We start from the raw sequence: 72,089 nt of genomic DNA on the forward strand, positions 1-72,089 counted from the left end.
TCTCACACATTGACAAAGGCCTCAGAACCTGCTTCTTAAATGTGAAACATTCTGCCATACAATTGCAGGGTAGACGTACTGATGTAATAAAGCAGCGAAGGGCCTAACGAGCCAACCGGCAGTGACAATTAAGACCAAACAAAAATAAAAATAGTGTCTCTGCTGCCATGGCATTAAAAACCAGTGACATTTACAGACCTGTATTTAATCACCAGCTCACGCTGTTCACCAGGTACCCCATTACACCATGTAATAAATCTTTTATAGCATGGTGTGCGTATGTATGTGTGTGTGTGTGTGTGTGTGTGTGTATGTATGTGTGTGAGAGAGAGAAAGAGAGACTTCATTCTATACTGATGAATGTATGCAGGCATTGATCAGGAAAAATAAATACATGTAAGCCGGAGAACACAAAACAAATATTTAATTAAAAATAACAAAGCCTCTTCAAGGCCTGTGCTAAGGCACATAAATGCCTTGCTTGTCTATGAAGATGATATATCATGGCTATAGTGTGGACTATGCTCATCGTCAACACTTTGCCTTCAGTGGAAGTCACTATAATGGAACAAAGACCAAAGCCATAAAGACCTGGCTGAGCATGTTCTGTAGGGTGGCATCACCCATACATTCGCTGTCATAAGTATGAAACTGTAAATTGTGACAAGTGAATTCAGTCAGGCCTCATTGCATCACTCCATGTGTCTGTTTGTAAGAAATGCTATGTGTAGAGTGGAGATCACAATGCTCTTTCTGTCACTGAATCCAATAGCGGTGAGATGAAACACTACAAAGAAGCCCTATGATCTGTTCTCTCTCTGGTTCCTGCTACTGACTCAATGGGTACTGAGCTGTTGTCAAAGCAAGGTCTCAGCCAACCAAAGAAATACCTCTCATACTACAATTCCACAGAACATACCTCAACTATGACAAGTCATATATCATATCTTATCTTTTTTTTTAACTATAAAGCCCATAGCATACCAACCCAATGTTCTCTAACAAACACCAACAAACTAAAACATTGAGTTGGTGTAACATGTATAATTGTTGAGATGTCCCTTTCACTTTTATTAGACACATCATCAACCAGCAGCCAGCAGTATTCCAGCAGTCAGCCGTGAGTATTCACCGGTTGCATTAACAAACTCATTATTTGCTTGTGAGGCTGAAATTGTATTTTTATTCTCAGACCATAGACACGGTCAGAACATTTTGAAAAGCGCAGGGCAGGCCCATGCACAGATATTTTGTGGTGGCTGGGGCTCCAAGTTTAAAAGGCAGCTAAAAGCACTTATATTTCCATCTAGGCATGGATTTGAACCCTAGTCGCCAGCATGCAATGCCATGATGTTATTGATTACACTATTCAGTTGCTATGTAGTGTTTAGTTATAACTCTGTTTAAGGGCTCCACAGTCTCATATAAATTTCTGTTTTCTGTTCTGTTAACAATAACAAAAAATGTGGGGTAGCAAATTATGTAAATTAACGTGAAATTATCATTGACATTATGTTTGGTTGTTATTCAGAATAACCACGTTATGGAACGTAATGCTTTCTTAAAGAGATGATCAGCATTTTGTTGGCAGGATTTCCAGTTCTGTAGAGTTGAGTGACAGGTCAGAGATGCTGAGGAAAACCACAGGTGGTCAGCACTGTATCACATGAGGTGCCCAAGAGCAATAAATCTTGCAGAAACCACGCCAACTCACAAGCTCTAGGGCAGGGCGAGGCTGAGCTTCGTCTCACTGAAAAATATCTTGAGGAATGGTGGAGGCAATAAAAATACACTTAATATACTTATTATACACCCCAACCAAGTGAGCACTTGTACAGTTGGCAGGGGCAGGGGCTCAATCCCCCCAGGGTCTGTGTGTGCATGTGCCTGCTACAGGGGACAAGCAAAAAAACTATGTGACCAGGGTACACTTTTAATTCTGCACTAAGCTGCGATTACCAATCAGTGTTTTTGTGTATGATGGGCAATACTGTGTCTTTCTAGAGAGTTGAGAGAATCGGATAAGTTTCATTTTCAGTGGTTTCAGTGTAATATTGCTCTGGCTGTTGGGTACATACTTTGAATGACAGATGTCTTGGGGGGTCCCCTGGTGGAAAGTCTGACTACGAGGTGTAATATATTGTATATTTGTATGTTACGTTTTCATGGTATGCCATACATAAACAGAGTTTTGTCTAACAGTTTTCTCACTAATCAGCTCACATCTCTCTCTCTCTCTCAGCTCTCACTCTCAGTTCATCCTGCTCCTACACATATATCCCCTGGGTGTAACTAGCTGTGCTTTCACAATAAGAGCCCTTAGCAAAAAAACCTTGTGAATAAAAGCTAAGGAACTAATACCCAAAACTAACGTCAACATTTCTTGAACACACTATAGTACGTTTTTTTGAGGGTTACCCCTGTAGTACTAGTAGAAGACGCAACATGTAGGTCCAATAGCCTACCTTTTCTCAGTTAGTTAGTAAAAATATTGAATTAGCCGTCAGCATGTAGGTTTGGTGGATCTCAAAAGAAATAAGCTACAATTCAAATTGCCAGAAAAGTAAGTAAAATTCCAGGCATATATTGGCTGTTGTGCAAAAGCACATAATTCCATGACACAGATAGGCTAGTGTGAACATCACATGATCTTGAACAGCCTAAAATGAAAACTTTTATCAGTGTCTACATCAATCACCTCACGTAAGGACATCAAATTTTGTCCAGAAAATTCACATTTTATTCAAATAAATAAGAAGGGACCCCTTTGGGAAGAACATTGCGAATGGGGGATAACAGTCAAGAGATTCCCAACAATGACACACAGGTTATGGCACATAAACAAAACATTTGGATGGTGTCTGTTTGAGTTTGTACACTGTCAGAAAACACTGTCCCGCTAAGGTAAATTTTAGTCCCCCAACATGGTCCTTCTGTACCTTAAATACCTTAAGTACATTTTCATAACTAAACTTTTTTAAGTATAAAATTAAAAAAAGAAGGAGTCGAGATAGGGTATATGGAGTCAATGTAACTTAAAAATATAACTGCTATGGAATATGGTTCAATCACGTTCCCTAAGTAAAGGTACTAAAAACATATGCCTGAGGGTATCACCTCAGTGACAGCATTTGTACCTTGAACGGCTGGCATCCTTCTAAGTGACACTGTCCCTGCCTCTTTCCATTGTCTGATGAGTTCTCAGCAGTCCCCACCTACAGAAGCCTCCCATGCCAGGCATATGAGAACAGAGTGGGCTTTACGGATGGTGCCAGGTGGCACTTAGACCTCTAAGAGCAGCAGAATGCAGTATATCTACTGCATAATGACTGAGGATAGGTCTCTAGAGAGAGCCAAAGGAGGGAAATAGACGTAGGGATGTGAGGAGGGGAAGCTTGTGATTTCAGTACGCTGCCTTGTCGAAGGCATGCTTGTTTTCTTGTCATTATCTCTAGCTGGTGTAGCGCAACAAGCCAGTGGTACATGTGGGAGTAAGCATGCGGGTTAGCGACAAAGGAGCGTGCTCTCTTCGAGTGGCATGTAATCTACTGCTTTACCATGATGTGAAACTGTGCTTAAGCTGCTCACAATCCTGTTATAGGATTTGGGAATGCTTAAAAGAAGCAAACGCAGATGAGATTTCTCAGCTCGCTCTCACTCTGTGAGCCTTTCTGAGGAGCCTTGACTTTGATACAGTATCTACTGCAGGAGAATGATTCTCCACATATCAGCTTGCAGTCATGCTGTTGGAAGCCGAGCCAAATTCTGAGCAAGTCAGCTCTTGCAATATGTGTCGTAAAGGGATATCAATCACACAGAGGGGATGGTGAAAGATCCAGGCTTGTGTTATTGTTTCCATTGTTGGGAAATACCTGTTTTTCACGTTCTGATGAACGTTTTCCTCATTCAGAGCAAAAGCCATGACTTCCTGCCATCTGGGTAAGCAGTTTTTATTGTTTGTGCTGGAAAACAAGTCCTCTAATTATAGCAATAGGATTGGTGTGGTAATATTGAAGTCAACCCTGATCTACATTACCACTGTGCTGTACATTACATTCCTTCAGCGGGGTGTGAGGTGAGCTTTTAAAAGTCAAAGGTAAAAGCAGATGAAGAGCTTTGTTTTAGGGTAAATGAAAAGTAGAAAGTGAGAGGAAGGCAGACTGTTTGGGGTGATCATGACAAATCGTTATGGGGTCGCTTCAGACCAACCCAGGGAGATAAATGATGACAATGAGTGTCTTTCATTATCAGTGACCCCTGTTCAATCAACGCTGGGGGGAGACAGCCACAGTTGAGAGCATAAGGCTATGAGACAAAGTAGGGTCTCATCATCACTCAAAGCCTAGAGCCCCTCTCAGAGAACCCTACTAATGACACTGCAACCCTTTCTGTGGCAGACATACACACACTCTATCGACTATGCACCCCTTAAGTGTCCCACACAAACACACTAGTGAGATATTAGGCCAGAGAAGCTGACCTTGGTCAAGATCCAGACCTCTACCCTCGGGACACAAAGGTGCCATCAGACATGCCATCAAAGCAGGTGCCATGGAAACACACTGCCATGATTACCCAATGACAGAGCCTCTGAACTGGAAGGGAGGCGACTTTGCTGATATTGTCCACTAAGGGAGAAGTATCATTCAACCCTTCATACTTCTGCCACCATCTGATCAGTGACATCACAGCAGTCATACCTTCACAAAAAAGTCTTTTTTTCTTGCTTAATGCCATAGAAGAAACTTAGGTTCCCTGAAAATCCTTTCAAAGAATGGTTCTTTAGAGAACAATTTTTGTAAATGAGATGCATGTGTTTGGAGAAACTTTACAAAGTTTGAAGAATCTCCAGGTAGTGTAAAGGTCAAAGGAAGAAATAATTAATATAGAACCTTTAAATTATGTAAAGATTCTTCAAACTTGTAGGTCCTTCACACTCACAAGTCTCTTTTAAAACACGGTTCATGGTTGGGGAACCAAACATGGTTCTTCTGTGGCATTGCGCAAAGAATCCTTTACAAACTCTTCAGACTGTTAGAGAATGTGTTGTATATGCTTCTATATAGAACCTTTTTGAAAATGATTCTATATCGCAGCATATACAACACACTCTCAAACAATCTGAAGAACCGTTTCACCATGCAAAGAACCATTTAAGCGTGAAGTGATTCTACACAGAACTCATGGTTGTAAATAGAACCACTGCCTTTACTAGAGAACCCTTGAGGTTCTTCTATCGTTACAAGCTTGATGTTGTAACAACAGCAGAACCTTTTTAGTGCTATATTGAACCATTTTCAACAAGGTTCTATATAGAACCATATACAACACATTCTCCATCAATCTGAAGAACAATTTCACGAATGAAAATGGTTCTTTGAGTGTTCATAGTTCTATGTAAAACTCATTTTTTTAAGAGTGTAAAGGTTCTATAAAGAACTCTTAGATTGGTATTGATCCCTTACATTATATAAAGGCATCAGAACAAAGATCATCTAACTGTATGTCAGTCTTAAAGGCATAGTAACAAAAACAGCCTGCATATAGGATGAAAAAGGGTTGGGGAATGGTCATGTAAAAATGAATTATGATTGTTTTTGATACATAATCCTATACAAATGTCTTAAGTGGACCTCAGGGAGAAAAATTAGGTACAAGAAAAATGTAGGATATAAGCCCTTTAATCATGAGTACAGTTGAATGTTATTCCAGTCTGGCTTGCCTTCCTCTTATTCTCATTCAGTGTCCAAACTTGGAGACGTGAAGGCTCAGTAAGAGATCACTCCTATTCTGCTGCCTGTTTTATGAAATATACGATATACAATACAATCTTAAAATGTGCTAAAAAGGGGTCTCTGGGGTGATGTCACAGAAGAACCACTTTTTGTAAATTAGATGTGTGTGAGTTTGAAGAACGCTTTCAAAATTAAAGACTTCAGCATAATGTAAAGGTTTCATACCAATTGACGCGTTTTCCTGGAATTACACATATAAGCAAAGAATAATTTAGGAAGCTGTATTTTTTACAGTGGTAAACTGGGGCATGGGGAAATGTGGAAAGGGGTAAAGATGGAAGAAGTGAATTGCAATAATGGAGGTGAGAGGAGCAGGAGAGAGGAATAAATGTGGAAGGAGGAGAGGAGGGTCAATCCACCTCTGTTGTCCTGACCAGCCTTAGAAACACAGCCAATTAAACCATATTTTATGAGTACTATGCACATTTTGATGGTAAACTCCTTCATTTATTGTTTGTGGGTGGGGCAGGCCCTTAAAACAGTCTGAGCTGTGAGGTGTGCATGCAAGAAATGTCATTTAGCTACAGGACAGGCGTGCCAAAACCAGATCTGAAACTCTCAAGGCGAAGATACACACAGGGGGAGGAGATTTGGGGGTGCATCGTGGGTAGGTTGATAGATTAAGCGCTGTGACACCCTCCGAAGCAGGTATCATCATTCAGACTGGCAGCCATTGTGTGAGCATTATAGGACTACCTGCTGAGGATTAGCGGCAGCAGTACACCTGTTCCAAGTTCTCATGATCCATATTAAAGAGCCAAAACAAAACAAAATTATTAAATTAAAATACATACACAATGGGAAATGGGAAACTATGGGGAAGTGCAACAGATCACACAAACAGTGGCTTTATTTACAAAAAAAAAGGTAATGACTGGGAAGACTGCTCAAACAGAGGAATTAAACAGCATATATTCTGCTTACAGTAAACGTGCGAGGGTTTAAGGAGAAGGCAAAAAAAGAGAAAGAACAGAAGAGAAAGATGGAGCTCTCTCTCCCCCTCTCAATCTTTCAGCGGAGCTGTGAAACAGATGCTGGCGAGAAGCATTAACAAAAGAGAGCGAAGCACTTCTGACCGCGAGCCCCTTTGCTTGGCAAGTCCTGGAGGTAATAATGGTTAGCAACCTGAAAAATGTTCTTATCTGAAAAAAGCTCCAGACAGTAATAAATGAAATAATTGTACTAAACACATTAATCCATGTCGGCGGGCCCCGGGGGAGGGTCTGTGTGAGCGTTAGAGGTAGTGAATGGCACTAACCTGCCAACAAAAAGAGTCTCTCTCTCTCTCTCGCTCTCTTTCTCTCTCCTCACACACACACATTCTCGCTCTTTCTGTCCCAATCACACCCACTCACTCTCTCTCTCCTCTGCAAACAGTGTATTTTTTGCCCTGCCTTTCGGGGAGCACGGCTCGTTATTAATCTTGCTGGCTTGCTTAGCTTCAGGCATCACAGCGGGGCAGCATCTGGGGGAGAGAGAGAGAGAGAGAGAGAGTATGGATGAGTGTGTCTGAGTCAGGACATGGATAATGCCTGTGCAATTTCTCTGTGTTTGCGTGTGTGTGTGGTGCAGACAAAGCATGTGCATACTTGTGAATGGACACGTCCGTGAGTAAATTACAAATATGCGTATGTGATATCATCACTCAACCATAGTACAAAAAAATGAGAGAGAGGCACAGAGCATGGAGAGAGAGGCAGAGAGAGAGAGAGAGAGAGAGAGAGAGAGAGAGAGAGAGAGAGAGAGAGAGAGAGAGAGAGAATGAAAAAAGAAAGAAAAATCACCCTATAAACTCATTAACTCATTAACTGTGTCCTAGAATGCCAAGGTGCATTTCCACTGGCCAGGCATAAATAACAGAATAAACAGAGGCTGCTAAGAATGCATATGATCTCTACGGCAACCACCACAGTAATCATCACCAGGAGACTAAGTATGTGCCTCCAACCAGCATGTCTAGCCAGTTTTGACATGGTGAAAGTAAGGTAGTGACAGCTGAATCTGACACAATTTCAGTTTGAAAGAGAATGGTGCTTGGGTGTTTGCTGCTTGCAGTAACTTTTTTTATTATTTTGTATTTCCCCTTCCACAAAGACAGAGCTGATGCTGAAACGTTGGTGTATTGACTCCAAATTTTACTGCCTAAAAGTCAAGGCCAAAGTATGAATTCTGAGTTGGGACCCAAATGGGGCAGATCCATCAGAGAACAGACAAAATCTGAGGTCTGGACACTCACCTTGTCTGACTGACCTTAAGCTTCAGCAGGCAGCCTTTACACTGACTGCTGTCTATCTACAGTCTATGAGAGAGGTGGTCAGATTCAGTGGATGGATGGATGGATGGAAGGACAGATGGATAGGAGCAGATCAATATTTACAATAACAGCCCAACTTGTATGTTAGATGATAGTGCAGTCCAGACACGCATGCTGCGCGCTGCACAGACTGTAAGATTGTATGATGCTGTCTGATTCGCTCAGGATGTTGCATCTTATCAAGACGCGCGTAATTACCATTGCGCGACGACGAGGGAGCGCGCCAGATCAGCAAGCGCGCGCATTCGAATGTCCGTTCAAATTTGCAGTAATGTCAAATATCGGTGTGCGATGATACAATATAACTGAGAGAGAGAGAGAGAGAGAGAGAGAGAGAGAGAGAGAGAGAGAGAGAGAGAGAGAGAGAGAGATGTGATTTCTTGCAGCAGAATGTAACAAAATGAAATACCATACACGCATGATGCTGCTGCAAGACGGAGGCAGAGGCGGAGAAAATACAGAGTTAAATATCATATCAAATAATCATGTTTTTAAAGAAAATCATATTAAGGTTGTTAAGAGGTGCGCCACAAAATGTCAGAACCGTGTTGCTTTCCCGCGCCGTCTCGTAGATGCGAGGCGACGAGCCGGAGGCGCACGGCTATTTCCGCTGACAGAGAACAAGGCAGCGGGCGGGGCCTGGACCGAGGCGTCCAGCCAATCCCGTGGCGAGGGGAGGGGTTTATTGATGTTTGCGCAGCCTATGGCCGCTCAGAACCGACCCCTCACCCCACGTGGGACGAGAAACATGTATACATGAACGGACGCGCATCGAGTCCAGTCTGACCAATCAGGGAGGAGCGAAGTGTTAATCTCGACACGGATTGGCTGGCAGTTTCATACAGTTCTCTATTCATCGCGATGGGCTCGACATTTTTAACTCTTTCCTCACTCACATTTGAGTGTTTTCTGAAACGTGGGTCTTCAGTTTTGTATTACAGTAATTCGTAGGAAAAAAATAATCTGTACATGAAAATGAAGTTGCTGGAAATGTAAAATGCAAACATTTACTCTATTATCAACCCCCTTTATCTACTTCTAATCTATTTAGCTGTCGGTTTAGCTGTGTTTACTTCGTCAAGCGCAAGTTGTTCGGACTGCATAGCTGTATTAGTGGCTATGTAAAGATAAAACACAAAAGTCCCATAGTCAGGTTTATTAATTAAGACTTTGTGTTGTGTGGGAAACAGTTCTGTCGTGTTTTGTACTCAGGCTAGTAGGACTGTAATACAAAAAGCCAAATTGCATCAGAATCACGGCACTAATTCGGCTGAGTAGAAGGGGAAATGCCCATCAATTGTAAAAACGTTTAAAAGAAAGATGGCTAATTGCTGCATTGATTTAGGCAGCACACACACTTCTAATCTTGTTCCTTCTCTTACTGTTCTGTGGAAGGTCCCATTTGCGGGGGCAATAAAATGCTGGTTAAAAATAGTTAAGAGTATTATCCTATCATCTTCATAGTCACAGAGGCACCAAGACTGACAAACCGAGCATTAATCTTTCCTTTTTTTCCTTTTTTAAGACCCTTGATGTAGGCTACTTTATCAGACCAACACGAAAAGCAATACTGCCACCTTCAGGTGAGATGAAGACTCGTAAGTGATGGCGAGTGCTCCTGCCGTTTACCCTCTATGAATTATGTAGTAGAGGAACAATTTACCGCTGCCATTGTGGACGAGGAGGTCACGCAGAGCCGCATGGCTACCGCTGCAGTTTCCAGCCCCTTATAGAGCGAGTTACAGCAGCAGCCAAAAACACTAGCCTGTAGCCTGCTGCTACCTCTGGCTCCTTTCCTGTTTTCATCTCTTCTCACTGCGTCCACATGAGCAGTTTTTAGTCTTCATGAATGGGTGAGTGAACAGAGTTTGTATGAGTGATCAGTTTGTTTATTTGAGCCATGAGTGACTGATTTTCAGCCATTAGCTAGCATTCCTGTGGCCAAGGCTGGTCATGCTGCTGTTGTGTATTATCTCATGGGAGCTAACATACCCCTCTCTGAAGTCTCACCACAAGAATACTCTCTGTGGTCAGTGTACTCAAAGAAGGAAAGAAAGAATAATTTCAGTCAATAAGCTGATACCTAACAACACATGCTCATTTACGTTGCCCCCACAAGTCTAGAAACAGTGACAAGGCTGGTGTGGACGATAGGTTGGAGACCTAGTGCACTGGTCAGGGGTGACTAGGCTGACCGGACGCTGGGGGTGAAAGCCATCTGCCCTTTTCAGCATTGCCACATCTTAATTGAAACATTCTACCTTCCTATATAGAGAGAGGGGGTAGGGCGCTATGGGATGGTGGGGAGTGGGGGGTATACAAATGGATAACGACAGAGGATGAGGGTGCAGAATTGATGGAAGGAGAGAGGAGCTTCAGAGTCTTTGGTACAGAGGGAAAGAAAGATAGAGAGCAGATAGAGCGATGGAAATGAGTCTTTGGTTTCTAAAGACAGAGATCAATGGAGAGGGGGTCGAGGGGAGGAGGGTGAGAAAAATTGAGGATGGGGTGAGGAAAGGGCAAGTGGGAGGAGGGGAAGAGAGAGAGAGAGAGATTGGTAGAGGGTGGAGAGAAAAGATCATAGGTGGAGGAGGATACAAGAGACAGAAAAATGAAAGAGATGATGAAGAGACAGAATGATGGAGAGAGAGAGAAAGAGAGAGAGAGCGAGAGAGGTCTACATGAGTTGGTAGTACTGGCGATAGTGGGTTGCTCCCAACAGTGCAGAGGAAGAGCAGCATTGCAGTTAATAGGGTAGAAAAGGCTGGAGGCTGTTAACTCTGAAATGTTCATTTTTAAACTCTAGCTTTTTTCTCTGTCTTTATTCCATCCACTCCTCCACCTCTCTCTCTCTCTCTCTCTCTTCTCTCTCTCTCTCTCTCTCTCTCTGACAGTCTCGCTCCCTCCCCGGGCTGCGTGGTAATGATAGCTATTTGAGTGTCATCAGAGGAGCAGGGTAATGGGCTCTAAAGCACCATTTCAGAGCGAACCTGGCAGGGCTGGCCTCCCAAAAACATCTGCTCGCCTATCAAGAGCCACTGCTGTTGCAGCCTCACCACACACACACACGTACACACCACAACGTATGACCACCCAGCACCACACTGGGTCACGCTTAGGTAATGGGCCATGGCAATGCACTTGGTGCCGACCATCAACAAATATAACATTGGTGGTTATAATTTAGTTGTATTGAAAAAATGATAAGACTTAGAGATTGGGAGAAGTGCCACTCCATGGGGTAATGTTACTTATTGTAGAACAGCATCTCAAGGCAAGCAAGTTTCTGTACTTTCTGTCTGTATTTGACAGTAAGTATGTGCGGGCTGCGACCTGTAAGCAGTCTAAAGTGAGGTAACTTCATTCTCATTTAGTTTGAGTGGTTCCTATCACTGCAGTGGAGCTTCCTTCCTAATGTAAATCAGGCTGTAGTTCAGCTCTGCAGGGTGCCCTTGTAGCATAATATCTCAGAATATCATTAAAACCCGTGTAAAATATCCCGGGAAAATTGTATGACAGAAGAACATAATTTCTCAAGTTTATGAGGTTGGATTCATATGCTGATGTTTGGATGTTCTAAACACTCTGCATATAAACACTCTGCTTCTTATATTGACTGCTTGCTCCATTTTCCTTGCTGGCTGTCTGAAGTAGCATTTAAATGTGAACAAATAAAGAATGATTTCCACAGAAATCTCTTGTACTCCTGTAACTCTACTGTCCTCTAGTGGATTTGGCTAGTACTTCATGTTCATGCTTGCCAAACTGTCTACATATTTGGCATGCTAAGACTATAGGCTTAACACAAGTACAGAACATTTGGCAGTGACATTCGTCAAAATCACACCAAAGTGCATAGTGCAAAGTTCAGATCACACCCTAGCATGATTGATTATCTTTTATCTTATAAATCCTTTACCCCAAATCTACAAGAAAAACCATGAACCACAACACGAAGTTCAGAAATGGTGTGTTTAGATCTAAAAAAGTACTTGCATCATAGGAGCTCTTCCAGTCTTCTGAGGTTGTACCTGGCTGTGTGTACAGATTGTAGAATTAATCTGACTCACAGGTCACAGTAGCCTCTTTCTGTCAAACAACAAAGCCAAAGGTGTCAGTCAGGCTGTTCCTGGATTACTCTCTCTACCAGTTCCAAAGAGAAGAGGGTTAGCCATACAGACAATGCCTGAAGAGCATGAAATTAGCATGATAGCTTCAATAGGTCGGGTGTTCTGGGGTTAAGGGAGTGATTTTCACATAACTGGTTGTAAAATGTGTTGCTGTTGTAATTGCTGTGCTTATTATCTTTAGTTATTTATGTACTTTCATTCTTGATTATTGATATTTCATCATAAGTAAGTCAGTGTTTAAATCTGTCTGTACAGAGGCTACTGGTAGTTATTAAATCTAGTTTGTATGTTTGGAAAGCCTGTATATGTATGTGTATGTGTGTGTTATTCAGGCTTATTCATACACTTGTGGTCAATCACTGACAGATGGAAGGTCCTGTTTTCAAGACACACTAGAGGAGAGAGGAGGGAGCTGGGGGCTGTTAGTGGATTAGATTGGGCTAATAATGTAGTGGGATAATTGAAAGGAAGATTAGGAGGCCTCCGAGAGACTGTTTTCCTAACAAATATGTTTGGGATTTGAAATGGATGGACAGAACACACTGCATCATGCCCACATAGGACTATGCATGCTATAAAATGCAATTTAGACAATATCATATTAATTTTTCGATAAACGCATTTGTAAATAGAAGCACATATTCAATTATCTAAAATCCAAAAAACTAATTTCCTATAATTGACTATATATCTGTTATCTTTGGATTGGCTTTTCTGTACACACAAAGCACACATATGTGTACAGCCCCCTACCAAGATGAACCACAGAGCTTGGAATCAGAGAAGCTATGTAACTCTATACCAAGTGTGTGCTGGAAAACTGATCCCTTAGTCAGGCCACTGTCGCTGGGGGAGGGCTCTGGTTACCCAGCTTTGTGTCCCATCGCCATCAGAAAAGAGCTGAAGACTGGGGCAGCAGATAAAGACGCGGGGACCACAGAAAGGGTGGATTACAGGGCCTCAAAAGGGTCCTTGGAATAAGACTAGCAAGGAAGAGAAAATAGACAAAACAAAATACAAAAAAACGAGAAGAGGAAGAAAAGAACAAAGTGGCACATGGTACATGTTAAAAGTTTTATTACATTGTGAGGCTGTGGTGACAGTGTTAGATAATATTTGTGCTAGTAATGGCCTAAATTGTCTGGCCATCCTTGTGGGACCAGAAAATTTTGAAGTCTTGCTAAGGGTCTGCCTGTTGAGATACTGGAGGGCACCTGTTCCCATCTGAAGATGTCTCTGTTTAAAGGACACACCAACCAAACTGGAGACCAATCAGGTGGAAAACTAAGATATGAATGAAGGAAAAGCACTGAGGAGAGAAAAAAGAAGAACACAAATTAATCAAACAGACAAGAAAGAAGAGACAAGAGTGGCAGCAAGAGGGGAGTCACGCTGTGCTATTTGGCCTTGGACACATCACTTTAGCAGATCAGTTTTTTGGTAATCCCACAGGTGGCCCCTGGAAAGGCAGACAGAGACCTAGGATAAGGTTGGTGAGGTGAACTGAGAAATAGTAGGAGCTAGAGAGAGGAGGAGAGGGAGGAAGGGAGTGAGAGAGGCAGAGAGAAGAAGGAACCGGTGGGATCAAGGTGACGTCAGCAGCTCACTGGATTGAGGTGTTGAGTCCTGCTGATTTTAATCTGAGCTGATTAGGAAACAGAAGAAAAAAACCCAGAGCCTCAGCAAGCTCTCTGGGGAACAAGACAAGTGCAGTCTTTTTTTTACTTGGAGGAGAGGCCAAGGACCTGGGGAAAACACCAAAAGAACACTAAAATAACCAAGGACCCAACAAATAAGAAAAGATATTCATCAGAAGAAAGGCAGTTTAAAACAGACAACAGATAAATTAGGAGGCTTCAGTGGACTTCATCCTTTGAGAGTCATCTTTTTTGGAAGCAAATTAAACAGTAAGGCCAGATAACACTTCTGAGAGTTTTCTTCAGCTCTGCTCTTGCAGTCGTCTTCTACATTCACCTGAGTGGAATACGACAATGCCCACAAATGGCAATAGAGCCCTGAAGCTCCAGTTTGGGCTGATTAACTATGAGAACCGCTACCTGACGGCAGAAGCATTTGGATTCAAAGTGAACGCTTCAGCTCCAAGTCTCAAGAAGAAGCAGATCTGGACACTTGAGCAAGATGAGAAGGATGGCCAGGTAGTGTACCTACGCAGCCACCTGGGCCGCTACCTGGCCTCTGACAAAGATGGCAAGGTGAGCTGTGAGGCTGAGACACGAGACAACGACTGCAGGTTCTTAATAGTAGCTCAGTCAGATGGTCGCTGGGCCTTGCAGTCTGAGCCACACCTGCGGTTCTTTGGAGGGTCAGAGGACTACCTGTCCTGCTTTGCTCAGACCATTGGTGAGGCAGAGCTATGGGCTATGCACCTGGCCCTTCACCCACAAGCAAACTTGCTAAGCGTAGCCCGCAAGCGCTATGCCCACCTGTCTGCACCTGAGGGTGAAATAGCTGTGGACAGCAACATTCCATGGGGTGTTGATGCTCTTCTAACTCTGGTTTATGTGGATGGCAAATACTGCCTAAAGACCAGCGACAGCCGTTTCTTAAGTAATGATGGGAAACTGTCATTTGAAAATGGCCGTGGAACAGGATATACACTGGAACTGAAATCTGGCAAATTAGCCTTCAAGGACTGTGAGGGAAAGTACTTGAGCCCCATGGGACCAACAGGCACCCTACGTTCAGGACGCTGCTCCAAACCAGGCAAGGATGAGTTGTTTGATCTGGAGGAAAGCCATCCACAGGTGGTGTTTCAGGCCGCCAATAACAGATTTGTCTCAATCCGACAAGGTAAGTAAAGCTGGCTGCTTCCTAGTCTCCCCTACATAAATCTAAGATTAGAGGCAGTCTAGAGGTAGTATCAGAGCAGGTGATTTGGCTCAAGTCAGTCATTCATTTCCAGGAATTTCAAGCAAGTTTTATGAAGACCAGATGAAGTAGTCAAACAGAATATCCTTGATTGCTCTGCTAGGCTGTCTGTGATTTCTCAAATAGGCCTAGATCTACAAGACACTTTGAACCTGGTGATGTCATGACAAAGCTCTTCAGCTCTCTCCATATCCTTCACTCTCTTTGTCTTCTTATAGTAGTGTTGTGTAACAGACCTCATTACTGCTGCTTCTGTCACAATCAACTGATGCATATTGGGTAACCGAGACTAGAGAACTGCTGTGTGCTGCAGAGAAGGTTGGCGAACTATATGCTCTTTGTAATCCTGAGGTAATTTCGGTTCAAGGAGGGATCCCAGATGGGTTTTCACTTTCTCTGTCAAGTTTTGCGACTGCGGAAGTGTGACAGTTTTTGTTTGTTTTGTAAATCTGACTTCTCGATTTCAAACATAACCTTCAGCAAACGTGAACAACCCAGATGCAAATTAATTTAAATAAATGGGGGTATTGCACATAAAAGGTAAACAGGCAGATGTCAGATGTCTCTGACACAACAGTGTTTGTGTTTTATGCTATATTTGCCACACCACAACAAACGTCAGCTGTTACTAATGTCTAGTATGCACCAACTCTGTGAGGTACAGGATCACTGGTCACTAAACAATGAAAAAATATCAACTTTGTGAGGGAAGCTTACAATTAGTCTCATAGAAATTCAGAGTTGGTAATTTTCATGATTGGTACTCATGATTTAGGTAGATAGATTTTGCTAACTGTCAGGGTCCATCATCCAGCTACCCCAGAGGTGAACAGTAATTTAGGTTCATCACTCCAGAGAACACAGTTCCACTGCTCCACAGCCCAATGCTGGGGGACTTTATACCCCTCTAGCTGATTGGCATTAGGCATGGTGATCGTAAGTTGTGTAGCTGCTCCAGAGTGTGCCATTAGCAGTACTTTTCTGTGCAGATAATGTATGCACACGTGTGACAGCAGTAGGTACAACTGAAAGTAGCTGGATACTTTTGGACATATTGTGTATATCTTAGGCGTGAACCCTTCACTGCATGTTACAGGGAGTAATATTTGAGCTATTTTGGGAACTAAAAAATACTACAGTCACACTCACTATACTCAACTTCTTTGTCAACTGCATCTCTGCCTTTGTCAGGTTTTTGGACCGTCTATATGTCTTGGTCACATGGTGAAATGTCTCAGCTATTTTTGAAGTAGTTTTGGTTTTATGTGTATGGTGGGAAGATGGAAAGGATTTGTTTTTTCTCTGAAGAGCTTATTACAAAACATTGCAGTCAATTTGATGCAAAGTTAACATTGGCATACCGTCCTGATGTTGTTCCTAGAATGCCTTCTATCCAGAAAGAAAGTGGGAATAATTTTTTGACCTTTAGAACTGAAAAGACTCTTCACAATGTTCACTGATATACCCAAAACATATAGTTGTTGTCATTTCTGCCTATCAAAGATTGTTCCTTTAACTTCCCATTTAGAATGTTAATTGTTGGTGTCCTCTTGCAATATGCCATGTGATTTGTGTTTAGTTCTTTCATTTTTAGGAGAGATACTGCACCTGTCAGAGTTATTACATAATGTGAATAAGGAGCATCCTCATTGTTTGGCTGAAGCAAATACATGTAAGATATGTAAGATAAAGCAGAAAACACATTTATTTGAGGGGCCTTTGGAAAACAATGAATATCCTAACTTCTGGTGGGAGCTACTAAGTATCAACAGTTAGGAGGCCAGGTAGCTAATTAGCCAGTCAAGCAATTTAAGTTTTTACTTTAATAGTTGCATCAATTTAACAAAAAAGCCAAACTGTTAATCACAATTATTTACATGCAGTTAATTGCCAGCTAAGGCCTGAGGAATACGTTGCCACAGTAATACACAGCAAATGTTGCAGTTTCTTGTACTGTAATAATAGTGGAAAGCTGGTGAACAAAAGGCTCTGCTCATGAACTTGACCTTAGCAATATAATATACTGCAACTGTCTCTTCAGCTGCGCAGTGCTTTATTATTCGGCCAGATGCTGCTGTTTTATATTCGCTGGCTAAGTAAACTGATATCAAATGCACTGCATTTTTTTTTTCCATCTTGACCAGGCATCTAAGTTGAGTTGCTTGTTGCAGCGATAGTGTAATGTAAACCTTGCATGCTGCAATGGTTTCCACTGTCTCCAGCAGAGTGTTCCTGGTAAGCACTTTGAGCCACCTGCAGTAGATAAATTACTGGAGAAACTGATTGGCTTTGAATATGCACTGAAGGGAAGAGAAGCTGGGTCCGTAACAGATCCCGTTCTCTCCAATCCACTTCATGCACACACTCATACATTCTCACACGGCAATGCCCCCGCCTCCTTTTTTAGTCCTGAGATAAAAAGCAGGAAGAGGATGCTCATGGACACACACTGATACATGCACAAGCATGCACGTGCACACACACGCTCACACACACACACAGATCCAGACTCAGACACACACACAAGAGTGGTAAGGTGCGATAAATAATTGAGTGGACAGGGTCATTTCAATGATGGTGGAGTCTGCTTTCAGAAACACAAGCCTTCCGCTGCTTTTCTTTATCTGGGGACCGTGCAATGAGATGGACCACAATAGGGACGCAAATCAGAGAATCCGCAGGGAGGGCCGGTCTTCTGGGCCGACATGCAAAAACCCAATAAGGGAAGAAAGACAATGGACAGTGTGAAAGTGTACCACATTAGATAGAGCAAGAGAAGCTTTGGAGAGAAAGATCAAGTGCTAATGCAATGAGCAGAGACATAATACACTGATGGGATGGTAACGCTGGATAGTGCGCCAGTTTGATGCCTTCCTCGTATGATCATAAATCAAAAATGTTTACTCAGTCCCATGGAAGTGCCAGTGTCATGTCTATAGTTTACCCTCGAGCTGTCCAAATTGCTGTTATGATAGTCAAATTACATATGACCTTTATTGTTATTTTGTGCTCCCTGCCTTAAGACTCAACCGACCGACCACAATGCATTGACAGCTTCGTTTTAAAAATGTTATATGAGGCTGCAGGGAATATGGGTCAGGGGCATAAGCCAGGAATCAATTGTGAGGGCTGAGAATTGGACTTAATGGTCACAGTGCTCTGCTTATAGGCCTGCTTAAGAGAATCCTTAACTAAGAGTAGTGTTATGATCCTTAATGTTTACAGAATTGGTTTATGATAAAAAATGTACATCTGATAAATGAATGAATCAATAATCCAGTGCCTATTTGATTAAAGGCAGTTAAATATTTTACTCTTTTGTGATAATGAATTCTGAGTAACAAGTTCCCAAAATGTAATGGTGTATTTCTGCTCCTGAACTACTGACAATGAATTTGAATTCAGTCTCATGAAAAATGAGGCAGTGATGCATCACCAAAATTTAGATGTTTTGGTAGTGGGAGAGAAATAGAGGGAGAATGGTGCACAGCAGATGGAGTAGTTGTAGCTAATGAGAATGAAGCATCTCTCACCATCTACTGCATATTCATCCCATACAAAAAGCAATTAAGCTAAAGTAATTCTGCTAATGGATGCAGCAGTTCATTTCTCCCAGAGAGTAGCTGCATGATGAAGGGAGGCCAAGATGACTTCCGACAAGTCCTCCAATCAGCTCTGCAGGTCTGGGGTTCATTAAGCCCTGGGCGTCTCACTCCAGGATGCAACACAAGCTCAGATGATCTTGTAATCAATAATGAGAAGTGACATTGGATGGCAATTTTTCAAAATTGTTTCTCTGATCATTTGGATGACTTTGCTCGGATTGGGGACTTGTTAGCATGTATTGGATTGGCCGGGACAGGTTGGGAGTCAGATTAGGCTGCAGCAGGTACGGAGGAAGTGGGGGTTGCACTGGTTAAGGTGATGGGGAGCCAGTCCAAAACGAGAGCTTATCTTCTTATCTTATGGCATAGGCTCTAGTAGGCAGATCTGTTACCATGTCCTTCAGCACCTTCCAGTGTTGCTGGGCCATGCTGATCTGCCTGGAAAGTAAAAAAAAGAAGAGCCCAAACGATGAGACATGCGTGCGGTCTGTGTACACATCTAAGTCTGTGCACTTCTGTTTTCTCCTTTTTTTAAGAAAACATGAGAAATACAGAGACAAATCTATTAAAAAGAAAGCTAGTTTGATAATTGACTGTTGGTTAATGACAGTTTGTAAACCACAAGGGACAGTAGCTTCTGGTATTACATTACCATTTATAATTAATCTCTGAGAAAATTTCTTGATATGTTACCAATAGATGCTCTAGCAGTGGCCTGAGTGGTTGCATGTTGACGAACATCAGGAGCTAGATGTCGGTTCATTCTAGCTCTGCTCAGAATGTTTAAGTAAATAAAGCCCCATGTGTGTGGTCCACATTTGCATTGCTTGGTTTAATGGTGTAGGTGTCTGACAAGGCCAACATACACTGATCTACTTGCCCCAGTTTGCAGAGGGCCCTCTGCCTGTCTCTGTATCTCTGGGTACTGTTACATTCTCCAGAAATGGGTTAGTAAATTGAGAGGGAGTATTCTGTGATGGGCCTGAGGTCATGCTGAAGCGTGCAGGATTGAGCTCAGTGGTCATCACGTTGTGGAGGAGAACTGATCAAACGACTAGATAAGGGGAGAGTCCAGTCACAGCTGGGCTCTCTGTTTCTATCTGATGTGTAAAAGTAAAGCAGAATCAGACATGAAATTGGAAAATGAAGTGTAACGGGACACAGAGATGAAGGGCTGCAGTGAAATAATGCCTGATCAAAAAGTGAAAGAAAAAGCTTTTTATACTCTGTTATAAACTTTTTATACTCTGATATAATTGCAAACCTTTGTGTGTATGTACTCCAGTGGTAACTAAACAGTCCAGGTGCTTCTTGTGCTGTTAGAAAGGGTAAAATATAATCTTGACGGTAACATCCAGCAAGATATGCGAATAACAGATAAGATATACTGCTAGATGACAAATGCACAGAAACCCATATGCATACATACATGAAGCACAAGCGTAAAATTGTGAATTGTGAAAAACCATTCAATGGACGCTTGCAGGTTGTGCTGATAGTTCTGGTTTCTCTCTCAGCACGTCTCCAGCACCCTGCTGTGTCCCATCGAAAACACAGGCATCACTTTAGCCTTTTCTTTTCTTCTCTGCTCAGGGACTATGGTGGCAGAGCTGAAGGATTGTACATACGCCACTCAAAGCTGCTTATTGAGCCCCACGGTGCGGCTTTGCATTTCTCCACAGACAGAGCATTAGGAGTGCACAGAGAGAGAGGAGGGGAGGGGCAGGAGAGGAGGAAGGGTGACAGAATGGAGGAGGTAGGGGGGTAAGGTTCAGGATCTGGGCTGTTAAAGGATTAAGAAAATAATCAAGGGATATTTCTGGACGCATCCACTTTAGGCCTGAGCAACTCCAATCTGTCTGGGGCATTTTGAATGATGCCAATTGTTTTACAACAGAATTAAAGGACAAAAGCATCGTGGAAACAAGGACTTGGGTTTATTTAGCTTTTAGGTCCATTTGAGAAGGTAAAGGTCTGTATTTATGTGTGATGAAGTGTTGGGGTAGAAGATATGAATTTATATATTTTCATGAAACTGCCTGAACAGTAATGATATACAGTATAACGTACAACATATACAACATACCCAAAGTATTATGCCACTACTGCTGATACTTAATAATAATAATAATAATAATAATAATAAGACCCTTTATGCCTTGTTAGTTCATGTTCTTAGTCATATGTAATAGGAATTTCACTGATATTTCAGTTTTTTTATTCAGTTGTTAAGACATAAACAGAGTAATTTAGAGTGGTTTGAAATTCTCCATTCTAGAGAGACTTACTGAGTCAGAACTGTTCACAGTGCGTGATAGGAACCATACATCAGAATAGTGTAATGTTTACCTCACACAAAGCTGTTATATGAAATGGCTATGAGTATCACTGCTTGATACCCCAGACACTTTTTAAAAACCTTGTGATAAGGTTTTGGCCTAAAACGTATATTTAAACTATGTTCATGGTGTAATGGTACATGCATGTCCCCAAAGAAAACTTTCTTTAACTTTTTTTCAGATTTACCACCACTTTAGCATTATCAACATTACAAAAAACTCTGAAGACACATGTAGATTCACTGGTCATTTTCGATTAGTAAATAAAATGGCTATATTTGCATTGTAGACATTGTGACTTCTGGTTCCCATCACCACCACTGTAAAGAAACTGCATTTCTCCACAATACAGCATTTCACATCAAACCACTCTGAATGACTTTGATTTGAATGACTTTAGATTTTTTGAGAGATTTTTTTTTGAAATCTCAAAAAATATTAGAATTCCCATTAAAGCATGATTCATCCTATCATGTCAGACAAATTTATTGCTGTCCTGCAATATTTAAGTGTAATGGCTTTTGTCTGCCTCTAAATGATGTAAGTTTTGATTATATCATCATGAACCAGCAGGCAGGGGAAATAATATTTAACAATAATGTCATAGTTCACCTACCCCTCCCACAACCCTCACCTATCATCGAGCAAAATGCTCAACTAGCTCAAAAACCCACCCTAATACTGTATTTAACTCCACATTACACCTCCGTATAGAAAGAAACTGCATCATGATTTCCAATTCACAATGAGTTTAAGTTGTTTGAGCTGTTATTTTTACCTCCCACCATTAGAACAAAGGCACCTTAAACATCTTCTAAAGTAGTTTTGAGCAGGCTTTGGTTTAACGGTAGTGGTTATGCCCTTCATACTTCTGCATAATAATTGACACACATTATAAATTCATCCCCTTCTTCATGTTGAACTTCAGTGTGCTCCTTTCTTTTTAGGAATGCACTTATTCTCCATGTGCCTAAACTAACTTGGACAAATTAAGTCCTAATATTTTTTGTCTCATTAACTGGTGTTAGATTGCGAAACAAAATCCATAAGCTGTCTAACCCACAGTTTTATACAGCAGCATAAAAAAACATTTTAGTTCCAGCATAATACTATTAACATTCTCTTGCTGTAAATGAGACCCTGAATGGGATAAACAATGAGCTGTGTATATAAGCATATGTATTTTTACATGTTTTCATGTTCCTGAGAATCATCCGTAGCTAGAAACAGAGCAGGATGTAGCAAAGCATCAACACAAATGCCACGTATGAAGGTTTTATCAGGGTGATAGAAAATTTAATCACACTGAAATATCTTGAATACTAACATCCAATGGCAATATTGGAGTGGGAGCATACTTCATAACTGATATTTCATATACTTAGCGTAACACTTTGTAGCAAAGAAATTGGGAGATGCAAGTCCAAATAAAGTACACTCTTGAAAATGAGTGATGCCTTAAAAGAGCCTGTTCTGGTTCATTATTTCTAAATGAGATGTGCGATTATGAATAAGTTAGAGAATGTTATTTTTTGTATGTAACTAATTTCACATTATCAGTGATGTTTTTTTTTTTTTTTCCAAATCACTATAGATCACTCATAATTAAATATGGTCTAGGTGATTTAGCAAAGCTGTTTTGCTCAGATGATGTGGCATGTGTTGTGGGTTTTATGTAAACATCATTTTATTAATTTAGATTTCTGTTTCTGTCAGAACTATTCTGTGTATTTTACTGTATTGTATTTTATTAACTTAGATGATGATCGTTTTAATCATACAGTTCAGAAGATACTGATTCAGGTTAATGCTGAAGGTCCATTACAGCAGGTTAATCAGATCAACTTCTTTAGAATAAAAAACTGTAGAATAGGTCAAGAGGGATAAAAAAAACAAAATGAGGTTTGTATTTAAAAGCCATTAATGTGTCATTGCTATTGTATTTGAAATTATATTTACATGTCACAGGTAGGACCATTTTTTCAAAGCTACGTTTGCTTAAACTGCTACTGTGTAAGGATTTGTCTGTGTAAAAGAAAGACAACCCATATGTAAAGTGTTTTTCACATGTTTTCTATTTGTCTCCCCACAGGAGTGAGTATCTCTGCGAATCAGGATGATGAAACAGACATGGAGACGTTTCAAATGGAGATTGACAAAGACAGCAAAAAGTGTAAGTTCAGGACAAATGAAGGCAACTACTGGACGCTTGTAGCTCATGGAGGCATCCAGTCCACAGCCACAGAAGTGTAAGTATGATGCAACTTTTGAAGACTCCTGTTGTTACTACGAGTGCCAGTAACTCCTGTTTCCCAATAAATACTATTCATGTGATACTACTGGAGGATAGTTATGAGGGCCAGTTGGAGCTTATAGTTGTCCTATTATTATGTTTTCCACTTAAATACCCTGATGTATGGATTTAATACATTTTTAATTAATGTCTCATAAATATCATAAGATAAAGAGTGTATCTGTCTCTTCTTTGTGTGCAGAGGTGCCAACACCATGTTTGACATTGTATGGCTTGGACAAAGGGTGGCGCTACGAGCCAGCAATGGAAAATATGTTTGCACCAAGAAGAATGGACAGCTGGCTGCAGTCAGCGACTCAATAGGTGAGTGCTGGTGTTTACAGAAATTAACCTGTAGAAGATCTGCTTGGTCTGTTAGTCTGATTGATATAACTTTGAATTTTACAGGGGAGGATGAGCAACTGATTCTGAAGTTGATCAACAGGCCCATCCTAATCTTACGAGGGGAGAATGGCTATGTGTGCCACCACAAGAACTCTAACACACTGGACGCCAACCGCTCAGTTTATGACATCTTCACATTACAGTTCAGTGATGGGGCATATCATATTAAAGGTGAATTTTGTTTATTTATGAAAATAGTGATGTCTGAATGTCTGGTTTCCCAGACATGCACTAACCCTAGTCTTGGACTAAATTGCAGTATCAATGGTGATTCATGATTAAATGTTCATCTTAGTGTAGGTTTACTAAACTAGCACTAACAGTGTAAACTGTTTATCTCAAGGTAGTTGGTACTGTTTGCCAATTCTGCTAGTCAGTAAAGTTATAAGAGAGCATTTTTTGGATAATTTGGATAATATTAAGGGGAATTCTCCTTGTTTTTCAAAATATTTGCATAATTAAACTATTAAGAAACAGTGTCAATCAGGGTGGTTTGATGTAAAAAGTGCCATTCCAGATAACATTTTAGCCTAAAGTTTAATTTTAAAAGTCAAATCATGACACAGAGGTACATGCAGAATATTGTAAGGCAAATATTCCCTCCCAAAAAATATTTTTTGTATTTATTACTATTTTACCATAATCAGCATTACATTTAAAAACTTAAAAGGCATGTATAGGTTCACATGCCATCTTGAATAGTAAATGAAGTGGCTATGTTTGTATTGTAGACATGGTGACCTTATCACCACTATTGTAAAGAAATCTGACTCATAACTTTTTCTACAATACACCATTTCACATCAAACAATGATTTGTTTATATCTAAATGACTGAATTATGCAAGAATTTAGAAAAAAATCAGTGGAATTGTCCAAGCGATTACCTGAAAATTAATGCCAAATGTCCAGGTTTGATAGATGTGCTTGTCCTGCAGGTGCAGGAGGAAAGTTCTGGTATGTGTCCAGCAATGGCATGGTGTGTTCTGATGGAGATACACCTGAAGACTTCTGCTTTGAGTTCTTAGAACACGGCCGAATTGGAATAAGGGGCAAGAATGGCAAGTATCTGCGTGGAGACCAAGGGGGCACGCTGAAATGCGATGGAGCGAATGCAGATAGCTCATCTCTCTGGGAATATTGACACCTAGTGGACATTTTGGAACCTTTCATTCTCCTGCCACCTGAAACTTTTGGACTTACTGTGGGAGAAGAAGGGGATGTGGTATGTTTGAGGATGGATGTTTGGAAATCAAGCACAAAATGTGTGGATAAAATATAGATGTTTCCCTTTTCAGTCAACATTACGTTTTTGTGTTGATATTCTGAGTAACCATAGGCTAAGGGCTACTATCACAAATTTTAGACTTTTTGCCTATTTGAATAGTAAACCTAGAGCAAGGACAGCATACACTTACATACACATGTCTCTCCTTACGTTTCATAATAAGTCTTAGATGTAAAATGTATCAAGTTCATCAATGTGGGTTTCGCAATACACTAACATATTCATTTTACATTCATTTATGTACAATTTACCCTTTTGTGTTGTTCATGTTTAGCACTACCTAACAGTCACTGCTCAAAAGTGTTCCTCTTTTACACGACACAACCTTACAAAATCCAGAGCCACTACAATATTCTGTCAGTGGGCCTTAACCAACACTTTCAACTATGTTACATCTTTTTTCCCTATATTGCTTCTTTTGCCTTTTCCCTTTTTACTCTTTCCAATACTAATGTACACAACAGACAAGTGTTATTTCATGTGCTGAAGTTACACAGTGCTGCATGTGTAATATCTTCAGTAAAAGAAATTATGGTGTGTGGGACTTAGAGAAAGAAGGAACGTTTTCATTAGGGGGTTATCATTATTTCTCCAGAAAATGAAGCCTCATCATACACATATTGCTACTGAAGAAACTCATCTACCATAGAAACCATTTTCACTGTTACCATTCAGCAACAAACTGTTTCTCTTTTTTTCCAGATTCATGCAATTTGTCTTTGTTTTCCTTCTAAATAGGTTTTGAAAGCAATAAAAAATCATCTGTCTGAGATTTTAGAGTGAATTTCACTAGTGTTCAAGACAACGAGACAACCAGGCAACATAATGTAGCTTGAAAATTGATTCTGAAAGTGTAATTTTGTAAGACCTGTTGTCATTAAGATGTGAACTTCAGATTGCTTTTTCCATTAAAATATTCTCAGTCAAATATTATTTAACTATTTCTTGGTTTGTTAGGAGATTTTGATAACAAATTGCTCTTGCATCCCCATGATGTGGGCATCAAAGACCACAGCTATCAGGAAAGTATGAATTTGTACAGCATTTAAAGAGTTGTTTGCAAGGATGTTCTGGTAGCTGAACTCATGAGGTGCTTAGTCAGTTGTCTTTCTCTTTTGTGAACTTTTTCATTTTTTTCATTTCATCCTTTCACGATGTAGGCCTCTAATAGACTGTATTGCCAGTTTGATAACTCAGTGAGACATAAATGGTGACATTTCAGATTTTTATCTGCCCAAAATGTCTTAAATAGTAAAGAAATGTCTTGCATTAAATGTATCACTTGATGAATCAACCCACAGCAGCTCCACAAGATGGCGCTGTTTCTCCGGAATGAGCGCATGCGTGTCAAATCTCTTAACCAATCAGATCGCCGCTGGGAAATTTAAAGTTCAACAGCCAGTAGTGTGACCTGCTCAGTGTAACTTGCTTCTGTGAAAAGACAAAAGACTTAGACTTTCAACATGGATTTTGCTAACGACGGCCACACCAAGATGTATTTCTATGAAAACAGACTGTTAACTTTCGTTGGCTGGCCGTTTGAGGAGGGCTGCGGTTGTACCCCTGAGAACGTAAGTAACACGACCAAAACAATTAGCTTTAGCTAACTAGCTCGGACTGTAGGCCTTACATATGGAGCTCAGAAACGGGATTTTGTTGCCGGCGTCTCTGTTCATGGTGAGCGTTTTGCTAATGGCTAACTAAAATACTTGTTGTAGATGGCTAAAGCTGGATTCATTCACACACCGTCTGGAAACAGCCCTGACGTAGCGCAGTGCTTCTTTTGTCTGAAAGAGCTGGAGGGCTGGGAGCCTGAAGACGACCCTGAGTGAGTCTTTACAAGAGCTGTGGCCTATTAGAGCTGCTCAATATGACAATAACGTGATCGTGATAAATTGTCACAATATTTCACAGTACGCTTTTCTGAGTACGGCGTGTGTATCAGTACTTAAACACTTTCCTATTGAATGTTTGATTACAATTTGATTTGGTTTTGTGTAGTACAGTGTGAAATGTGAGATCTAAATAATTGTATTTTAGTAATTAAATGTGGCTCCACTTTGTCTGCTCTGGTTTACCTGATGTCAGAAATATAGAAATATTGTGATGTGTTTGTGTAAAGTGTTTGATGAAAACGTTTAATGTTTTAATGCTGTTACTGTTAAGCTATCTGGTAGTTACCATGAGAATCTGCTGAGAAGGTTTAAACAATATATTACTTGAAGTTCATAATTAACAATACTCTACATGTAGATTGGTCATTTAAATCATGTCTGACAGTTTAACATGCTTTTCTTTAATATAGAAAGGAGCACAAAGCACATTCTCCCACCTGCAACTTCATCACCATGAAAAAGTCAGTGGAGGATCTGACTGTGGAGGAATTTCTCAGACTTGAGAAAGAGAGACAGAAATTTGTGATTGTAAGTATGAGCGAACAACTAAACCCCCTCTGCTGCATCTACACTGGGTGTGAGTCAAGTTCTTTGCCTTTTTTAGATTTAACTGGGAAGGGACATTCACTAGACTTGTGTACATTAGCTGGGCATGAGCAGGTCCTGAGGCAAGGGTTCACTTTTGTGTCTTCCAAGGATTCCATCTGGTGCGTTTGCTAAGAGTCCTTTCAGTACATTGGCTATATTAATTTAAAAAGTGCGTACAGAGATGAACAAGAAACTGTAAGAATGACTGAAACTCAGAAGGACAAGTGGATGGCAGAGTGTGTCTGTAGAGAGGAACAACAGTGAAAGGATTAATTTATAAAAGTGAAAGAAATTAGTTTTACTCATTTAGTCTACAGCTGTTGGTACTAGGTTACTGCCTGTATACATCCTCGTAATCCTCAAATGGTTGGTTCTTCAGATTGATCAGGAATATTTTTGAAAAGGATTCTAAATAGCACCGAAAAGGGGTCTTCTGTTCTATTGTCACAAGCTTGACATTGTAACATTTAGCAGAACAATTTTTCATGCTGAATAGGAACATTTTTACATAGGTTCTTTATAGAACCATATACATCAAGTGAAGTCAAAGGTGTATGTGTGTGTGAGAGATATATATTATAATTATAGCTAGCTAGCACTTTTTACAACAGGCGTTGTCACAAAGCAGCTTTACAGAAAAATCCGGGTCCAAGCTCCCATGAGCAAGCTGATGGTGACAGTGCCAAGGAACAACTCCCAGCAGAAGAAGCAATGGCCATGATTAAGTAGTTCAAGTCTGTGCAGCAGCAGTATCATCAGGAGGGTCAGTGCAGGTGAAGTTTGCACAGTGTTGTACAGCTGGAAGCTCCATGGTGGTCAAACTGGTCCAGAATGCTGGCGAGCAGTGGGCACCCGATCAAGGCAGATGAAGCGACAGCATCAGACCACACAGGATGGGCAGTTATTCAGCTCGGCAGAGAAAGACACAGGCAGTTAGTTCTGTTAAGAGAGACTGATTACAGTTCAGTGTTACGAGTACAGCAGAGACTCCGGCAGGTCTGAATATTACAGCCTAACTAAAAGGGAGAGACATGAGGGCTCCCTGAGGTCTCGGCACCCCTCCGCTCCACCGTCAGCAAACTTAAGTGAAAGCATGAGAGCAGCAGGATGACAGCACCAACACTCCCAGTTAACCATAATACTCTGTCTATGAACCCTCAAATCTGCTTTTTTTATGTAATGGGAAAAACTAATTACCAGAGGCTTGACTAGGCTAGTAACCTACTTGTATAGACTTAAAGACTGAGGTCCCAAACATATGCATCATTTATCAATCTGAAGAACCATTTTGCCCTTTTTTTTTTTTAAAGAAAAATCAAAATGAAGCAGCACAAGTGCCATAGCCAAAATTGTTTTTCACAAAGAACATTTGTTCTTTGGTTCACCTTAGTAAACACTTTCCAACTTATTCACATGACAGCACAATTCACATTCCTTTACTGTAACAAGCTTATTATGTGCATACATTTTAAAACTCTGAGATTTAAGTTGTTCTATAACCAACATGAAGTGACCATTTATGTTAACTAGCAAGTAACTTTAGATAAATATGTACTATAACTGTATTTTTCTAAACTGCTGTAGTACAGAATCATGTGCATGCTGGAAAGCTTCATGCATGTATGAATGTATGTAGAATCGAACTGACCCAAAGTACCTCCCTGAGAAAACTTCTGTTAACTTATCTAGCTAACTAGATAGCTTTCATGACCCCCTTGAATCAAAGGAAAATGGAAAATTAAATGTTTGCCAAAAAATATGAAAGTACTTTCAAATATGTTTGCCAGCATAAAAAATAAAAAGGCGTATAATTGTTGTGTGTATGCTTATTTCCTTTAGTTTAAGTTTTGTTGGAGTTTTGGCAGCACTACATTTAATATTATTTATGAATTGGAAGCAAGTCATGAAATGAAATGAAATTAAGTAACTTTTTTTTTTAATAATTTTAGAAAAAGACATGCAAACAAGCCATTGATAAATTTGAAGAGGCTGTGAAGTTGAAAAGAGGCCAGATCATCCAGACAGCAATGGGTGAAGAATGAAGATGGACACAGAGACTACCTCATGACTTTTTTGTGTTTCCTTTGCTGGTTTAGACATGTATATACTTGGAGTGGATTATGTATATATGTATGTATGTATGTATTAATGTATCAACTGCAACCTATGTGGCAGTCTTGAGAAAATGATGTTTAGCTGAACCATGTACAGACTTCTCCTTGGGGTAGCCAAGTGCTATCAGTAAATTAAATCAGAGTTGCTGATGGGGGGGACTAAACAGATGCAATGGCTGGAGCACATATAGGGGAGGTGGAACCAAACCCATGTTTTTCTTTAAGACTTCATTAAAAAGTCAACATTTCTTTTTGTATGGATGTTTTATGACACTGTATTATTTGTATTTGTTCAAGTGTTAGTGCTTTTACAAGCAAAACGCTATTGTTGCCCAGGTAGAAATCTATGAACAGCTTCCTCAGGTGGACAATGACTTCTGCATGTGCTGTATGTCCAACAGTACCTGTAAACGAGCTGGACCCTGGGCTGTTGTGTTCAATTAACATTTTTGTTACCACTCTTCAACTGTTGGTACCAGGCTGCTGTCTGTCCCCTTTGGGCTTTTGAGGAATATACTGGAATAAACTATATTTTAAGTGCAAATCATTATAATCCTGTGATATGATGTGGTGATATTAATGGGGTGGATAGTGGGGGCATTATTTCTGAAATACATTGATAATTTCTATATAACGTTAATGTTCAGACTGCAGGTAAAGACTTCTGCATGTGCTGTATATCCAACAGCACCAGCAAATGAGCTGTGGTGTTTAGCTTTCTTCTTACTGGTATTAAGACCTTTTTATTCCTAGAACCTAAAACTACCAGTGAAAATACCTTTGTCTGTGACTTTTGCAAAAGCTGCCTATATTGTATTGCAGTGTAATTGACTTTAAAGTAACTATTGTACAGATGATTTAGTTTTGTTCTGGTCTTTCACCAAATCTCTTGAAATAAATAATTTCTTAGGCATTGCATAGCTCTCTGACCCAAAGTAGGGCAAAGTAGTAGAAGCAATGCTTCCTATTTCCTCCTTTGCAGTAAGTTTCTGTTGAATAAGTCTGCATGTCCGTGGTGGATTAAGGTTTTATGTAATTGTTTTACATTTCATGTAAATGCTAGTGTTTTGTTGAGCTTATGTTAAGGTTATTGCATTATTATTACAGTTTTTATTACAGTTACATACTGCAGTACTCTAAAAGCTTTTGACTCGTCACTAGATTTCTAAGGTATTGTTCATCTAATAACAACCCTGCTGGAAAAAAAACATAGAAACCAAGTGCTTCTTGCTTTTGCTTGTTAACACAGGAAACGAGAGGAAACTGACGGTGTTAAACTGTAATAACTGGTTTGTTGTGTTACATAACGTCGTATTAGAAATACAGTGTGTTGTGGAGTGTGTCACAGGATGCTGTGCGTTAAGGCGCGCTGGAGTGAGGGAGCGCGCAGTGCTGGAGGAACGTCTTTGGTGCGAATAGTCGTCGTGAACGTCTTTGCTGGCACCGTGGGACACTTTCTTCAGTCGCTGCCAGTAATAAACGCGGGAGGGGGCACCTGAGTGCACTTCGTTTTTGTCGCGCGTTATTGGATGTGAATGGCAAGTAGTAGAAGTTTGCTGCTTGGGTAGTTCTGTGTCGCAGTACGTGGCAGATTCGCGGCTCGACATGAAGGTTGGATTTGGCTCTGTGGTTGTCACCGCTGGAGTGAACGGCATCCTCAGCTTCTGCTTCCTAGCGCTCGCAATTGGAACTGAGTACTGGTACATTATAGACGACTCGCGCACGAATCTCACGGAGCCGGAGCACGTGCATTCCGGATTTTGGGGAGTGAGTGATGGTATGGCAAGGATTTTGTTTTCTTTATATAGATCTGAAAGTGTCTACTTGATACCTGTTTTCTAAAAGTGGGCTGATGTTATGTCCTTTGTTTAATGTTACCTGCTTGATGAATATTTCCTGATAGTATTTTGATGTTATAGCTTATGGAAGGTAAAACATACTGTAACTGTATATTGTAAAATGTAATCTGCTGATTTTTGTTTGCTGATTTCTTGATGTCTTTGACTGTAGATGTACAGCCCTTCTCAGAAGCTCCACCTAACCTTTCAGAATCAGCAAAACACATGCAAAGTAAGTCCATTATGATACTTGACTCTGTATAAAGCAGTTACAATTTCAGCTCTTTTCAAATCACATGGCTTTATACAGAAACAACGTCACACAAACTTGCTTCTCCTCAGTCTGCACTGCTGATCATAGCACAGTGAACTTTACTCACTTTGTCTGCACTTTTGTGTTTGCAGTCGACATGAACATCACCCTGAAACTAATTGGTTGTAATTCAACTTCCTCCATGCAGACATGCACAATGTGATAGCCATTCTGCTGCCTCTGAGTCTGGTGCTCTTAGTGTTTGGAGGAATATGTGGTCTGGTCAGCTCTCTGGCCCGGAGTAGAGCTCTCCTCATGGGTGCTGCCTCCTATTTTCTCCTTTGCAGTAAGTTTCAGCCACCTAAGTCTGCATGTCCATGTTGGATTATGGTTTTGTTGTGTAATTGTTTTACATTTCATTTTATTGCAGTTATAACACTATTACATTATTATAGCAGTTATTTATTGCGTTGTTACGTTATTACAGTACTCTAAAGCCCTTAAAATCTGGCACTAGATTTCTAAGGTGACGGTCGTCTGTTTTCTAATTGCAACACATTTCCGGACTCTCTTTATGAGCATTGTGCTTTTGCTTATGAACACACAGGAAACAAGAGAGGAAATTGTCAGTCTTAAAATTTGAGAATAATTGCTTTACTGATGTGTGTTTTGGGACTGATGTTATTACAGCACATTATCTTATAATACATAAGGGAGAAATTAATTTACAGTTTACTTTATTGCATTTTTGCTCGTCAAAAATGTTAGCAGTATCACAGACAGTGAAGGAAAAGAGTATCGGGGGAGAGATGGGAAGTGAGTATAAACCTTTAGGATGTTTCTGTAATTATCTCATCTAATGTTTAATGTCCAGAAATCACTAAATCTTCTGCCTGTGAACTGAATGCAGCTGTGGGTAGTAACAGACTACATGTCATCACAACCATCTGCAAACCTCTCCACGAGGTCACCCAGTCTTGCAGTTACCATTCTGTATCTGGTTTTAATGAATTATTAATTAACTACGTTAAATCTGTTGTGCTGAATGTGGAATTGAACAAGTCTGAGGTACATCGAGAAGTGGAACCAAACATCTCGTAAGACATCAGTAACCTTTTTTAAAAACAAGGATGTCTTTTAACCGTATGTTATTAATAATGCATTATTCATATTTATTCCAAAGATATAGTGTTTTTTATGGCCCAGTTTAAGATCATCATCTTAACTGGTCGAGAGAGTGTTCAGTGTGATGCTGGCTCTACCATTTAAGAATTATCTTTGTACTAAGTTGCTTTTGGGAAATCCAGCCCAGATAAAGAATTTTAAACAGTCTTTCTTACTTCATGATTTACCAGTAATATTATTATGTCTTTGGGGGAGAAAGGGGATGGGATATAAGGGCTGTATCTTCAGATGGTCTGAACTTTGAACAGACGAGATGGGAAAGTTCAGAAGTTGACCAGTAGGTGTACAGAAACGACTTTACTTTTCAGAAAAAAAAAATCAGAATCAGATTAGATTCCAGTTTTTAAGTACTGTGAAGGTGTTTTTTAATGGAGCAGCACGGTACAACACGGTACGATTTCTAAGCCAAACCTAGGACTGTCCGTACCTTGGGTCAGGTACCTGTGTCCTCTCTGGTTCAGTACGCTTGGTACCCAGGAAAGATGTATGGTAAGGTTCACTCGGCAGTGGAAATAACAACAAAAGGTGTTATCACAGATTTTTAACTGTACTGTACCATCCTGCACTGCCCAGAGTAAAAACAGCATAAAAGATTGATACTGGTTACATTTTTAATTACTTATAACAGATCACATTTCTTATGTAATATATTAAACACTGACAAATGTGACTAAATTATTGATTAGTAAGACATATATTAATCTACATATTTGAAAATGTTCTTAATGACTGGTCAGATTCCTCATGTACAGTATAATATCCACAGCCCCTTTTAGGTCTAGATTCTGGTCAGTATCAGTATGACTTAGCAGAACAACTTGAGAAAAGAATAGAGATACAGTGAGTTTGCTGTTGAATAACAGCGTTTCAAGGCCTGTGTCCTTCCAGTTGGCACCCAAAAGCTTAAGCCACACATAAAGGTCTCCTTGTCTTGATATAAAAGAAACAGCCAGCAAATAATTCTTTACACTTATCACAGTGGTAATGAGGGGCACATGGGATGTGTTTAACACTGTTAAAGCTATTAAATCTTCTCTCACTCTGTTTCCTGAGGTCTACTATATTACTTCACTTCTCAAATACAATCCAAAACAAGACCAGGAGTAAAATGTCCATGGCTAAATGAAGTCTTCATCACATTTGAGTCTAATTCAACATGGAGAAAACTGGATGTAGACAACCCCTATGTTAAGTCAACATTGGTCATTTTACCTTTTATCCATGAGAAAGTCCACCTTTGTAAACAGAAAACCACAAGAAGATCTTGATTACAAAAGGCAAACCCACAATAGGCCATCTTTGAGTGTTCATAAGCACAAATCTCCATCTCCCACTGACCATGTGAGAGGTGCACACACCACAAGCTTCATTCTGAGGCTCTCTCTATTGTTCTTGAAATGTTAGGCCATAATTGATCGCCACAAGAGCGCAGAAAACAGTGAAAAAGGTAGAGAATGCTTCACCACAGGAAATTTGTTATATTTCGCTCATGCCCAGCAATCATTTTAAATCAAAGGTCTCAGAGGCACAAAAGTCATCAGTATTTCAAAAGGAGGATATTATTGCTTGTTAATGTCAAGTACATGATGTTTTGGATCAGATCTTTCTAAAAGTTTATAAAAGATTTTCCTGCCTCCTCATATCTAGCTGTGATTTAAGTATGAAAACATGGTCTGCCTAGCTGTATGTATGGCACATCAATTCCAAATTCAATCTGTTTGCTCCTGCATCATTACTACATTTGCTAATTAGAGCTTGCATTATTTTCACTCTTTATTGCCTCTTAAGTTTATGGCTCATGTGAAAATCTAGTCTCATTTTGTCAGAGTTTAACTAGATATGGGTTCCGCTGCTCCAGTTCCACAGTGGCATGCTCTAATGGTGATTTGGTTATAATGCCTGCTGTAGGAGATTGAGAGCACCTTTGGGTGCTTTAGTGATGGGCCAATATGAACTCTGCCTACATCAGTGCGGCTGATGTGTTCTGTTGATTCAATGGCGTAGTAAACTTAAAGGCCTTTTTTGTAGCTATGAGCTTTTAGACCTTTTGTATTGATGAGAAAAGTACTCAGTCACTTGGCGAGTCAGCGTTTTGGTTCTGTGATGCAGCTTACCAGTAGGATCTAGTAGTTCATCTCCTGAGTGCTATTATAGAGTACACTGCGATTACGATTGGCACATTGGCATGCACTGGATAGGATTTATATTGTTTTTTTGGCTAATGCTTGCATTGTGTGAGTCAACTTGAGAACATAATTAGGTAGACTTGAAAGAGAGTGAGTAAAATTTATCTCTGTAGTCATGTGGTCCAGTACAGCTGTAAAAGGTGAGTTATAGTCATCTAAATCAGATGCTGAGCATTCAAAGGGCCAGCAATACAGCTCATCTGAGTCAGCTGCACGTCCTTCAAAAAACCTTTGAGGTGTGTTTGAAGTTCTTCACAATACTGTTCAGATTTGCCAGACCCTCTATTTTTCTTTTTATTTTCATTTTTTCATGATACTAATCTCAACCTTTTTACTAAAAAAATGAAATATGGAACATGTATTTAATTTATAAGGCATTTACATACAAAACACAATGAAAAGTGCAATGCAGAATAAGCATTTTATTAGCTGATATTAAATGTTTCTTTGTATTGGAAATACTTCACTTTGTCATGGCCACTTTATACTGCTTTGTACTGCTGTCTGCTTGTTAATGTTCTTGTAATTAAATGAGGTTACTGTTATCAAGCAGCTCAAGGACTAAAAACTGAATGTACATACAGGGATACATTTATGTCAAGAGCTAAGACCCTGACACTGATGGGAAATTTTGCATAATTAAGAATCCCTACCAAAGATTTCTGCATAATTAAATCGTTAGAATGATTAAAAAAACAAAACAAAAAAGGTCAGTACAGGTTGCCGGTTTTGCTAGTCAGTAAAGCTATAATATTGTATTTGAACATTTTTTGGATAACATTATTTAAGGGCAATTCCACCTTTTTTTCAAAATTACTGTATAATTAACCCCTTAAAATACCAGGTTTATTACAAAATAAGGCTTATTATTGAGTAACTACAGGGACCTCAGTGCAAATTGGCTACGCTATTCTTAGGATATAGAAGTATGTAGTAAAACTTTGGGCCAAAGTTGGGACCTGGCCATATAGAGGGATAAACCATTAAGATGTTAGCAAACTCATTCAGAGTGGTTTGATGTCAAAATTGTTCACAGCGGTGGCAATGGGTACCAGATGTGTACCAGAAGTTTAACGCCTTTAAAAGCCAAGTCGCAGTTATTACATGAAATTATTACAAATACGTTGCCTAAAGACTGAGACAATGTTTTACAATACTTTTGAGAGAAGGTTTTTGCCAAATGTATTTCTATTTAGTCATGGCAGAGAGGTACAGACAGTGAATAAAATGGCTGTTTGTGTTGTAGACATTGCAAACCCTGTTTCCGATCACCACCACTGTAAAGAAATCAGAGTTGGTAAGTTTCTCTACAATGCACCATTTCACATCAAACCACTCTGAATGAATTGTTGACATCTCTGCAGAAAATGTGAACATTTTAAAAGTGTATATTGCATATAATTCATTGCTATGTGGACAGTATTCTTTTATGTATTCTACACACTTCAACATCATGGTTGAGAGTGGCTGGCAAAATATGCTGTACATAACAGACGGGCTGCAGTCAGTAACTGTATACCTACAAGTGCACCTAAATGGTAGGTGTAGCAGATAAAGTGGCCCATGAGTGTAAGTAAAAATATGGAAACTATATTAAATGCATACTCTATATTGCTGAATTGTGTGTGTGTGTGTGTTCATTGTCAGGTCTACTCACACTCTCTGGTGTAAGTCTGTACATCAGCTATTCCCAGCAGGCTCTGGAGGAAACGGAGAAGAGGATGGGGCCGGAGCAGATGGCTCTGGTTCACACATCGTTCGGTTGGTCAATGGGCATGGCCTGGCTCTCTTTCTTCCTGGAAGTGATAACTGGTCTTCTCCTGCTGCTTGCTGCCAGGATGGCCCAATTAACCCAGTACCAGGAGACTGTGGCCCCCATATAAGACACGTATGTCTCCAGTCCAAAGCACTGGTATTTTAAGGTAATTACTAAATGTAATTGTTTGCCAAGTTGAAAATCAATAGTGCTTGTGTTGGCATACTTTGTCCCAGTATTTCTCTTATCAAATCAGCAGTTTCTAAATGCTGTACGTTACTTATACCCATGCTACAGCCTTTGTTGTATCCAATAAATGTTTCCTGTAATTACCAAATTATTCTTTATTATAGAAGAAAAGGGAGGTCGTTGGACCTAAAAAAAAAATCAAGCTTCTATTCATGATCACTGTAATATTATTTTTGTTTAACTCACCTTGGAGAGATATGAACATTGTTGTGGTGGTTATTTCATGTTTTTTTTTAGAATAAAACCTTTAAAAAACATAAGTACTTGTGTTTTGGATGTTTATTGTTAAGGGAAAGGTTGTATTTCTAAAGAAATCAAGTGGTTATTAGCTGGAGCCAATATATTATAAACAGGAGGACTGAAAATTTTAATTGTTCTCTTCTTTTACTTCACCTTCACCCAAATCAATGTACTTTTCTAGTAAACTTTTCCCCTCAAATCATCACTGTATCTCTTCGCCTATTTTAATTTTTTGTACATGCTTGATTGCCCATGTACTTTTAGGCCAATTAAGCAAAGTCAAGTTTACAAACATAGAGGTCTTTATAGAGATGTGAGGGACAGTATAAGTTAGAATCTTAGATTATTATGGTATGTACTGAAAAAAAAAAACATTGGGGCAAAGATTTACCAAAAACCTACATATTTTCATCCCAAGTGCATGCAATTAGGAGAGAGAAGCTTCGTTAAAAGCTTGCCTACAGAATTACAACACAATGAGAGTGAATTGGGCCACGATCTAGGCTACAGTTAGGCTCAGTACTCTTGCATAATTAAATGGTAATGATATTGCTATTCTTATCCATTGATTAGTTATAAGGCAGTTGTAACTTTTAGAAAAACGAATCAATCTTTCCTTTTAGTTGGCATGTACAGTGTTTAGCTACTGCTGCCTGACCTTATGTATTGAAGAGCTAATTACATGTCAGGGCACACTATTGAACATCAACTAATTGCAAAGGATACAAAATGGTTTCACTGATATAAATACACATGCTTGCAATTGGTTTAGCTTCAAATATGTAGGAAGTAATTGCACCTATTTATAGAGCAAGAGATAATTATTAACATGTGTCTAAGTTGTCAACTATTAGAACCCATGGGGAACATTGTTGCTATGGGCAACTATTGATTAGACCATCAAAGTTAACTCAAAGCCAAGTTTTATATGCACAGGAGACAAATTAGAAATAAAACAAAGTATACAATTCAATACTGCTATGGACAATTTATTCATAAAATTTAATTATCTCAGACACGCTCACTGTGCTGTTGTAAAACACCTCTAATGCTGCTGGATCAGAAGGATCTAAGTTATGTGCTGTGACTAGCATGTGGTCCTGGGCTCCTCTTGAGATGCAGCACAGCAAATACAATCTCATCCTGGTCGTCATGACGATCCATCTTTGTAATGAGCATGTTACGCGCTTATGGGACACTATTACATAAACCCTGGTGACAAAGTCAATTACTCCAAATACAGAAACGCCTCCTAAAGTGTGTCGCGGGTCTCTTAATCATTTATGCCTGGAGATTTAGAGACACTGCAAGAATTTATTTTGATTCTTAATCTGGACATACATACAAGTTTTTCATATCTTTATTGGTTTACATAATGCAATAAATGAGAATTACTGGCCTCAAATCATATTGTTCCATTCACTAATGTTTTCTCTCTTATGTTTGTTACACTATAAACTGATAAACTGCAATATAGAGTTAATTATAAATCACGTCACAGTATGGTCTGACTATACTGTGCATATCATCAGTACTTAAATGAGAATTCAACTGATTTTAAAAATTCCTGGATAATTCATTTGTTAAGATCAACACACTCTGAATGATTGTTTACATCTTGATGATTGTATTAAGCAGACATGTTTAAAAATGGGTGGAATTCCCCTTTAAAGAGCACTGACCAATTGCATGTTTCATTACAGACAGCATAATTAGTCCTGTTTAATTGGATCTAGTGTGGCACACTATGTGAAATGTTAAATAAAAATAATTGTACTCATATACAACCCCAATTCCAAAAAAGTTGGGATGCTGTGTAAAATGTAAGTAAATGTAAATAAAAACAGAATGCAAAGATTTGCAAATCTCATAGACCCACATTTTATTCACAATAGAACATAGAACACATATGAGATGTTGAAAGTGAGACATTTACCATTTCATGAAAAACATTAACTCATTTAGAACTTGATGGCAGCAACGCATCTCAAAATAGTCAGGACAGAGGCAACAAAAGGCAGGAAAAGTAAGTGGTACTAATAAAAAACAGCTAGAGGAGCAATTTGCCACTACCTCACATGACTGGGTATAAAAAGAGCATTTTAGAGAGGCAGAGTCTCTCAGAAGCAAAGATGGGCAGATTTTCACCAATCTGCAAAAAACTGTGTCTAAAAATTGTGGAACAATTTCAGAAAAATGTTCCTCAACGTAAAATTGTGAAGACTTTGGATAGCCCACCATTTACAGTACATAATATCATCAAAAGATTCAGAGAATCTGGAGAAATCCCTGAACGCAAGGGACAAGGTCAACGGTCAATATTAGATGCTTGTGATCTTCAGGCCCTCAGGTGGCACTGCATTGAATCACTGCATGGGCTCAGGAACACTTCCAGAAATCATTGTCTGTGAACACAGTTCACCATACAATCCACGAATGCAAGTTAAAGCTGTATTATGCAAAGAAGAAGCCATATGTCAACACGATCCAGAAACGCCGCCATCTTCTCCGGGCCAAAGCTCAGTTAAAATGGACTGAGGCAAAATGGGAAACTGTTTTGTGGTCAGATGAATCAAAATTTAAAATTCTTTTTGGAAACCGTGGACACCATGTCCTGAGTACTCAAGAGGAGAGGGACCATCCAGCTTGTTATCAGCACACAGTTCAAAAGCCTGCATCTCTGATGGTATGGGGCTGCATTAGTGCCTATGGCGTGGGCAGCTTACAAATCTGGAAAAGCACTATCAATGCTGAACAGTATATAGAGGTTTTAGAACAACATATGCTCTCATCCAGACAACGTCTGTTTCAGGGAAGGCCTTGCATATTTCAGCAAGACAACACTAAACCACATGCTGCATCCATCAAAACAGTATGGCTTCGTCTGCAGTCCAGACCTTTCACCAATACAAAACATTTGGCGCATCATGAAACAAAAAATCCAGCAAAGAAGAACCAGGACTGTTGAGCAGCTAGACTCCTACATCAGACAAGAATGGGACAACATTCCTTTCCCAAAACTCCAGCAACTGGTCTCCTCACTTCCCATGTTTACAGACTGTTGTTACAAGAAGAGGGGATGCTACACAATGGTAGACATGGCCCTGTCCCAACTTTTTTGAGATGCGTTGCTGCCATCAAGTTCTAAATGAGAATGTTTTTCATGAAATTTTTCTTTCAACATCTGATATGTGTTCTATGTTCTGTCATGAATAAAATATGGGTCTTTGAGATTTGCAAATCATTGCATTCTGTTTTTATTTACATTTATTTACATTTTACACAGCGTCCCAACTTTTTTGGAATTAGGGTTGCATTTTTGAAATGTGGCACTGCTGTCTGTTTCAACTTGTCAAACCTCCGAAAAACAAAATATTGTGATACATATGATGTATCGTGAACATTTCCCACCGCTACTGCAATATATGGTTTCAAAAATTGTGTTGTGTGCTAGCAAACTGGACATATATTAGGGTGTAAACTGGCCTCATAACCAGACAGTACTGTTTACAGACAGATTCAAATTGCCTAAATAAGGCTCAATCGGTGTTTCTCATTCAGTAAGATATGAATAGTGCAATCAAAATCATCATATCAGAGAACTGAGAGCTGATTCGAAATTTCCTCTCATAAATATATACTGATAGATAATCCATTAAAAATGTTGATGTTACAAAATTAGACTTAAAAGGCCTTATTAGGCTTTAATAAGTAAAAATTACTTGTGCTCATCCTATTTGATCTGTCAAAATTCAGGTGTTGATTCCAACGTACCGAGTGTTTACTAATATCTCCCTCCTGCCCTCCACCCCCAGAGTGGCCAACAGCACTTTTTAGCTTTTGTGACTTTGTTGTTTCAAGATTTTTCCTTTGAATTCATCTGGCTCTTTCTGACTTTAAGCTATACTGTTGAGCCAAAAACTGTGCTTTCTTTATAGCCAGTTGAGTGTCCTCCTCATTAATGTCTAGATGCCACACAGCTCTCACAGTGCCACCAACATGTGGGAACATCAGGACACGCACACCCTGCCCTAGAGTCTCCACCTCCCCCTCACTCACTGCTCCCATCAGCTCACAGAACTCAGTAGGGCTCAGCCCAGGGTCTCGCAGTCTAAACCGCACAATGTTTGTTTCTATGGCAGCCAAGTCCACCTGGTATAGAGGAGGGTCGCACTGTGTCAGAGCTGCAAGTAAAAACAGAGACTCTTTATGAAACACCTGAAAGACAACCACAAATATATTATATTGATGCAAAGTTTTAGATTAGTTTTAGGATCTTTTTCTTCTCATACTTTTTTCTGTTCTCTATAGCTTTAGATATGTTACAACTGTACAATATGTAAAGTTATGTAGAATTTTATATTACAACTGTTTTATTTTAGCATAGGAACAACTTTTTTATTTTAGTTTAGTAATGTGTAATATAATAATTAATAACAATACAGAATTTTTCCATAATTGTTACCAAATAATGTATAGTAGTTGCTGATAAGTCTCACAATTAATAACTGACTAATTGACAAATAATTAATTAATACAGGACTCTGAAAATGTGTAGGATCGATGATAGTACTGCGCACAGAAGATTATGAGAAAACAGTTGGTATGCAAAATAATCACATAAATAATTAATTAATTTCTCAGTTTATAAACTGGATGAACAAACATCTGATTTTAACCAGCTCTGCCCTTTAGATCTGACTTTTAGGTATTTTAGATTGTGATAAAAAAAATAAAATGTGTTTTCAAATTTGACTTCTAGCTCTATTACTGCCAGGTTTTGTTTGAAGCTTTAAGAAAAATCTGACTGGACATTTTTTAATGGAGCACGAGTTATCAACAAATTTTCATTCATTCATTTTTTGCTTTAAAAATAGTTGATATTTTGTGAGCCAAAACATAAAATTTCTTCTTACTGTCTTAGTGTTATTTGTGTTTATTCTGATTAGTGTTTCTCTGATTTCTTTTACATCAAATTTTCTTAAATACTTTTGCAAAGTACTGTGCATGTATATAGTAATTATTTATCTATGCATCTGCCAGTCAGAGTCTGGTAGCGGGCATTGTAGCATAGTCAAAATAAGCATTGCCTTGGTATTATGCACATGCAAGGAAATTAAGACCCAGACCCAGTTATAAGTGATAATACACTACAAAGTCAGGTGTCAGAAAACTACTAGCTTTAGCAACCTAATAACACATCAGATCACTTCTATTTTATATTGAAATAGCTCTATTAGATGTAATCATGCACTCTGACAATGTTGCATCCATCAGAATCCACACTGAGCCATCTCAAGTTAGCATTTGTCTACCATAAATCTAGTTACCATGGCTTTAGTCAGACTCTAACAGGCCTACATCACCTTTAGCAAAGGTCCTGGCATTCCTGTGGTCCTCTTCCAATCTACTCGTCATGTCTGTTAGGGCAATCTTGCCAGCTGCTGCCAAAATGCCTGACTGGCGTAATCCACCACCCAGTGCTTTACGAGCACGCTGTGCCCTCTGTATAAAGTCCTTTGACCCACCAAGCATGGTGCCCACTGGTGTCCCCAATCCCTACCAAAGCAGACATCATAGCAAATGAGCTCGTATTGTTATAAACAGTATATGTGCTGAGTTGAATTTGCAAGGCACAGTGTATTTTCAGTGTGATTTCTTATACAGTATGAATGGCCGTCTTTTTACAAAGCTACCAATGTTATTTAACCAAAGCAAAATCTTTTAGAGCATGCTTTTTACTGAGCGTATTTGTCATCCTTTTTAAAAGTGGACAGACTATCACAGGAAAGTTTATGAATGTCCTAAAACTAAAAAAATAGACCACTATGATAGTTTCAAATCGGATGTAGACCATGAGGCATACAACTCGGACATAGATTTAGTGAGTTTGTATCCTAACATCTTTAACATGCCTTGTGGGAAAGGACAAAAAGGAATTTCATATACATCTGTTAGTAATCTCAATATGTGTGTTTCATTCAATGTGTTTCAGTGTCAGGAAAAGAGTAAAATTATGCAAAGAGAAGGCTCATTTCCTGAAAGATACAAACAAGTCCTGTAATTAAAATGCAAATATCCTCATTGACATCCACACTCTGGATTACATTAAGTGGCAAGTGTGATTGGGTTTACTTCAGCCAGGCAACTCTGCATGTGAGCAATGAACTGAATAGCAATGCCGAGCTTACTCCTTCTGGAAAGAGAAGCAGGGAATCATAAATCCTGGAAGGCAGGAAAATGATTACAGGCCTGCTGCCAGCGATGTAGAACAAAGAAGCTTGATTACTAAGACAACGGAAATGCCCTAACAGGTTATATAACATTTCACCACTAACATTATGCAGGTAAATTCCCATTGTGTAAATGAATCACTTAGGAAAGCTATAATTAATCAGAAGCTGCACTTAAATCTGCTGGTCATTAGGTTTGTGGACATTTCTGGGCAATTTAAGCAACTTGGCTGAATATGCAGCATGATGAGCAGTGAAAGCAACAGCATCTTCAATTTGTTTCTTTCATAGAGATTTCAGAATGGTCCTTATTCATCCAGGAGTTGATGGAAATATTATTTTTAAGTCATTATTGCAATCCAGAGATGTACACATTTAGCTGCAGCATACGTGCAAACAGAGTGAAGTAAAAAAGCAAACTTGTAAATGTGAAAACGTCATTAGGACCCGAGAGCAAGTTCTTTCACTAGACCTTGCAATTGGACGATATCAGATGAACAAAGTGAAGAGTAAGAAAAAGAGTAAAAGCTGATTCAAAGCCACATTTAAACTGAACCCATGGTCAATGAGTAGGATCTTACCTTAGACAGACAGACACTGACAGTGTGGCAGTGTTGCAGTATGACAGAGGGATGGACACCCAGTGCCACTGCTGCATTCATCAGCCTGGCACCATCCATATGCACAGCAAGTCCATATTTATCTGCTAAGGAACGCAGCTAACAGGGAGAGGGAACAACATAGTGTAGTTGAGACCATCAGAAGACCATACTATAAATAGATGGACACTCACATGCACTTCAAAAAACACTCCAAAGCCAAATATAATTGAATTTACAGTGTAAAATGAATGCTCTAAGTCATCTGAGGTGACCTCACATACCAAGTTAACACTACCTTACAACTAACCCTGTTGTCCTGGGGCCGTACTTTAGCCTTGCTAGCTCGCACTAGGAGTTATTTACATGCATGATACTATGTTACAAACATCTAGAGAGGGATTAAAATGATATAGGTGTGAATTATGTGACTTATACACACAGCTCATTAAGAAAAAAATAGCCTTTGTCGTGAAAAAACACAAATGACACTTATATAGGACTATGAGAAGATGGCCTGCACCCCTCGTTAGTTTGTGCCCCACTCTCCTCTACAACCTAACTCACAGGGGACAAGGTTATTGTATTGCATGAACAAAATTCTGACCAAATGTTTATGTGATTCTGATGAATATAACGGGAGCTGGTAGTACATCTCTAACCTCCTGCAGGAAAGAGAGGGGGAGGACACGTCCACCCAGGATGTTGTGCGTGTTTTCCACACACACCAGGCGAGAGCGGGGGTAGTGGGCATCAGGGTAACCGTGACGGATTTTTGAGTCCAGCTGGTCCAGATCAAACGTTCCATCAGCCAGAGTCGTGACTGTAGCAGAGTGTACTCCAGCAAGCTGGGGAAATGCATCAGAGCAGGTGCCTTTCATCAAAATCCAGCACACCAGGATCAGACACCGAGATAATAATAATAAAATGGCTTGTATCAAAAAGTGCATGTTCCTCAGAGTTTGCCCTTTTTGTTCTGGTTCTGGTTCAGAATTAAAGTTAAATAAAAAAGGTAATAAAAATCTGAAAAAATCACACTGAATTGAAAATGAATCAAATATGATTGTGTCTTGGTCAATCATACCTGTGCACTTCCTCCCTGCTCGTAGACATGTAGATGAGAGAGATCCCCCACTATCATCTCATCCCCCCTCTCCCTGCAGTGCACCATTACTGAAAGAGAGCCAGAGAGAGAGACAGAGAGAGTCGGGGGAGATGGTAAGAACTGCAATAAGTATAGAGTATAAGAAAAGCATTCCAAGAGTTACACAAGATTTTACTATAATTACTATAATTACATAATTAAATAATATAATTATTTATGCTTTCTATTTTGCAGCTCTACAGCTTTGACAAGATAGCAGGAAGAACCACAATGACAAACACTAAAGGTGTTTAGTAACTAGTGTATGTTTCACTAATTTACAGTTGGACACTCAGATTCTCAGATTGATCATTTTATTTTAGACCAAGAGTGCATCAAAAAAAGAAAAATAGAGGTTGACAAACATCACTTCCTATGCTGACCGATGCTGGATGTACTAAGAATTTTACTGCAGTTCTACAAGTTCTTCAGTATTTAAGTAATGTTCGACCTGCTACATTTGTACTTCCACTATATTAGGTTTTTTTGGAAAGGTAGTTCAATTTTTTACTTGAATCATATCAGCTAAGCAATAATACTTTTATTCTTATGTAGTGATTCCAACCTTAAATGTAAAGATCCTAAAATTACACTAAAAGACTGCATGTTTAGTCAAAGCCAGCCAAATTCACAAGCAGATCAACAGCTTCAAGGATTCGCTTTCCAGGAGAAGATTCAGGGTGCAGGCATTAGCAACCCCACCAAGCACAAACACAAGAGCTTACAAACAATGTGAGAGTCTCTCTTTCCATCTGAAGGCTACAGTGAAGGAAATATTATTACTGCTGTCCATTTTCTCCCCCTTTGCTGTTACCAGTGAAGAATGGAAACTAATTTTAACTTAACCTCTGGGCACTGTTCACCATCCATCTTACCTGCAATCAGATTGCTCATGGTCCCTGTGGGGATGAACAAAGCTGCCTCCATGCCAAAAATATCAGCTGCCATTTTCTGCAGCTCTACAAAAACATGAAGAAAAAACTCTTTTGATTACAGAACTTCACATGCATCTAATTATTTACAAATACTTAACAGTTTTCAGATTTCAGATTGGGAACAGCTGTATTTTGACACCATTTGTTGACAATGAATATTTATTTTAGTTTATGTGGCTCCATGCAACGCATGTTGTCATCTCTGCAGTCCATTCCATTCATTTACAGTATATCTCAGTGTGTTGTGCTGCCACAGAGGGGTTTAGCTGGCTACGACAGGAACTGCAGGTAAAGGTGCACCTCATTGAAAGACAAATTGTTCACATATTCTATTTAGTGAATTCAGCTACTATGAGGTGCACACACTGCTTACATAGGCATTCATTTGCACAAACAACTTGACATTCAGGGGTAGCATGGGGGGTGTGCGTAGGGGGTCGGGCAAACTCCCTATTAACACCCTTGGTCCCAGAATAAATGGTGAATGAGCTGGTGTCTACAAACTTTTAGACATTGGATATTATAAAAAACAACACCAGTGATCTGTATTACACTTTTCATGTGGCAAAGCACTGCACAGCCTCCAGAATATGTCTTTTTCAGTGATGACCTGATCCAAATTTGTGAGCAACCTTATTAGCTTTAAAACATTATAGCAACAAATTTAAAAACTACTATGTTAAGTACACAGGTTTTTTTGTTTTTGTGAAAAAAACATACATGCTTAAAAGTTTACTTCAGTTGCAGATAGCTTCTGGCAACTTAACTGGAATTATAGAGTAATGATGGTGGGTTTGAAGGTAATGGGCTGTTTATGCTGTGAGATTTTCTCATTTCTTTCTCTGTCATGAATGCATCTACCTATACACTATTTAGGTGTTTTAGCCACATCCACTGCTAATAAATGTATAAAATCAAGTACGGAGCAATGCAGTATCCATAAATAAGCACTGGCAGTAGAATGGGTTATACTGGAGAGCTTACAGTGACTTTAAACATGGCATGGTCATAGGATCCCACCTTTGCCACAAGTCTGTTTGTGAAATTTTTGCTTTGCTAGATCTGCCCCAGCCAAATGTAAGTGCTATTACTGTGAAATGTAAGTGTCCAGAAGCAACAACAGCTCAGCCACAATGCAGTAGACGACGCAAATGCACAGCGGGGCTGTCGAGTGAAAACTGTTTATCCTCTGTTGAAGCACACAAGCCTCAATTGCCAAGCGTGAGCAAGAGTGATGTAACAGGTGCTGCCACCAGACGTGCTTTATGGTCATTTGGCTGTGGGAGTATTCATGTTTTATGATCATTTGGCTGTGGTGATATGGTTTATGGTCATTTGGCTGTGGGAGTATTCATGTTTTATGATCATTTGGCTGTGGTGATATGGTTTATGGTCATTTGGCTATGGGAATATTCATGGTTTATGGTCATTTGGCTGTGGGAGTATTCATGTTTTATGATCATTTAGCTGTGGTGATATGGTTTATGGTCATTTGGCTATGGGAATATTCGTGGTTTATGGTCATTTGGCTGTGGGAGTATTCGTGGTTTATGGTCATTTGGCTATGGGAGTATTCATGTTTTATGATCATTTAGCTGTGGTGATATGGTTTATGGTGATTTGGCTATGGGAATATTCATGGTTTATGGCCATTTGGCTATGGGAGTATTCGTGGTTTATGGTCATTTGGCTGTGGTGATGTGGTTTATGATCATTTGGCTATGGGAGTATTAATGATTTATGGTCATTGGGCTGTGCAGAGTATTAATAGTTTATGGTCATAAATGGGTGTGTTTGTGTTTAAGAGTTTTGGCTGTTTGGGTCAGATTTAATAGACTGAAAATTAAGCACTGGCTGTTTTAACATTCAAAACACTACAAATGCTGTTTAAATTATATATATATATATATATATATATATGCAACAGGCAAATGTCCGAATATATATATATGCAACAGGCTGTTCACTGAGTCACTTTTGACCTTAGCATAATAAGCTGTAATTGTTAAAGGAATAATTCAAAATATTAGACAAGGAGTGAAATATTTGACACAACATGTAATTACAAAGTTATTCAGGTCAGTGAACTGAATCAAACGGCACGATATGTTTATCTGTAGACTTTGTAATAACACTGTAATAGCATCTTTAATGATTTCTGAGGTTTTTGACAGCTAAGGCGCCCTCTAAAGGTCATATCTGGACCAAATTTTGCACACCCTGTCTGAGTCTCAATATATATAATTGCTCAAACTTTTGAGATGATACAACCAAAGACTGATGAGTTACAGCAAATCAAGCTGGCTATGCCAAGGCCGCAGTGATGTATTGATGGAGCAACACCAGGTCAAGTGAAAAAGTCAATATTTTTTTGATAATTATTTACCTAGAGAGGCCACAGAGTATTTCTAGACCAAATTTGAGAAGTTTGGATCAAAACTCAGAGACTAGTTCGAAAAGCATGGTTTTCAAACAGTTAATGATTACAAAAAAACTATGCATTTTTATAATAAACATGCAACGGTAAAATTGTTTGGCACACTGTACTACATAAGATTCATACAAAGTTTGGGTCAAAAATCAAAGATATATTAATAACATGTAATAATATATTAATTTTTATGCCAAATCTGTTGAAACTTCACTGGTTGTTAGAAAGGGGCTACATATAGACACCATTCAAGTTTCATGCTGATTGGTCAATGTTTAAAAAAAAAGAATTTTGTCTCTACACATCATGTTGTAGAAGTTATGAAGCAAAACGTCTTTTGATGCTCTATAGCGCCCCCCTTTGGCCAATCGGGGTCATTTTTGTTGCCTGGCGAGATGCACACAAACTACATCTACCCATCAAGTTTGGTGTCTCTAGGCCTTACGGTCTGTTCTCCACAACACGAGGAAGTGAGGGACAGTCACTATAGTTTTGATTAAACAGTGGATGACTTTTCTAACCATTAACAGTGGGGTCTTCGCCAAACACATCGTCTCCCACCTCGGCCTCTGCCATGGCTCGGCGCATCGCTGTCCCCGGTCTGGTCACCGTGTCACTGCGGAGATCCACTGTGTGAACGGAGACGGAGCCGCTGCTGACCGCGCGGTTATCTGCAGCTTTAGCGCTGCCGTAGTAAAACCTCCCAGGCTCCAGTCCGAGCACACGGCGAACATTCCTGGGCGAGGGTGGGCAGCGCTTTATGCACCGTAGGAGTGCACGGACTGAAACGGAGAAAGCGTTGGAGGTCATGTTTAAGGTCTGTGCTGCGGCTCTTACTGTCAGTGTTACAGTGTGTTTGGACGAACTTTGCATCGTTCGGCAATCATTGACCAGTAGAGCTAGGCATGAATAATGGAGCGCGATTCATAGATGCATAGGTGCAGTATTTCGCCGTTCTCCGGTGCCTTCTCCGACGACGGAGAGAGAGAGAGAGAGAGAGATAGAGAGAGAGAGAGAGAGAGAGAGAGAGAGAGAGGTGGTAAATTAGTAACATTTATATGGACTCGAGTAAACAATTAACAGATTTACGCTCGTGAGTATTTTCAGTTCATACTGTATTTGTATATCTGTCAGGAAACGAGTTTACTTCTAGTCATTTCTTGGTTTGAAGGGGAATACCAAAATGTCTGCACAGTTCAGTCTTAGAAACGCAATCACAGTCATACAGGGTGGTTTAATGTGAAATTTCATTAGAGGAATCGAAGATTGTATTTCCAGTCTCATTGGAACCAGCCGTCAATGTCAGCAACACAAATAGCCATTTTATTTACTATCCAAAACGAGCAGTGAACCTCTACGTGTCTTTGAGTTGTTAATATATAATGCACATAATATTAAATCTGGAAAAATAAAGTCTTCTTTAGGCACTAATTTATTGGCTTACATCGCTGCACGGACCACCATGAATAGAATAAAAAATACCTTTTAGGACAACATTTTATCAAACAGTGTCTCAGGCATCAGTCAGCGTATTCGTAACCATTTCATGTAACATATTTATGTAATGGATCTTTAGAGGATTAAACTCTTGTTTGGTTCCTGTCACCACCACTGTGGACAATTCTGACTCGGTAAGTTTCTATAGAACTGAGCATTTCGCACCAAACCACTCGGAATGACTTTGTTTATAACCTAACTATGTAATGAAGAATACATTGTGAAAACTCGTTGGACCCCCCTTTAACTTCATTATTGTGCTCTCTGGTTCTGCCTGCTTCTTTGTTGTTGCTCACTCACTTCGGAATTTTATCATGTTATTTTAGAGCAAACCCAGCTAAAGAACCACAGCGGACAGACTTCAGTTCCGATGCTGAAAGATGCTGGATGTCCTGGATCTCTATCCAGAGTGATCAGGCGATACTGTGTAAAATAAACTTTCACCAGTAGAGGACGCTACGTGATCAGTGAAAGCAGGGAGAAACTGGCAGTACAAAATATCTCTGGTTTGAGGCTGTATGAAAGATGTTGAGTGAGTTAACAGTAAAGCATCCTGTGAAATTATTACTTGTTTGCAACTGAGCTGATTTAAAAACAATGTTAACAGCGAAAATGCCTTTTTACCTTTTCATTTAAGATGTATTAGTATGTGAAAACAGGCAACTGTTAGCCTGACACTGGTCTATTTGCTGATATTATCAGCGCAGCACTTCTGCTCCTCTGCTAATACTGCTTGATAAACTCATCTGCTTTAGAAATGAATGAAATTAACATGAACTGTGTCTCAGCACCGCTCCTACCTGTGCCGACATTGACCTCACTAGCGCCCTCTCGCGTACAAGCCCAGCTCTACTTCTGTTCAGTTTCAGCAGGACCGAACCAATGTTCTGATAGAGAGGCCGAGGACTGGAAATGTAAAATGACCTTAATCACATGTTTGCGTAATTTTTAGATTTATTATTTTTTATTCGGAAGAGTTAAATGCCTTATTGTAACACACACACACACACACATACACACACAAATATTTAATATATGTTAAACTTAAATCGATATATATATATATATATATATATATATACACATATATATATATATACGTGTATGTATATATTATATACATATGTATACACATGTGTAAATGTCTATATATGTATGTGTCCATTTGTCTATATATATATATATATAGACAGATGAAGTTCTATATATATAGTGATTTAGTGGTTATTACCATAGCCATGCTTCTTAAGAGCCTCTCTGTCTGTCATCTGTCATATTTAGTTACTTAACCACCTTAACAACATTACTCGAAATAGACAATAACATCATGTGTCAGCACAATTCTGTAATGCAGCTGGACTCTCTGGTGTCACATTTAGATAGTTTTAAGTAATGTGCTCCCATTTACAACCTTTCCACCCAGACAGGCAGGCTTACCCTCCTGATGCTGTGAGGTCATGCAAGCAGAAGTGGAGGTTTCCAGGCCTTTACTGGCTGTGTTTACAGTGGCCAGCTTTGTGGGCTGACTCTAATAAAAGCCTACAGGAGGTGTCAGGCTGGGCTGTGAAAGTGAAGAGAACAGCTGCCCAGGTTTCCAGTAAGAGGCATGATGGTGGGAAGGGGAGTGGAGAGGTGGGTGTGTCCGCTGGCACTCTGAGTTTCACATTGTATTCTAATGAGCACATTTGTCCTGCTGGTTCAGTGCCATGGCAGGCTCTTCTAGTTGTGCCTTTGAAGGCTGGACATGACCCAGAACTGCTGCAGAAAATTTAAGATGCCTTTTTACGTTAGCCTACTGAGAGCTATCTGTTTCTCTCTGTCTCTCTCTCTCTCTCCACACACACATACACACACATATAAAATGTGATATAATCAACAGCCTTATGCAGTATATGTAATGTAGATGCACTAGATGTACTAGAAGTCACATTGAGTTTATTGGGAATGTTGTTTTGGCCAGAATTTCCAGTGGAGGTTCCTCCATTTATGGGCCTCAAGACAGTCTCTCGTTTAATGCTCACAAAATGTGTTCTGCCTGTTTTTTTTAACATAACGGCAGAGAAGTGCTCTGTTGTGAAAGCTGTCGTTGCAATGCTGGGGGAGGGGGGGTTACTGGAAGTCGGTTTGAAAGGGTTCCCTTCATTCTTCACTTTTTCTCAGCAGCAAGATTCTACTCGCTGATTGCGTTGCGTATTTGTCTAACCAAAACTATGCATACAGACTGTATGTTATTGTACATGGGATATTTACTTTAGGAATGTAGGCTGTAAAGGAGTTTTTTGTTAAAGTTGTGATGAGTGAAATGTTTTTTTCTCATTTTTTCATGTTTACTAATTTACTGTAGAAAAGCCTCATGCAGACTTCACACTGTAGTTCAGCAGTGACTCTGATAGCATAATTAATTTGCAGATACAACTGCATAGTTATAACTGCAAATTGATTTATCTGATAAAACCCACGCAGGTTATACGGCTAATTTTGATTCCGCCTCAGATTAGATTGCAACAAATTAGACTTGGTTCATTACATTATCCAGCTGCTATATCTAACCAACATTTTAAAACCCAAAATGGGGTAGAGTGTCCTGCAGTGCTGGCTGCATCATTTCCCGCTTAGAGACTTTACACAGAAGCTAAACATAGAAGGGGTGAGTTAGGGCATACTTTAATGATCATGACACAGCTGAGTCTAGAATCTAATAGCTCTATTTTGGTGGAGTGTTTACAGCAGCAATACAAACACAAAATTGACCTGGTCCCTTTTTTAACATCATAACACACTCAAACTTGCCAGCATCATATGACTGGCACATAACTTCTCATTAACACCACAACACAGATATGAATATTGACATCACAGCACTGACCTAAACCTCAGCAACACAACAACACTGACCTAAACCTCACCAGCACCACAGCACTGACTTAAACCATCAGCACCACAACAACATCACAACTGACCTAAATCTCATCAATCCTACAACTGATCCAAACATCTGCTCCCACACGCTACCATACAACTTTATATGGCAGTGCTATTAATTCATAATCTTAGTGTATCAAGATGATGTCTATAATCAAATCATTAATGTGAAGGGGATATGAGGGGATGCCATCCCCATGGTCAAAATAATAACAAAAATCATCTCCCTTTGGAAAACTGCCATCCCCCCCAATTCCTTCCTCTTTTAATAAAGGTTACTGCATCACTTAAGATGCCTACTATTGATATTTTAATTTAATCTATGTTTGAGATTCACACAGTAGTTGCATTTGATGTACACAATATACCAATGTCCACAGAATGCTGTTTATATTCATAGTCAGCTGTAGCTGATAACAGGTTTAACAGGTGACCAATGGCTGATTCTAAATGCATTTAATGGTTTTCTAAAGTGATCTAAAGGCGTTCTACCACAATTAGGCCAATTCCCATTAGAAAGCAAAACCATAGGGTTTTAATTCTAATGGTTTCTAATTGTACTTTTTCAGAAGGGGTTTGGTATTTATAAAGAAAAAGCCTGACCACTGCTGTCTAGCCAATCTACTTACAGTGTAATACAAAAGATAAAAAAAAATTAACAATTTTTTTAACAAATAGAACACTCTGTTACAATATCTATTATTTGTAGAAGGCTAGTTTAAAGTGACACTGAAGTACGCATGCAGTTACACTTCTATTTCCAGTTCAAGTGCTTATGCAGTTTACAGCCACAAGACGGCTTGTTTAATTGCTGATAGACCTTTGCTCTGTCATACTATTTTAACCGCTGCATACACATATGCATTAAGTGAAGCAGTTCATTTCCTGTCAGTGTTTATGCCGATTTCCACAAAATATCACTCCCTCATACACCCATCCGTTGGTTCTGTGAACAAAGCATTCCCGCTTTCCATTAGGAAAAATCCATGCCACCAAGGGCGTCAGTACAAAAGTACTGCTTTAATTTCACCTGCCCTGTTCTAAATCTATCCTGCATTTGTTTTTTTTTTCTTCTCTCTCTCTCTCTAATTTTTTTCTCTGTTCTTTTTTTCCTCTAGACCTGATTCCTGGCAGTAGATGGGATTCCGCAGGTATTCCAGTAAAAGCAGCGAGACCACATGATTCTGGGTTGTTATAGTAAAGGCCAGTGTGACTGTAGTTCAAAGTGATGCCTTCGATCTCCTACTGTTTGTTTTATCAGAACTCTCCAGGAGCGTTACATAAGCCATAGGGTCATTGACAGCCCTTTTTATTTCATAAGCATAAACAATATTCTCTGTGTGTGTGTGTGTGTGTGTGTGTGTGTGTGGGCCTGTCATAAAAGCTCTGGTCGTCAGAGATATTTTTTTTGCCTGTGTCTGCATGTTACAGTAATACAGGTGTATGCTTTAACAGTAAGCTCAATTCATGCACCCGTCAGTAACCCTCATGCATTTGTGTGGTAAAACTGCAAGACAGAAATAGTCTGTAGATGTGAGTATAATTTAGGCTGAATGGACTATTTCTAATTGTTTTTTTTACTGGCCGTAAAAAGGTTATAAAAGTTATGAATTGTTGTTGCAGAGAAATGCAGATCTTGTACACAGTAAATCATATATTTCCTCATGAGCCTGATTGTTGTATTGATTTTTTTACAAGATATATTCTGTTTCTAGATATTTACTTAAGTCTCTAGCCCTACTTGCAGATAATTTTGCAAATATGAAAAAAAAATATTCTTCTGATTTTCTCACATTGATCTTCACTCTTTTATTTCTGACTCAGGTCACCCCAGTCTGAGATGACTAATAACTGCATAATAACTAATAACTGCATAAGAAAAGTGTAAGATCTCATCATTTTCTTATATAGCGTATTTTCTGTATAGTGAAGTCTTTCTGCTATCTGTCAGTGTAAAAGAAGAACTTGTGCTTTTCTCATTTACCTCCAGAACTTACAATCAAATGTTTATGTTACTCTCCTCTTTCTCCTACTGGGAGTTTAGGGGAAAAAAAATCAGAAAATATTTTTCTTTTGGTTGTTTTTATTCTCTTTTAGGGAATTGGTTTTGTGCTTTCTTCTCATTTATGGAAGCAAGGTAATTATCAGCACTTGAGTAGTTTTTTTGAGTATCTGTGTATGCATGTGTGTGTTTGTGTACATACTTGCTGTGCATAGGCCTCAGAAGTATGCTGTGCCTCTCAGTTGAGTCGTTTTTCTGACACAAAATTGGATTAGCTGTGAACGGAGGGAGAGACAGAGAAATATTGACTCCTTCTCGGAAAAGCACAGAGAGAGGGTGACGCCTTTCCAATAACCATAAACCCTGGGGCTGAAAATAGACCATAAGAATGTGTATATATCACACATGAGCTCCTGCTACTTGCATTCAGATGGTGGTTCTCTTCCACTTTCTCTTTCAAAGTGCAATCAGTCCCTCTTAAGTCAACACACTCGTAATAATATCAGCAATCAAAAGAGAATGTGGCAAATTAGGTCCTACTATCAGGGCACCATGCCCACGTGCAGCGCATGTTTTCTTATTCTTTTCAGAGAGAGATATGATTGCACCATTCACCATACTGCAAATATATAAAGCACGTGCTTTACTGATATCACTTGTGTGAAAAGTTCTATATGCATACAGGTTTCAATATAGACAAAAGGAAGAATTTATTTTTCTCTGTGTGTCTCTATAGTCTTTGTTTCTTGGTCTAAACATACAACAAGCCAATCACACTCTATTCCAGTAAGAGAGTTTAAAACGTTCTATTTGTATACGTGTTCTCCCACTCTCTCTCTCTCTCTTCACTCTGTCTTTCTAGCTCACTCACTTTTGCAGCGGCTACGAGTTTACCAATACCCATAGTTTCAGATTTAATGCAATTTTAGGTGATATGAGATCAAGCTTTGATTTTTAACATTTTATATAGTAAAAATGTACTAATACACAACGAAAACTATATATATACTGTATAAATACTGTATGTTATATACTATATAAAACTAATACATATTTACCATTAAGTTGTTTAGATTTAAATTTTTATTTGTAGCTCATATGAGTTCCTAATGGATCATTTTCAGCCCTTAAAAAAATATGCCTGAAAAAATCACAACCAATGGAACTTACAAATGACTTCAGAAAAAAACCCACTCATTTTGGGCACATTGGTTTGTACATAGCATAAGCCCCACCCCCTTTGTTCCTACCTGTTCTTACCTTATTCCGATAGGGTGCGCCCAGATAGTGACTATAGTTTCTATGAAAGACAACAAATAGGAGATCTTTGAAAGAGACTGAGGGGTGTAGTGGCAATACCATTTTATCTTCCAACGCACTGTTTGAAATGCTTATTTTTTTTTAGTTTTTCAGTGCTGCATTGAAATCATTACACCTTTAGTTGCATCCATTGTTCCTGTTAAAGGGAATTCCACTGTTTTTATAAAGTCTTTGCAGAATTAAATGGTTAAGATAAGCAACCGTAATAACCAAGTAAAGAAAGGCATTCAAAGTGGTTTGATGTGAAATGTTCTGTTCTAGAGAATCTTAACAAATCAGAATTGTTCACAGTGGTGGTGATAGGAACTAGATGTCTGAAGTGTTTAATGCCTTTAGATGCTCCTTTACAGAAAGTTATTAGATGATATGGCTACAAATACACTGCTTGATGCCTGATACATTGTTTTCTGATCGTTTTCAGAAGGTTTTGGGCTAAAATATTTATTTTAATCAATTCATGGGAGAGATGTACATGCAGGGTGTTGTAAGGCAAAATAGTCCCCAAAGAAAACTTATGTTTTACAGATTTACCACCATTTTACCATTATCAACATTAAATGCAAAACCTCAGAAGACATGTGGAGATTCACTTTGGGTTTTGGATAGTAAATAAAATGACTATATTTGCATTGTAGATGTTTTCACTCCTGGTTTCTATCACTACCACTATAAAGAATTCAGACTTGGTAGTTTCTCTACAATGAGATGTTTCACATCAAACTACTCTGAACGATTTTGTTTACATCTCAACAATTTAATTATGTAATATTTGGGAAAATCAGTGGGATTCCCCTTTAAAACCCTGAAGTATTACAGTCAGAGTAACTTACATGCTATGATATGCATATTATAAGATGTTTTCATTGCTTTTATTAATGCAGCACAGTAATAATGTCTTTTTCACTGATTTCTGCAAATGGTAGCTGCTAATAGTAGGCAAATGAACATTTCCATATAGTACAATACACTTTTTTTTCATTAATTTTCTTTATATTGTTTATACTAATTTCTCAAAGCTCCTCCTCTTCAGCAGTTTTTACACCTTTTACACCAGCTTTTGAAAAACTAGAAGGAGACTGCCTACACACATTTCAGCTTATTAATGTGCCTTTCTTTTATAACCTGTAGGTATTCCCACTGATTTTGAACTGATTGTCTCATGCTAGGTAAACCCTCCAGTATCCTTCATAGTGGTAGACTTGCCATCTGCAGTCAGCCTGCAGTCAGGGTTTTTTTTTTTTTTAAACTTTATTGGTTCCGAGCAGGAAGTCAAACTCCAAGGACAATGGCAGTGCAAAATCCGGCTTTGTTTTATACACGAGCTGCACCACCGGGGTTATCTCTCAACACTGTGTGAACCGTTCAAAACCAAACCATGTGAAACCTGTGTCAGTATGTAAATATTTACATAGTTGTAATGTGTTTATACAGCATGTTTTATTTAATATGATCTTCTCTCTCTCTCTCTCTCTCTCTCTCTCTCTCTCTCTCTCTCTTTCTCTTTCTCTTGCTCAGATATATGAATCAGGAAGAAGCAGCAGGCTTCTACAAACAGGAAACATTCTCTCTTTATAAAAAGCTTTGTAAACAAAAAAACATGATAATAGTTTGATAACTTACTGATTTTATCTGTCCTGATGTTCTCACAGCATGCTTCAAGTGAGCAGATCAATGATAGCATGCCCCTCGCATCTGAACAAGTAAAGTTACCAAAGTTCAGTTCTATTTACAGTCACAGATCATCACAGAGGCGTATAATGAATGCATTTCTCAGAATCTCAATTGTCCAGCCAGTTCTGAAACAGGTTTTAGTCTCATTTCCAACAGCTGAGTGGTTATGTAGGTAGAAGAATGGCGTCCTTTCAACTGAAATTATCTTCTTGTGCAGTTTGTTTTTATTGCCTTATTTTTCCTTGAGTCACACACTAGCAACAAGTGCCAGAATGCACCTAGCAGCCTTGCAGAAGTCCTCTACTACATACCTTTAGTAAATTTGTTTTAACAGAACATGTTCATCCAGCCAGAAGAAAGTTTTTTGCAGTTTGATATGTTAAACATAATAACATGAAAAATAAACAGCTGAAATAGAGAATGTCCATTTGTTGCTGTCTAACAAAAACCTTGCATCTCCAAAATAGTAACTTTAAAGGAGAAGAGAAAAACTTTGTTTGCTTCAATGTGAGTTGATGTAACAATATTTTACTCCAAGTCTGATCTATGGACATGGAGATCCAAGATTTGGTCAAGATAGCAACTTTATGTACAGAGCAGTATCATCAATTATAAATGAGAGATGTTGCTATTCTGAAAGGATTTAATTCAGTGCAACATTTGTATAGTGCTGGGGTGTGTAGTATGTACTAATTTGTTATCTACTTGGATAATCATCACAGTTTTCATGAGGATTAATAAGGTTTCCAGCTATCTAATTAACTGTCTTTCTAAATATTATTATTATTAATATTATTATTAAGTACCTGCATTTTTTACTGCAAGTGTTGGGAGATTTGTAATTTACTTCAGTAATATTTTCACTAGTTACATTTCCAAGAGAGAATACATGTTTAAACTTTTTATTATGACCTTCAAAGAACTCCTTTCAAATATGAAAGGCCAGGAGATTTATCTCTTTTTCTCTTGCCAACAAGTCGAGTTATTGCACATTTTAATGCATTGCTTTTATTAAAACCCAATTCATATCACTGTAAAATGATACCGTCCACAACTATGCTGCTTTGCGAGGACCAGTACACTCCAACACTGCATCACCATTGGGCGTAAATGCATTCTTTCTTCCTCTACTCAGGGTTTCATTCATACACACACATCCTAAATACAACTGAGTAATCAAATTTTGTAAACTGTTAAGATTTTGATATGCAAAACTTACTTTTTGCAGATTTGTTTGTTTGATCTTTTTGATTGCAATATTCATATAACATCTACAGATTTTCCAACATTTATTCATTCAGTTCTCTTGCCAGCTGTAGTCAGTGAGCAGATCTCTAAGCTTTGCAGTTCAAGTTGCTCCCCGTTTCCTCTCACCTCTCTCGCTGTGTCCTTTTCGTCTTAATTCCCCCCCAAAAAATTGGCTTTTTCCCAGTAACACGCCTGTCTCTTCTCCTTAGCCTAGTTCCATCTCTTCCCCATTTCACTCAGCATTCTAAATCTCACTGTGTAATACATCCTCAGTGGACCCTCATTAATCCCCTGCACCCCCCACCCCCCACCCCCCACCTTTTTTATCTTCTTCTCCCTCTGAGTTGCTCCCCCAGTGCTGTGTGGAAAGTCACATGGTTTCCCTGAAGTGGAGCACCATAAAGCATTGAGCATGTCACTGGCTGCTTTGCTTTCATACCCAGTACTCATAGCCCTCCCATTGGTTCTGATGCTTCAGCATGACATTCAGTGCTTACTGAAAAGAAAAAGGAAGGTTTTCTGGTGTATTTATGCTGAGTTTTGCAGAACGTTTCATAAATGTCATTGTAATTATTGTTTTGCAGCAAGGAAAAAAAAATCTACGCTCAGCATATTTCTGGGAAGGAATATATACAGTAACAGATCCTATGCTGAATTAAACACAAAAAAATTAAGGTTTCTAAATAGTTCTTGGCTTGGATGCACAGTACTAAGAAAAAAATCATACATTGCTCTTGGACCTTTACATTATGCAGACGTTTTTAAAGTATAGAAATGGGCTCTTCATGCTCAAACAGTCTCATTTACAAAAACTGTAAAAAGAACTATCCATGTAAAAGCTTCCTTAGGGAACCAAATGTGGTCCTTCCTTGACAGAGGTCTTCATTTCTGGACCTTAAATCCAGTTACTGGTTCTCTGTTTTGCAATCACCGAGTGCGTTTACATGCACTTAAAAATCTGATAACTGTAGAAAATCAGATTTTGTCAGTAATCCGATCAAAGTGTTTACATGCACTTGAGTAATCAGATAATGTGAAAACTCCAGGTTTACATGAGTCAGGCAATAATAGGATTTCTGCTTTGCAACCAGCCAATGAACTCACAGAAGGAGACGTGACGTAAACATAACGTAAAACCTAAAAACATGCCGTGGCTTTTAAAAAAAACAACATTGCACCACCTTACCTGAAAATACAAACATACAACATCTAGAAGATGAAGACGAAGAATTTAAATCCTTCATTTTGTCGAGAATGTAGTTGGTTTCAGGGTCGCTCCAAAAGTGTTTTGCTGCCATCTCGCAGCAACGCACCTTGTTTATTTCCAGTACCGCAGTCTGTTCCGCACATGTGCAGACTGAGAAATCCGAAAGAAATCAAAGTAAGAGCATACATGCACTGAGAAATCTGATTACTGAGCTAAAATCCAGCTCTTTTTATCGGATGTCTTAATCAGATTTCTAGATCGGAGTATGCTGTTTACATGACCGTTTGAATAATCGAATAACTGCAGAAATCCAATTATGATTTGATTATTGAGTGCATGTAAACATACTCAGTGATACATAACTAACCTGTTGATGTAACTAGTTGGCCTCTTAGTGTCATACTTACCACTGACTGCAAAATCCAGGACTGGAAACTGGATTCAAGGTGAGGATTTGAAGCCCTCGGTTCTATAACATTGCTCCAAAGAACTCTTTTTGGCACCTTTATTATAAAAAGCATAACTGAAATAGATCACATATGGGGGAGGGGACTTGTGGGGCACAGTCCTTTTTTTATTATCCATGCATTAGTGTTGTAGTACTCAAGCCTGGTCCCAAGACCATAAATCAACAGTCTCTGTCTTGTCTTGGTCTCAACAATATTTTGACTCAGTCTTGTCTCTGTGTGGGGGTAAGACTCGAAAACTGTTCTCAAAATCACCTGTGTGCCGTGCCCCTGTGTGTGAAGTAGCAGTAGTGAAGCATCTGAATACATTGAAGTAAATATCTTGTAGATGTTCTGTTGATACATGTCTTATATTAAGTACACTCTCAGAAATAAATTAGTAAACTGTCTCTAGGACAGTACCCTTCTTGTCACTGGGGTGGTACCCTCAAGGGTACATCTCAGTACCTTTAGTCAGGGAACATAACTGTACCATAATCCATTGAAATTATATTTTCTAAACTATATTGACTCCACACACCCCGTCTCGTCTCCAGGCTTTTTATTTTATTGTTCTGTTTTAAAACATTAGGTTATGAAAAGGTACAAATACATACTTTTCACCTGGGAAAACTTATTTAAGGTGCACAATTAGACCTTAAAACCACTGTTGTACCTTTGAGGGAATATTTATATTGTTTGTACCTTGATGAGTGAAAACTGTGCCTGCCCACAACCTTTATTTCTAACAGTGTAGATGTGTTGTTAATATGTTACTTACATTATGTAAACCTAACCTTACCCAACCTTACCCAAAACTTAACCCTGGCCCTAATCCTAACCCTAACCTTAACCTCAAGCCAAAACCTAATCCTAACCCTCATATATTTTTCACATGTTACTGAGAGTCAGTTTAGTGTTTGTATCATCTAAAAGGACCACTCAAAAATAAAGTGTCACTACATTTTCAAACAGAATCAAACAGTCCTCTCTCTACATGTTTGAATAAAATCTGTTGGTTGAGGATCTAATTGTTCCTTTCTGGTTTAACAGGGTATTATTTGTTTGTTGATGTTTATTTGCTTCTAAAAGGTCTCACCACTCTTGCTCTTGAACTTGACTACTACAAAGTCTTGCTCTTGACTCGAACTCAATGTGGCCAGATCTCTGTCTTAACTTGGACTTACCTCTCTTGACTGCAACATTACCTTGCAGAGATCATGCAGCTATCCAACAAATCTGGAGCACTAAAAACACAATGATTCACTAATTATGATAAAAGTTTTCTGTCCAGATACTTTAAACCTTACTGCTTCATCTTGATGAGGAGCAACAGGCGAGTTTGTGTTTGATACAAAGCCGATACAGAATGTTTTGTCCAAATCAGAGAGATCTGCTGTTCCTGCTTTCTGTTAATCTGGGGTAGATGGCATCTTGTCAGTGAGATCATTGCCATATCAAATAAACAGTTACACCCAAAACCAGAGGCCACCTAATCTGCAGTCTTAAAGGATATTGCTCTGTTACGTAACAATCAAAATATTTTGCTTTGCAGGACTCCAGTTTATTATGGTCAGGAAGGCAAAAACTCTTTCACAGCAATTACATTTACACTCAATGTGACTTCCTAACTGATCTGTTTAAGTGTAATCCGTCACGAGAGTCAAATAGCTTGCGTGAATTTTTCCATGGAGCAGTGGGTTTTAATCTGTTCCTATAATCATTGTCAGCATGATAGCCTTAATAAAACACTTATATAATATAACATAACACTGAAGGCTGAGGAGAAGTTAGAAATGACCCAAATATTGCCACAGCTGTGTGTAGTTTGAAGGAAGGAGGCTGGGAAAACAAGCAAACGGCTAAAGGACTGTATGCGCACTGACAGACTGACCTCTGCCCTGTTCTGTGGATGAGTACTGTTAGGCCATTGGCTGTGGTTTTTGGATGGTTTTGGATGGATAGGTTTTATAAATGGAGCAGTGAGATCCTGACTTCAGTCTGTTTGTGTGCTATCTGTCTTCTGCTGGCCACGAATGGTACTTCGTGGAACCAGCTAATGACTGTGGATCTCTTTTTTTCTCTCTTTTAATCTCTCTCTCTATCTCTGTCACACACACACACAAACACACACACACACACACAAATCTGTAACACCTCCTTTTTTCAAATTTACAGCCAAGTTCTAAGAAGTTACTTGAAGGATGTTCTTTGCTTTCTGGATTTTTAAAAAATGTTAAAGCTCTGAAGAGTCATGGTTTAATACCCAATTATTATTTTTTTAATTGTCACTTTCAAGCACATTACACATTGATAGTTTATATTTCCTATAACCCATCATATTTATAAATACCATCCCACTGGTCAAGCTGAGTTTGTAAAGCATTTTTATTTTTTAGTAAAGTGAAGTTTTTGTTATATACTACACAGTAAATATGAATTTAAAAGGGTTGTCTTAATTTCACATGAGCATTGTTATGTGGGTGGTGTAACAACTACAGCTACCATATTTGATACATACACTGTATGTCCAAAACTTTTTTGACACCTGCTCATCCAATGTTTCTTTGGGGTATTAATAGAGAGTTTGCCTCATTTTTGCTGTAGTAACAGCTGCTACTCTCTAGTGTGAAAGCTTTACACTAGAATTTGGAACATTGCTGCAAGGATTTGATTGCATTCAACCACAAAAGCATAAATGTGGTCAGGTACTGATGTTGGATGATTAGTTTTTAACCACAAATGCCAATAAAATTCATCCCAATAGTATTGGATGGAGCTCCATCTCTCCAGAGAACACTGTTTCACTGCTACACAGCCCAGTACTGGGGGGCTTTTTATCCCTCTAGCAGATGTTTGGCATTGAACGTTGTGTCCTTAGGTGCAGCTGCCCCAGTCAGTTGCACTCTATCGGCAGTTGTTCTCTACGGAGATTATACAAGCTGTGCATGCGCAACTGGAATGCCTGTGTCAGCAGTGGGTGCACCTTAAAGTAGCTGAATTCTGTAATTACAAGGAGTGTCTGAACACTTTTGGACATTTAGGGTATAAACTTTTTTGTTATAAAACATTTTTATTTCAGTAAATATCATCTTTAAAGAGTCTATCATTTACATTGATGACTTCATCATCACACTAGGCAGCCCAACCACATTTATATCATGATCACAGGGAACGTAAATATGTGAACAGCGATGATTGTGCCTGGTAGGATAACACAGTGGCACTGTGTGACACTGTTGATAATTCTAAATATTAGTTGTTTTCTTTCATGTAACTTGAGTTTGAAGCTCGAACATGCTAGAACATGATAACTTAATAGAGATGACATGCAACATTTGCATCACAGTATCAATATGTTGCCTCAGGATTTTATTTATTTATTTTGTTTGTTTATCAACTCAACTGATGCAATTTAACTGATGCAACTTTTGCCTCTGTGGTCTCCCACCAGTCACGATTGTGGTCAAGAATAAAACTTAAAACTGTAAATCTCCAGGATTTATTAATTAAATAAAAATGTAAGTTAATTTAAAAGGGAGAATGCATGGATATATGTCTTAACTATGTACATAATTTATCTATTTTATACCATATATATGAATATCTGAACCCAGAAATTAACCTGAACCTATAGTCTACTCTGAAAGTGAGAATGTTGTGAGAATGTTAACAGTCAAATAGAGAGTAAACTAGAGCATAGGAGCAGAGACATGAGAACAATTTTCAGTTTTCATATGAGCAAGGACCAGAGCCAAAACCAAAGCACTAAACGCTGTCTGTCCTATTCTTAGAATTTGAGACTTGAACGAAGATAAAACAGACAGCGTAGTGTGAAACTCCTGTTAAACAGTTAACTGCCGTTTCACATTACGACAGCACTACACACTGAATACTTTGTTTAATGCAATCAGGTGTGCCCCGTCTAGCAAGACACTACACAGTCATGTTAAATGTGTTCACCATGATCCTCCTTAAAAAGACAGATAAGGGTATTATTAGAGGAACTTTGGCAGACTGTAACTTTTCTCTGTTGAACTGCACAACTCCGATGACGGCAGAAGTAGAGTCAGTCTGGCAGATGCTGATGCTGTGTGGAGGAATGTGGCTGAAAGCACCTCTGGTTCCTGGAATGCCTCTGGCTTTATCTGCAGTGGCTTTAATGGAATTACCTCAGCCTAGGCCCACAAAGAGGGATTCCTGGAACTCCAGAGGGGTTTTTGTTATGACAGGCTCAGTGAGTTTACTTGAGTATATAGACCTGACTATAATGTTCAAATCTTATGGTTCTTAGGTATGTGTACATATAAGGGATAGAATGGAAGGTGGCCAAGTTGCCACTCCTAAAGTCAAAAATCTTACATTTATAAGGTCGTCTATGTGAGCCGTCACATAGATTTGAATGTGGTATTGAAACTTAGGCTTTCTCTCCTGCAAAAATTCAGAGAACTTTGCTTTGACAAGCAGCATTTTGTATCTGTAGTTGCTTCTAATTATTAGAAAGATCAAAGGGTATTTGTAAGACCTTACTGCAGTTACTTAAATCAATGATCTGCCTAGACAATACTTGCCAAGAAAGAATATCTTGATTGCTTTTTTAGGCTTTAGACTTGAGTCGAAAAGGTCTTCATAGAAAAGCTGTTGGCTTGAAGCAAATGTTCTGAAGTTTTTGAAACCAAGAAAGCTGGGCTAGATTGTACTTTGTACCAGTATAAAATGACACTGTCGCAGTAACGGATACATTTGGCTCATAAGGAGTTAACAGAGAGACGTGCTAACAACTCTTTTCCATAGCTGAACCATTTGCCTGAGGGAGGAATTCACCATAGTTTTGCATTGCAAGGAAGCCATGAGTCATGCTTCTCGGTCGGTTATTTGGCATGAGCCAGGCTGGAGGCTTTTCCTCTGACCGTTTCTCATTCTCAGCAGATCTAACAGTACCTACAGTCAATGCAACAAAAGTAATGTTGCTATGGGGATAACTTTTATTTGTATTTATTGCCTCTAATTCAAATTCAAAACCACCATGTTTAGGCCCAAGAGACAGTTTCATAAACAGTGAGTATCAAGAATGCGTCACGGTGAACTAGCGTACAAGCAGCGATTGCTCACACTAGAATTGAACCCAAATTCCTGAACTGAAAATCAAACAATCAAAAAATGACTCTCTCATATTTTGACATTTTCATGTAGAGATTTCCATTTCCAGTTAGGTTTCTGGTTAGTATTACACCAACAACAGTGCAAAGTCTTAGTAACCAGGTCTCTTGGTCCTTTTTAGTTTTCTAACACCCATTTTTTTCTCATCCTATATCTGTAACGTATGTAATGTATGTCTTCTTAACTGTGCCCTTACTTGAAGTTGAATGAGCAAGAAGCCACATCATAATGGCGTCATTCAGATAGTACTTCTTGCCCAAAACCAGTATTTCCTAATATGAAGTGATACATTAATAAGCTGTATGGTTTCCCTCTTAGTAAGTCATACGTCTGCAAAATAGCATTAAAAGTTCCGCCATTTCGTTTTGGAGATTTTGACCAACTCTATGATTAAAGGGGAATTCTGCCGATTTTTCAAATTTTCTGTATAATTCAATTGTTGAGATATAAACAACGTCATTCAGAGTGCTTTGATGTGAAGTAAAACCCCATTTCTGGAAAAACTGGGACATTTTGTGAAATGCCATAAAACCAAGAATCTGTGATTCGTTAATTCGCTTGAACCTTTATTCAACTGTCAAAAGAACAAAAATGACTTTAATGTTTCAGCTGACCAACTTTGTAAATTTATAAACAACTTTGTAAATATAAATAAATTTAGAATCTGATGCCTGCAACACGCTCAAAAAAAGTTGTGATGGAGCGAAATCAAAATGAAATGTTTATAGAGTAATAAACAGGTGAACTGGTTTCAAGTGAAGGTTTCATGATTGGGATAAAGGAGCATCCACCAAAGGCTTATTCTTTGCAAGCAAAAATGGGTTATGGCTCACCATTATGTGCCAAACTTTGTGAGAGACTTGTCAAACAGTTCAAAAAGAACATTTATCAATGCAAGATTACAAAGAATTTTGGTCTTTCACCATCTACCATACATAATATTGTGAAAATATTCCGAAATCCGAAAGAAATCTCAGTTAGTGTACGGTAAGACCAGAAAACGCTGTTAAATGTGTGTGACCTTCAAGCCCTCAGAAGGCATTGAATAAGAAACCATCATGCTACTGTGTTAAATATAGCCACATGGGCTCAGAAGTATTTCGGAAAACCATTGTCACTTAACCCAGCCTGCAGCTGCACCGAGAAATGCAACCTGAAACTCTATCACACAAGGAGAAGGCCATACATTAATTCAATGCAGAAACACCACCGAGTTCTTTGGGCCCAAGCTCATCTCAGATGGTCTGAAAGACAGTGGAAATGTGTTCTCTGGTCAGATGAGTTCACATTTCAGCTTGTTTTTAGGAAAAACAATTCTCTGTGCCAAAGACAAAAGGGACCATCCAGACTTTTATCAGCAAAAGGTGCAAAAGCCAACATCTGTCATGATATGGGGGTTTGTCAGTGCCCACATGGGTGACTTGCATATGTTGTGAAGACATCGTTGACACAGAGGCATATATTGGGATTTTAGAGAGACGCATGCTGCCGTGCTGCTGCTATTGAAAATATATGGCACATCATGAAGAGGAGAATCAGACAACGATGATCACAGACAGTTGAGTAGCTGAAGTCTTGGGGAAAAATTCCGTTTGCAAAAAATGAGTATAGTGTTAGTTCAGATAGTCCACGAAGTCAAGCTCAGGCCCCAATTTCAAATCACAAGCTGTTCTCAACTGATCTCAATCAATTAATCGCTTGCCACACATATGATTGGCTAAATTCATCAGGGCACTTATTTAAGCTGCTCTAGTCTGTCCATTCTTGCTGCTCCCCTGTAAGTCACTTTGTAATCTCTTGCTGGCTGGATTGTCCTGGGAGGTCCCAGAATACCACCAAATATAACCACTGCAAATGGACTGAACTGAAAAAATTAGTGTCCTCAGTTCCCAAACAAACAAAAAGTGTAATTAAAAGGAAAGGTGATGTACCACACTGGTAAACATGCCTCTGACCCAACTTGTTTGAGTGTGTTGCAGGCATCAAATTATAAGTTTATTTATATTTACAAAATCAAATTAAGTTAGTCACATAAACACTGGAAATCTTTTCTTTGGACTTTTATCAGTTAAATAAAGGTTCAAGAGAATTAACAAATATTTTTTTTGCATTTTACAAAATGTACCAACATTGTAGAGAAGTTTATAAACTCAGATTTGTGGTGTTAATAGAAACTACAGTTTTGTAGTGTCTACTATGCAAATAGTTACTGCATTTGCTATCCCAAAGGACAGTCAACCTACATGTGTCTTCTGTTGATGTTGGTTAAATAGTGGTAAATCTGAAGAAATAAGCTTTCTTTGGTGACTATTTTGCCACTGTCTCCACTGTGAATGTATTTTAATAATTACATTTGGACAAAAATCTTACCACAAAACTGTCATAAAATAACACCCTTTTACAGGCTTTTAACACTTTGGTTGTTTGGATCCTATCACCACCACTGTAAACAATTCTGACTTGGCAAATTTTTAAAGAAGGAACATTTCACATCAAACCACTTAGAATGACTCCTCTTCATTTATATTATGATTTATTTATTCAGACATTTTGAAAAATCAGTGGAATTCCCCTTTAAGCTAATGGCTGTTATGAGAGATGCCCATTCTTCTAGCTTTAGTCATTTCCACTGCCATGTCTGCATTGTGATCATAAGATGTTGCCACAGTAACAAACAATATTTGCATACATGCATACATGCATAAAGACTGTTGTTTATTACATTATGTGTAGTTTAACTGATTTCATTCTAATCAGAAGAGGGAGGAGTTTGGTCAATCACCTAGGGACATGCATGGTGACCCAGTGCTAGTCACAGCCTGGCCGAAAGTTGGTAATCAAGCTGTACAGGACGTGTCTTGCTCAAGGCACTTTGCGGTTGGAGAGAGAAGGGTTTCCTGACAGAGGCATGAGTCATCTTCCCAGTGTCTGCAAGCAATTCCTTGAATGGCTGAATTGGGCAATGACTGGTTAGAACATCTCCTGACATACATGCATTGCGCTTCCCTAATATAATATCACCCCAGCATGCACACACATACACAGAATACCACCATTCAAGTGTCAGCTGCTAAGAGTGGCTAACATTCTGTGCTTCATACAATTGAGCATGTTGATCAGTTTATCACTCAGAGTTTCCAAATAGCTTAGACCTGGCTGAATTTCTGTTGTTTGGTTTTATGAGCAGAATATCAGCCTTAGTTCTCTGGAATTAATTAATTCATTCGTTCTTTTATATTGACTGAATTATATGAACGCTTTTTATATAAAGTCTCCAAATATCAGGGAAAAAAAGTGAATGGGCAAATGAACATTCTTAAACAATTTTTACTTCTTTTATAGTACTTCTGAATCTTCGTTGTAAACCATTTGCAAATGACTGCCTGAACTCTGTGACCCACAGACACCACCAGGCTCTGACTTTCTTTCCTGGTGATCCTCTCCCAGGACTGTAAAGCAGCCGTTTATAGTTCCTGGATTTGCCTTCAGTAAGTGAAATGCAAGCTCAGGGAAGGTGACTGTTTTTGGCCATGAAAGGCTCCATAGTTGCTTTAGCAGTGTGTGCTGGGTAATTGTACTGCTGCAAGGTGAAATGCCATCCATTGACCTCTGAGGCTTTCTTTTTAAGATGTTTCTAGGACTGACAGTCATCATCAAACGAGACAGGTGCTCAGTTCCACCATACGTGCCTACACTATTTTACAGAATTTTTCACAGGATTTTCTATCTCCACACTCTCCAGCTTCCATCACTCTAGTACAGGTTCATTTTTTCTGCCCACGAGACCTTGGCCCAAATCTCAATAGATTTTTTATGTATTGTTAAGCAAACTGTAAGCTGGCATTTCTGGTCTTGAGACAAACCAGTGCGTTGTCTGTGAATTCTCTAATGTTGTGATAGTCTTTCTGGCATGTCTATGACAACATTATGAACACTGCCAATGATCTGTTCATCTGTTCTTTATGACTGAAACTTTTCTTCAGACATCCACTACTGTGGTCTTCCCTAGTCTGCCAGGTCATTTGGCTTCCCTGCATTTTAAAATTGTACCAAGCATTTGATTTTGATGCATTCAGTGTGTTTTGGCTATGTTTCTGATTTATTCTGATTTAGCAATGTAATGACAGCCTGCTTTACCGGCATTGACACTTCTTTGGTCCCAGTGTTGGCAACAGTAACAGATTCCAGATGCAAATGCCACATCTAGATTTAACACTAGACTTTTTGTTAGCTCTCTTAAGCATAAACAAACAACCCAACGACAAGAAGTTAGCCAAGGAACAAGGCAGGAGCCAGCTATTCAATTACAAACCTCAATTCCAAAAAAGTAAGGACAGAATGCGGCATGCAAGTAAATTTTAATATCTATGTAATCTTTTACCTTATCAACTTCATTGTTGGGTGTGCGTGTGTGCTCCGCTGTAAGTACGCTGGTGCAATATGGCTGCCGCTTTACATTGTTTTTGTGTTTCTTTTGTATTGTTTGTGTGTATGTTTTGATGTTTCCCTGCTGGCTGAGAAGTTTACCATCACATCCACTGAGATAGCGGCCAAGAGCGATTTTCCAACTGTGGCTCAGAGGCTTCTTGGGGTGGCTGTTTGGGTGATGTTACATCACAGGTATGATGCAGCCTGGACCGACCACTTGAGTGATGCTGTATTACAACTACGAGGCATCTTGAGCTGGCTGCCTAAGCGACGCTACATTGCAACTACGTTGATCAATTGGTGTCTTCAGTCCCCAAATAAAGTGCTATTAAAACTAAAGGGGATGTAACACTGTGGTAAACATGCTACTCTACTCTAGTTTGGAATGAGTGTGTTTTTACAAAACATCAAAAACATGTTTTTGTACTGCTTAAAATTTAAGACAGGTCAAACAGAAATTACTAATCACTGCTTTCTGTCTCAACTTTTTTTGGAATTGAGATTTGTTCTTTTGGACTCTTAGTATAGGGGGAGTATGTAAAAACAGAGCTGTCATTTCTACATGGTTCCTTAACTTAATAGTCTTAGTTCATAGTCATTGTTTCAACATCAAAATACTTACAGACTGCACTATACATGCAGCCACTCTTTTTACATTGTAGCGTTTAGCTAGAAGTGCCTCATGCACAGAAAAAAAGGCGAGCTGGCAGATCTTGCAGCTAGCAGATTCCTGAATTTTAATAGTTGGAAATGGACTTAGATGTTATTTTGATGTTATCCTACTGACATTATGATTTAGGATAAGTTCATTCAGCATCTGGAAAACAGGCCCATAGCATTTTCAAACAACTCTAGCAGCCCTTTGCCCTCAGAGTAAACATGTACCCTCATTCCTGATGATAGTGGTCCAATCCTGTGGTGAGCTGTGACCCCTCACTGAATTTCAACAGTACAATGCAAAGCTGGAACTCTGAGATGAAGCAACCAGTAAGAAAACAACAAGTAACACACAGCACTTACTGAAAGTGGGACCACAGTTGAGAGCAACTTTCAACCACATGAAAAGGCAACAGCCTTGTGCGAGTCTGATAGTGATGTTTTAAATGACGCTAAATGGAAGAAACACATCCTCTTTTCTATCGTTTTTTATGTTTGTGTTGTTGGGTTTTTTTTTAATATAGAATGCCTCATTATTTCATTTGTTTACTTATTTACATTAAAATTTAGCCTAAAGCTAAATTATGTAACTAGAATACAGCTGAAGTGTTATCTTGTAGACTACTGCTTATCGTGAAGTACTTTATTTCATCTTTAAAGTTCGCAGGCTACTATCACTTTGTATGTATGTAGCAACATGTTTATCTGAGCTTTGACCCCTAATAACAGTGTAGTTCCTGGAAAATGAACTTTTTCATCCCTGAAAGTATGTAGTTAGGCAAAATAATTCATTGATTGTTATCTCCTGCATTTTACATCTTGACTGTT

General features: G+C 39.0%; 4 protein-coding genes across 9 annotated transcripts; 3 read left to right on the forward strand and 1 right to left on the reverse strand.

Moving 5' to 3' along the window:
- The first annotated feature begins 14,230 nt into the window (after positions 1–14,230).
- On the forward strand, positions 14,231–25,128 carry fscn2b (fascin actin-bundling protein 2b, retinal). 2 transcript variants are annotated; one of them, XM_036571717.1, is made up of 5 exons: positions 14,231–15,050; positions 23,165–23,321; positions 23,568–23,689; positions 23,774–23,941; positions 24,708–25,128. In XM_036571717.1, exons 1-5 carry the CDS (start codon positions 14,231–14,233, stop codon positions 24,911–24,913), a joined length of 1,473 nt encoding a protein of 490 aa, XP_036427610.1. In that variant the 3' UTR covers positions 24,914–25,128. The 2 variants fall into 2 exon arrangements, with proteins under 2 accessions (XP_036427610.1, XP_036427609.1); XM_036571716.1 differs by having other exon boundaries at positions 23,568–23,941.
- Positions 25,129–26,423: 1,295 nt separating this feature from the next.
- Positions 26,424–30,121, forward strand: birc5a (baculoviral IAP repeat containing 5a). The gene is made up of 4 exons (XM_036572606.1): positions 26,424–26,628; positions 26,776–26,885; positions 27,363–27,480; positions 29,490–30,121. The coding sequence occupies exons 1-4, from the start codon at positions 26,521–26,523 to the stop codon at positions 29,580–29,582; spliced, it is 429 nt and encodes a 142-aa protein (XP_036428499.1). The 5' UTR covers positions 26,424–26,520; the 3' UTR covers positions 29,583–30,121.
- A 1,117-nt stretch (positions 30,122–31,238) lies between these two features.
- tmem235b (transmembrane protein 235b) lies at positions 31,239–37,018 on the forward strand. The gene is made up of 4 exons (XM_036572605.1): positions 31,239–31,431; positions 31,665–31,724; positions 31,954–32,091; positions 36,764–37,018. Exons 1-4 carry the CDS (start codon positions 31,260–31,262, stop codon positions 36,997–36,999), a joined length of 606 nt encoding a protein of 201 aa, XP_036428498.1. The 5' UTR covers positions 31,239–31,259; the 3' UTR covers positions 37,000–37,018.
- Positions 37,019–40,637: 3,619 nt separating this feature from the next.
- tha1 (threonine aldolase 1) lies at positions 40,638–58,313 on the reverse strand. 5 transcript variants are annotated; one of them, XM_036572609.1, is made up of 10 exons: positions 58,065–58,153; positions 56,385–56,424; positions 55,327–55,399; positions 49,225–49,485; positions 46,213–46,296; positions 45,278–45,366; positions 44,856–45,041; positions 44,176–44,313; positions 42,728–42,920; positions 40,638–41,545 (listed from the first exon to the last, which is right to left on the reverse strand). In XM_036572609.1, exons 4-10 carry the CDS (start codon positions 49,289–49,291, stop codon positions 41,238–41,240), a joined length of 1,065 nt encoding a protein of 354 aa, XP_036428502.1. In that variant the 5' UTR covers positions 49,292–49,485; positions 55,327–55,399; positions 56,385–56,424; positions 58,065–58,153; the 3' UTR covers positions 40,638–41,237. The 5 variants fall into 5 exon arrangements, with proteins under 5 accessions (XP_036428502.1, XP_036428503.1, XP_036428504.1 ...); XM_036572610.1 differs by having other exon boundaries at positions 56,375–56,424; positions 58,065–58,114; XM_036572611.1 differs by lacking the exon at positions 56,385–56,424 and having other exon boundaries at positions 58,065–58,143.
- Positions 58,314–72,089: the final 13,776 nt, after the last annotated feature.

The sequence above is a fragment of the Colossoma macropomum genome, unplaced genomic scaffold, assembly GCF_904425465.1.
Source record: "Colossoma macropomum unplaced genomic scaffold, Colossoma_macropomum, whole genome shotgun sequence".
Taxonomy (NCBI): Eukaryota; Metazoa; Chordata; class Actinopteri; order Characiformes; family Serrasalmidae; genus Colossoma; species Colossoma macropomum.

Bases quoted from the DNA above. Each gene is read 5' to 3' on its own strand.
- fscn2b (XM_036571716.1), top strand. From the start codon at position 14,231: ATGCCCACAAATGGCAATAGAGCCCTGAAGCTCCAGTTTGGGCTGATT. The intron at 15,051-23,164 runs GTAAGTAAAGCT...GTCTCCCCACAG, and splicing joins ATTTGTCTCAATCCGACAAG to GAGTGAGTATCTCTGCGAAT. The intron at 23,942-24,707 runs GTGAATTTTGTT...CTTGTCCTGCAG, and splicing joins TGGGGCATATCATATTAAAG to GTGCAGGAGGAAAGTTCTGG.
- birc5a (XM_036572606.1), top strand. From the start codon at position 26,521: ATGGATTTTGCTAACGACGGCCACACCAAGATGTATTTCTATGAAAAC. The intron at 26,629-26,775 runs GTAAGTAACACG...TACTTGTTGTAG, and splicing joins GCGGTTGTACCCCTGAGAAC to ATGGCTAAAGCTGGATTCAT. The intron at 26,886-27,362 runs GTGAGTCTTTAC...TCTTTAATATAG, and splicing joins GAGCCTGAAGACGACCCTGA to AAAGGAGCACAAAGCACATT.
- tmem235b (XM_036572605.1), top strand. From the start codon at position 31,260: ATGAAGGTTGGATTTGGCTCTGTGGTTGTCACCGCTGGAGTGAACGGC. The intron at 31,432-31,664 runs GTATGGCAAGGA...CTTTGACTGTAG, and splicing joins ATTTTGGGGAGTGAGTGATG to ATGTACAGCCCTTCTCAGAA. The intron at 31,725-31,953 runs GTAAGTCCATTA...TCCTCCATGCAG, and splicing joins ATCAGCAAAACACATGCAAA to ACATGCACAATGTGATAGCC.
- tha1 (XM_036572607.1), bottom strand. From the start codon at position 58,125: ATGCTATCATTGATCTGCTCACTTGAAGCATGCTGTGAGAACATCAGG. The intron at 42,921-44,175 runs GTAAGATCCTAC...CTGCTTTGGTAG, and splicing joins TCAGTGTCTGTCTGTCTAAG to GGATTGGGGACACCAGTGGG. The intron at 41,546-42,727 runs GTGATGTAGGCC...TTTTACTTGCAG, and splicing joins TGCCAGGACCTTTGCTAAAG to CTCTGACACAGTGCGACCCT.